This window comes from Sylvia atricapilla, chromosome 1 (genome assembly GCF_009819655.1).
Source record: "Sylvia atricapilla isolate bSylAtr1 chromosome 1, bSylAtr1.pri, whole genome shotgun sequence".
NCBI lineage: Eukaryota > Metazoa > Chordata > Aves > Passeriformes > Sylviidae > Sylvia > Sylvia atricapilla.
Window position 1 is genome coordinate 75592304 of NC_089140.1, and position 72089 is coordinate 75664392.

General features: G+C 35.3%; 1 protein-coding gene across 1 annotated transcript; it reads left to right on the forward strand.

Annotated features, from left to right (window-relative positions):
• Positions 1-24092: 24092 nt before the first annotated feature.
• LOC136365644 (cadherin-12-like) lies at positions 24093-58109 on the forward strand. The gene is made up of 2 exons (XM_066326277.1): positions 24093-24504; positions 57740-58109. Exons 1-2 carry the CDS (start codon positions 24274-24276, stop codon positions 58040-58042), a joined length of 534 nt encoding a protein of 177 aa, XP_066182374.1. The 5' UTR covers positions 24093-24273; the 3' UTR covers positions 58043-58109.
• The last annotated feature ends 13980 nt before the right edge of the window (positions 58110-72089 follow it).

Genomic DNA, 72089 nt, shown 5'->3' on the forward strand with positions numbered 1-72089 from the left:
AGGAAGAGAGGAGATGGCTGTTCTCTCTGACTGAGTAGATTAATGTTTATTGGTCAGTCAAGAACAGGATATAACAAACACACATATCTAAGGAAGCGGAAAAGTACTTATTTTACATGAAAAGGAGAGTCAGCTGATTTTCTCTGTATGTACTCGATGTAGTAATTTTCCAAGAGAAAGGCTGATGCTGCCTGGGTGCATTGGGAGATTTGATGGGAGAACACAGCTACAGGAATGTAACATTTTGCCAAAGTGCAATGGTTTTTGGTGGAGGCAGCAAAGCAGAGATTCTCTCTGACAGTGTTGTCTGGGGTATAAAGTAAGGGAAAGATTATAAATGTTTCTGCCATCTTACCTGCAAGAGCATACCATCTATGTCTGTTTTGAGAGGGGGAGAAAGAACATTCTTGTTCAACCCTAGCTAAACAGACCAAGTTTCTCTTGTGAGCACATTAAAAGTATTAGAGTTGGAACATCCAAAAATGTGAGTGTTCATTTCATCTCCATAGGTTAGGCACCATAAATAGCAGAAAAACAGGTGTGAAAACCAAGAAACCTACTTTGGTGCCTAAAATTTTTTTTCCTCTTTTCTTTCTTCTTTCAGCTGCATATATGTTCTAGTGATTATCGTGTCATTGGTAGTTAGAATATGCAGAGTATAATGTCAGCTTAAGCTCAAGTGTAGATATTTTGTGAATTGAATAAGAAAACTAAATATTTATCCATGTGTAGAAGAAAGAATTCAAATTTGATGCTTACTATCATGGATAAGACACTAAAAATATGATCATCTTGAAAATAACTGTACATTTCAGCAAGGTGCTGTAGAACAAAAGAACAGCATATATTAGGAAAAAGCAGAAAATTACATGCACTGCCATTAAGATGTAATTGTTACAAACAAAGGTTTTACAGAAAATACCACTCTGTAGGAGAGAGAAGAGATCAATAGTATTCATGACACAGTGCACTTGAGTAATCAAGTTTCTTATTCTTTTTTACACAGAATAACTTCCCTTTGAACACTACACAATTTAGATCAGCCACAAATTAGAACTCGGCAATTAAATTGGTGTACTTTTTCCAAAGATTGAAATCAACCTGAAAAAAATTGCAATGAGTTATAGTTCTTCTTTTTTTTCATTCCTCTTCTTTTTTTTTTCCCTAGATTTTTTTTTTTTTTTCATCAAAAACTCATTGGTTTGTGCTCTCATAGAGCACAATGAAACTGATTGTGTTTTGGATGCTCTCTTTTTGATTAACTGTGGTCATTTCAAGTTTACATATGTGATAGATTGTAAAACTAAATGCATTTTGCGTGCTCTGTGCATGTGACTTACTTCAACTTGAAGACACTGACAAGTCACTCTTAAAAGAATAATTTTGGAAGCCAAGGAAAGTGTTTGCTGTGCCAGGTCACATAGCTTTTACGTACCATAGAAACCTGTTAATCAAATTTTGTATTCTAAGAATGCAGTTTTCTAAAGTGGCATAGCCTTTTACATAAGAACCTTTTGGCATTTCAATCTATCAGTTATGGCCAAGGAGGACTAGGTCAGTGTTGAAGATACATGGCTGGATTTAGTTCAAATCCTAGCTGTTTGCCTCAGTGGGTTTTTTCAGATCCCTTTCCTCTATATTCAATTCCTTCTTTGTGAAATATAGATGCTGGTATCCATATTCTTTGAGGATCTATCAAGTTGTTTTATGCATTAGTGTCTAGAAAGTCACGTGCTACACTCTGAAGCGTTTATTTGTAAGATATATATGGATATATAAATGAACAGTCCTAGTATACCCATTACTCATTATTACTTGTATTACTATTTAGTTTTTATTTGTCTTTAGAAGATTATGAAAGCAACGTTTTATGTAGTAAATACACTTTTTCGTTAATATTTAAAAGGTTTTATGTACTTTTTGTTCAACACCATCAAATTGTGCTATAAACAACCATGCTGCTACATTATAAACTCTGTATTATTTCTTAGTTATATAAAAGTCAGGGTGGTTTTTTTGTAAGGCCATCTTTTTTTCTTCCAAAACAGGATGGAAAAAAAATTAAAACAAATTTTTGTTGCATGGTATTGTATATTTTTCTTGGTTTTCTTGCAATTAGGCTGCAGTCGTTTGGTTCGTTTGTTTGGATTTTTTTAAAACACTCAGGATTAAAGTTAAGGAAAATGGTAGGAAGATATATATTAACATTGTAGCTGTAAATATTAATGTAGAAGTTCACTTGTGTCAGTATTTTCTGAAGGTGAATGTTAAGTGTGTTAGATGTAGTGCTCCCTTTATGATGGAAAAAAGAAATTATATGACAAATGTTGATGTCTTTTTAAAGAACAACATTTTTAGCGGATACATGGAAGGACATTATACCACACAGAAAAGATTAGCAAACTCAACTTGTGCAACATTGAAAAGTGTTACATACATCTCTTTCCAATGTGAAACTGAATGGAATATTACGAAGTTGGTTTTTTTTTTTCCTCAATTGTAAACAGATAACAGAAAAAAATCTCATTTATTATAATTGGAGTGGATGCAGAAGGCCATACTATGAAGGCCAAACAATAAAGTTTTAGTTACCTTGTTACTGACAAGAGTTTTTAGAAGCAGCACATTTTTACCTTTTCTCACTTCCTTCTTCCCTTCTCTCATTTTTTCTTCTCCCTAGTTGACTCCAAACTCAGAAAATATGGTTTCCAGTGCTTCAGCTTCTGAGCTGAAAAATAATTCTGTGGCATGAGTGAACACATTTTTTTGAGCAGACAAATGAGCAGAACCAAGAGCATCACTAGGAAAAATGGTCCATAATGACCAAAGGAATGGCATGCTGTTTACCCAGGGCAATGTGTGCTCACATCCTACTGTGCTTTGCGGCTGCTCTGAATGGAAGAAACACTGACTGTCCTAAAATATGTTATCTACAGTCACCATACACAGAAAAAACGAGTCACAGGAAATTTAGGCTTTGTAAGAAGCATTCCCAGAACTGCAACTGCAATGTATCCTAGAAGTAAATTTTCCCCAAATTCTTGAAAGAATTACTGAAACTTGCACCATTGAGTGTGTATAATGTTTTATTTTTCAATCTTTGTAGTATAAGAATGAAGAAAGTCAAGTATCAGTTTTTCAGGACATTGGGACTTGAGTTCATTTCAGGTGGAACTGATGTATACTGATTTTATTTTTTTTTAATCTTCCCTGCAAGCTACATTTTCTTCTTCTGAAATGCCATTTTAAAATACCTGCAGGTCCTGTGACCAGAAAGGTTTGTTTTGCCATCCATATCATTACTCTCAAATGCATTCCACAAAAGTGGAAAGAAAAGTGGGAAATTATTTGTTGAACAAAATTCAGGCAACATTTTCACTTTTTTTTTTTTTTTTTTTTTTTTTTTTTTTTTTTTTTTTTACTGATAAGCTTTACCAAAAGGGAGCCAGAAGACTCAGAGAAATTAATTATAAATTGACATGCTGTTGATTTCATGCTTTATGTGAATGCAAAAAAAAAAAAAAGATTTTTTTACTAGCACTCAAGTTCTCTCTGTTCTTTTTCCTGATAATTGCTTTCCTTTTCTTGTTTTCCTTTTCTTGTTTTCCTTTCCTTTTTTTTTTTTAATTATTATTATTATTATTATTTATTTTATTATTTTTTTTATTTTGGTGGTTTTTTTACGGGGGAGGGGTTGGGGTGTTCTTGCAGGCTGTGTGAATGCTACAATGCTACACTTTTCAGCTGTGTGTTTCTAGGCTATTTAATAAGTCTAAGCAGATTTTTGTGTCAGTTACATTGATAAAAATCTGCAACAATGCCTTGTTTGTCTTTGGTGCTTGTCTAGATGTCTATCTGTGTATTTGAAATACAGAATCTTTTATCTTTTTTTTATTTTTAAGGTCTGATCATTGATTAGGAGAAAATGGCTTGTCAATTCCTGCAGGAAAGTTTGCTGCATCCCAAACTCAATTTGTTTTGTTCTTGTTTAACAATGAAGTGCCAAGTCTGTTGCTGTTTATAGAGTTAAATGGTGTTACCGAAAAGAAAAAACAAAACACAAAACAAAACAAAAACAAAAACAAAAAAACCACCCCCCCCAAAAAAAAAAATTAAAAACCACAGAAAAAAAAAGAAAAAACTGCAAAATAGACGTTTTCTATCTGTTTATCTCATTAATTTTATTTTCTTCCAAGCTTCAAATTGCTTGAAACAGAATTCTCTCAAGGAGACAGATGTGCTTTTTGCCTTTGCACAGACAATGTCATAACCCACTCAGGCTGTTAAAGTGGCATTCAAGACTTCCCTTCCCCTTTTTCGTCCTCTATGAAATATTTTAGGGTGGAAAGGAAACTGCTTAGATCCTCCGGGTAATTTCTGCTCAGCCAAGCTAATTCCATTATCCGTTAGTCATGTTTACATCAGCCTAACAGCTAATAACTCATGAGGAACTCTGTAACCACGTTTAATCTTGTTCTTCACCCAGAAGCCTGGCTTTCTCAGATTATTAATGGTGATGGGTAAGTGTCCTGTCAGGGTTCTGCTCATGGAATCGCAGAGTGACACCAGGTCAGCTCCTCCAGACCAGTTTTCTGGGGTAACATATGGTAATCACTTGTACCCCTCCTCCTAAGGAAAAGAGCTGACTCCCTCATACAGAGTCTCAAAATAGTAATTGTTCTCACGCAACCCATTAAAGAGTTGAATTTTCTCTTCTGACAAAGCTGGAGACAGATGTAAAGAGAATTGTAACTGACTAAAAGTCTGCTGTCAGCTTGGTGCCAGGCTGGTTGTATCCAAGTGAGTAAGATTTTGTAGTAAAATTATCTTACAGAAGATTTCAGAATCCCAGTAGGCATACAGATGCCAAAGGATGCCCTCAGGATTAAATAAAACACAGATGACATATTGAAGAAATTTTTAATTCTTTTCTGACAGACATAAATGATTCAGAGTTCCAACAGTATTATAGAGCAATAATAATTTTGTAGTAATTTTTTTTTAAATATTTAGGTATGAGTACTTGAAGGTGTGAATAGTTACTATAATTTTCATGCATGTTTTTGTAGACAGCAAAAACACCTTAGTGTCAATATAATAATGTCAAATCACAGCTTTAAACTTAGACTGTATTGGATAACTGAAACTGAAATAGGGTGAAGAACTTGTTTAAGCTGTTTCTCTTCAAGAGGGCAAATCTGCTCTATTGTTGCAATCAGAATGAGCAAGTGTAAGCAAGATCAGGCTAAGTGATCGTGCTTTTCATCCTAGACCGTGCTCAAAAAGCCTGCCTTTGTCTATTGAATAAAGATGATGTGCTAGTACCCTGCCAAGCTTCAGTCTGTGAAAACTAAATGAGGCCAAGAGCAGGCCTTTCTAAGGAATCTGTAATTTATGCAGTCCTGAAATGGTAAACGTTCTTACAAGGGTGTTACTACTTTACTACTTCTGTGATTAACAACAACAATAACAACAACCAAAAAAAAACCCAAAAAAACCACCAAACAAACAAAAAAAAAAAAACAAACCAACCAACCAACCAAAAACCAAACAAACACCCCAAACCCTCTACCAAAATTATTTGGTCATGTAAGTCTGTCAGGAATGAAAAATTGCTTAGGATGTACTCTGCTCTGCTTTATTCAACCCAATGTAAATCTTCCCACTTGAAATAGGCAACCAAATCCTTATCTTAACAGATATCACATTATCTGCAAGCAGATAATGTTTTATTGATTAAAATGTGGAATGGTGGGTTTTCGCTTGATGAAAATGGAAAGCAATCTGCTAACTCAGTTAGAATTTGATCGCATTGCCTTTTTATAAAGAACAATTAATATATATATGAATAGGTATAATGGACTTTAAAATATTTTCAGACATTTTATTTTATCATTTAAACATAAAATCTATTTTTTTTTAATAAATAAATATCAAATATAAAATACCTTTATTTCCTTTTTTCTTTCAAAACTATTCATAGACTTGTAACCTCATACAGTCACAAAATGTTTTGGGTTGGAAGGTGATGCCTAAAGTTTTAGCTTTCATGTTTTTTCAGATTCTGTGCTGCCTAGGGGTGTAGTTCTGGATCTCATATTAAGTGCTAGTAAGTTTCTTCACAGAGTAAGTAGACAAAGGAAAGATGTCTTCCTCGCTGAAGACCAAGGAAAACAAGTAAAATTTTCAGGCCCAAAAGCATAAACAAGGGTGGACAGAAGAGAGAAACAAGAAGGATGAGACCTCACGATCTGAGGCTGTGGCTAGACAGTTTGGCCTCAATATGCAAATAGACCAAAACTTAAAAAGTATGAGACCTTGTGACTGGTCATCCAATTTTTGTGACCACTTTTTAGTCCACCTTGGGTATAGCCCTGGTCAGTCCTCCCCAAGGTGTAAAGGTCTAAAGGCCTTTCAATAAATATCTACTTTATTCTCTAGCTCTATCCAGTCTCTGTTTCAAGTCAGCCTTTCTAAGGCATCAAAAGGAGAATAAAAATAATTTATTTCACACCCCTTGCCATCTACCACTAGACTGACCTGTCCAACCTGGCCTTGAAGAATTCCAGGAATGGGGTCCATTCCTCAGCTTCTCTAGGCAACCTCTGCTAGTGCCTCAGCACCCTTTGAGTAATTTTTTTTCCTGATATTCAATCTAATTTGCTAATTTTTGTCCCCTAGGGACAAAACAGTATAAAATATTTATTTTCAAAAAAATCCCAAAAAACAAACCCCAAACCTCAACGTTAAATGAAATAAAGATTGAAATTTGTTAAGTACATTTCAGTTATGGTTTGGTTTTTTGTTTGTTTTTTTGTTTGTTTGCTTGTTTTGGTTTGTTTTTTTTTCTTTTTTTTTTTCTTTTTTTTTCTTTTTTTCCCAGAACAAAATATAATCTGTTTAACCTAATTATCAGTATCATTTCCCTTTCCTAAATCAGAAGCACCAGAATATGGAGAGCAGTGGTTTTGTAAGAGAAAAATCCTTTTTGATTTTCTGGCCTTTGACTCAAAGCAAGGACTTTCTGTTACCGTATGTGATGGGGAAAGGTGGGAGGAGGACACAAGTGACAAAAAAGTGGCAGAAAGAAAGGAAAGACAAGATTACAGGCCCCATGGAGGTTGGCTTGCAAGACTCGAGAGCTTGAGCAGCTGCAAGAGTTCAGGCCTCCCAGGAAACTGTGTTGATGGAAGGATGGAAATTCATGCAAATAAGCCTTTCTTGTCACAACTTAGCATTTGATAGATGAAAATTATGCTGATTTTATAGAATTAAACTGTCATTTTATGGGGAAAATTATTTAGAACTGCTGGCTTATAATATTCAATCATGTAAACGTAAGTAAAGGCTGACTTCAAAATTTTTACCTTTGAGTCCTTGCTCTTCCTGCTGGCCTCCAGGAACACTGTGGCCTCCTTTGTATATCTCTTTGTGTGACTGAATTTCCTCTGCTTCTAACTGCTGGATTTCTGTAATCTCCAACTTATAAGGTCATTGCCCATCATGGGGACATAGATTTTACCTCTCTGCTAATATGAAATGTTAAGCCATCTGGGCAGATTTCTGTCTCGTGTTTTATACTGAAAATTACTTTTATAATTTCCTGTGTCTGCTTTACAGGATGGCACCTTTTAATCTTCTCTTTTCCCCTTCTGTTTGTACCTCCAACAATTGATATCTCCAATTGGAATGTGCGCCATCTAATTTAGGACATCAGTGATTTCAGGATGCAGGGCTACTGCTGTACCTGGGGTTATTTCCTTTTTGTTTGTTTGTTTATTTTTTGTTCATAAAGATTTGTAGAGTTTCTGTTATTAAAAGGAAATGGAAAACAATTGTGATGCAACACTAGAATATACTGTTTTTATGAGAAGCCTTACCTTAAAGTGCTTCATTGTATGGGAAACTATTTTTTTCCTTTCCTTTTTAAGAAACACTTTTTAAACAGATTTTTTTATAGCTGTTCTTGATTTTAAATTAGGATTGATCTAAAAAGCTGATAATTCCAAAAGGGAAGGAATCTGTGTTTCAATTTGATTTTTTAATATATTATGAATAAAGTACAATTTACAGAGAAACAACATTTCAAAATACTATATGAATTTTTTTTTAATTTTGATGTCAATAGACTTTGTTCATTATTTACTATTTTATTTTCAATGTTTTTATTCTAAGTGGTATTTTATATCTGATAATACTTTGAAAAAGTCTGAAATGAAAAGTAGTTTTCAAAAATATTTCCTCATTTCTAAAATATTTTTTCTTTAGTTGTACAAGATTTAACTTAGGTTAGCAAACAAAACCATTTCTGATAGAAGTTTTTCACATGTTATCAGCCATAGTTACCTTTCATTAAACAATAGAAAGACAACTCAGATCTAAAAGTTCAAAAAATAAAGAGTTTCTTATGTTACAAAGTTTCCTACTTCATATAGTCCTAATCTTAATCTAATTCTTTTTTTTTTTTTTTTTTTTGAGTCTGTGCATGCCTCTTTTATTTTGCCTCTGTTTCCTATAATCTAAAAAGGCAAACTAAAGCAGTAGCAGAAGAGAAAATGTCATGGAAGGTGTATGAAAAGATTAGACATTTAAAATGGTTACTTGTCTTTTCAGTTTCTGTCATGTTTTCTTTTGCGATTTCTCATCTTCTTAAAATCTCAGTAAGTGTCCAATTCTGTTTTTCACAGCTTGAAAGTTTTCTGGCCTTTTTGGTTGTGCTGTACTATTTGAGCGCTGCAGTAAGAATTTGGTAAACAAGGACTCTTTCTCTTATTAATTCCTTACTTTGAAAGAAAGCAAAATGTATTCTAGCATCTCTTGTGTTTGCAATTTATCCATTAAGTCTTAAATTTTCATCATGTTATTCCTCCCACACTGCCCTCTGTAACCTCAAGAAGCTTTTGGGACACAAATAGCATTAATTTTATTTCTTGTGTCAAAGTTAAATCTATAGTTCCAGTTTTGACAAGAGCAAATTTAAAAAATCAAGCATGGAATGTAAAAGTGCCGTGGTTAGTGCTTTCAGTTTGCAAAAAGAATGTCACTGGTACACAATCAAAATAATAGAAAATGCATTTGAGTTTTGTGGAGGGAGATTATGCTCTTTGGGATAATGCATTATATTTGGGCCTTTTTTTTTTTTTTTTTTCCCCAGTCGAAAAATAGATTTAATTTTCTTATTTTTACTTCTAAGCACTGGACCACTGCCCTTTGTAGAAAGTGGAAGATATATCAAATGTCTATTTTGTTTATTTTTTTTACTGGCAAACAACAACTTTCTTGGAACCCATACAGGATGGGGAGGGGAACTGCACTTTAAAAACTTTGAGGAAGACATTTTATTGGCAGTATCCTTCAGGAGTGCTTTTTCTTTAGGTAAACTAAGTTTGGAAAGGATTTGTGTGCTGTTTTGGGAAGATTAATTTATATTATTCAGCAGCTAATATATTTGGTGTTTTTCTGAGAATTTGCCATTCTCAGGTATTCCTGTAAGGAATACACTTTCGTTTTTCTTAGGTATATATAAACATGTCTCTGTGTGTCTTACTATTTATGCATATGTATACATACAGAAAAATAAAACCAAACAAAATAAAGGGATATTTGTTGTCCTGAATTTTTTTGGCCTGAATACCAAAGCAAATGTAGTTGTCATAAAAGCTTTGTTTTGGTATCGTAAGAATGACTAAAAATGATATTATTTTTGAAATAAGTTGAAGAAACTTAGAAACCTGAGAGTTTTACCTTGATTTCCTAAGAGAAAAAAAAGAAATCAATAAGAGCTTATTAGGAGATATTGTAATACTTGGCTTTGCTGTTAGAATTTTTTTTTTTTTAAGTGGCTAAATGCTTTTCAGAACAAAAGAGATGTGTGGGAGGTGAAACTTTGTTACCTCCCTTAGGCTCAAAGGCACATCAACTTTGAAAGACAGTTTTAAAAAGTCTTAGATTTGCTGCACATTCTTGAATAAACTAATGCTCTTCGAAATCTGATTGGTCACTGTTTGGTCTCTGTTTCAGAGATCCCATCAAAGGGGAAACATCCAAACTAATTCATCTAGGGTGCTGTAATTTCTTTCCATTACTCACACAAGCAAACAAATTCTGAGTTCTAACATGGCATACAGTCCAACTTCCTATACAAACTGATATGAAAATATATATTGTGCCCAATGCTAATATGTATCTAAAGGCTTTTCCTAATTTTCCGACTACTCTGTACACATGACCTCTGAAGGAGACCTCTTTAATTTGTGTGTCTAACTACAAACTTAATGTCTTGTTTTAAAATGCTGTTGCATTTTAATGACAGTCTCATCTCTGCTCCCTTCCCTTTGCCCTATTCTAAATACTGTTTCTAAAATTCATGAAGAGAAAAAACAACAGCGAAGAGAGTGAAATAGGGAAGGTGATTAATTAGTGAGCAGTAAAGGGTTGGCTTTATTGATGTGTTGACATGCTGGAATGCTGGTGCAGAATTTTGTTCTGAATTTTTATAACTTGAGCCAGTATGATAACTGGGGTGTTGCACAGTTGCTGACGCTCATTTGTGGATTTATGGGGCAATTAGCAATTCCCTGCACCTCACCTGCAGGTTTTCTTATATAACTGCAGTGTGGTTATCTCTCAGTTATAGTAAAATATCAAAGTCTCTGTAACCTGTCTGAAAACTCTCATTTGCAGAACAACTATTCAGCTTGTTTCTGAATAAGGGCTGAGTAAGTCAGTCTTTTTCATTGATTAGCTGAGAGCCATTTTAGCTACCTTATTAAGAAATAATCACAACAATTCTTTCTGCTCTGATTGTGTGCTGCTGCCCAGTCAGGCTGCCAACTATTACTGCAGATGCTAACTAGTTAAATATTTAATTATAATTAGTGATGCTTGAATACCATAATGATGACTAACATGTGTAAGAGAGAACTACAGCCTTTTTCATTGAGCTGGGAAGAGCCTTCAGAAGGCTCATGGTACATCATGGTTTTTGGAGGGGAAGGTATGTCTTCTAGAGAATTCGCTCATTTTGTGCTAATGGCAAACTTGAACCTTGGAACCTTGTTTCTACATTTTGTTTCCTGTGGGGGCAGAAGATTTGTTTCTGCACCTTCCATTATTAACAAATAAACTCTGCAGAAACCTTGTGATATTTACTCAAACAAAAGTAGAAGGATAGCCCTCTTCTTCAGCATTATCAAAACTTAGTTAGGGGTCTCAAGTGGGTAACCTTAGTGCTAGTCCAGGTTTTGAGCTGCCCAACAGAGATTCTATTTCACATACATCAAGTGAGAGCTGTGTCTGGTGGGCTCCTGTCTGGTCTCTCTTTTCCTTTGGTCCTCAGCTGAAATTCTGTCTCTAGGTCTGAACAAAGCTGGCGCATAAAGAGGTGTAAATACATCTGGTGGTTTAACAGATGCTGAGAAACAGAAGAGTTGCAAGTGGTGAATCAATGGAATATCCTCAGTCACAGGAGTTTGATGCATTTTGCTTTGTCTTAAAAAACAAAGGAGTAGTAAAGCCAATAGCGGTTGGATATAATCTTAAAAGTACAACTTTATTCTATTTCTAAGTTGCAAGGTTTGGGTTTAAATGCTCTTTAATGCCACAAACCATTTAAAAATGTGTGTGTGTATCAAAAGGGGTAAAACCAAAGAATTGCTTTTGTTCTTTTTGAAATGGAAAATAAGACTCTTTCTGGGGATAAAACCCTCCCAGGAATTTCAAAAGCTCTAACATCAGAGAAAGTTTTAGCTAAAGTGAGGTAAAGTCATAGAATCATTTCAGTTGGAATTTTCATAAGCAATAAGATTTTATTGTCTTTTATATCAGCAGTTGCTTTTAACATATTCTAACACTCAGCAAAGCAAATACTTGATTTTATAGTGAATTAACTGTCCTCTTTATATATCTGAATGATCTGTCATAAAATTATGAGAAATAAGGTTACAATTTTTGTTAGAAAAATATAGAAGGCTGAGTAAATTCATAAAGAATATTAGAGATATAAGGAAATTAATTTACAGATATCTGTAAATATTTTTAAAGCTCTATGTACAAACTGAGCTCTCTCTACTTACATATGAAAATTTTCCAGGTAACAATTCTGTCACTGGACAGGATTTGTTCATTAAAAAACCAAAAGTTTGTTTTTTATGTTTATGATAAAGTGTGACCCCAGCTATTAAAATTTAGATCTTTATGTGAAAAAAGTCTATATAAATATTTTAGATGTCATAAATGAGCTCCCCTTTTTGTCTATTACATTAAAATGTTGTCTTTTAAATATCTTTTATTTAGCATATTTAGTATATGTTGAGTATCTGCATGTGTATTTCTATTTGCTTGCAATCCTTTGGAGTCTAACTTGTTTCTTGAAAGCATTTTAAGTGTTTAATAATTTTTTGAATTTCAAGTCTATAGTGTTTCTGAAAAATCAAAATACTTTATTTAGGAACACAGAATATAGATCTATATTTTGGGCTTCCATGTTAACAAATGTAGTAACTAATAATAATAAAAAGAGACTAATTCATTTATAAGGAAGAAATTGGGAATTTAATTGAAAAATGAACAATAATAGTCTCTAAAAGTCTTTGGGGCTTTCAAAGACTCATTTCCTTTGAAATTGAAGAGGGTTTGAAAAATAAGACGGTTTATTTGGCTCACTTACTGTCTTAGCGTGAACAACAAAAGCTATCTTCCTGAAGAGACTTGGTCATAGTGCTTGTGGATGAGGCTTTGAAATTCCAGGAAAACAGGAAGTATCTGCTGCTAATGCATAGACCAAAGAGGATTTGCTCTCAGTGATGGAGGACCAGGATGGGAGTACTTCAGCTACCAGTACATACACAAATCCATGGGGCCTGACGCATCAACCCCACTTAAGTCCTCAGAAGAATAATAAAGCTCTGGAAGCCTGGAAACCGTTTCCAGATACATGAAGGACAAGAAGAGAAGCCTTGTCCTGGGCAGAGGGAAGTCAATATGGATTTAGAAAGGAGAAACCATGCTTAATCAACCTGATAGCTTTCTATAATGAGGAACTGGCTTGGTAGATGAGGGGAGGAGTGTAGTGAAGGTAGTTTACCTTGACTTTAAAACAGCTTTTCACATCAGCTGAAAAACCATCTCACAGAGGAACTGGTGAAGTTAAGTGGACAGTGAAGTGGATCAAAACCTTGCAGAATGGCCAGGCCATTGAAACAGGTCACCCAGAGGGTTGTGAGGTCTCCATCTCCAGAAAAAAAATCTTGTTTGTCTATGTAGTTACAGCTGCTTCTTGTAGCTGACCCTGACTGAGCTGGGGATTTGGAACAGATGAACTCCAGAAGTCCCCTCCAACCTCAATTCTATGTTTCTGTGATTCTGTGATTAGAGGAACTACACAGTGTGTCACACTTTACCACAGATCAGAGGTTGCATGGAGGGAAACATACATTTATTTCCACTAAATTATTAGCCTTCTTTCCAGCTTAGTCTTTGGCCTAGTAGTCCATTTATTCCAGGACAAAATGTGTGTCTCTGGGCTGTGTCCTCTAGAAAGGTTAATTCATTAGTCTTAGGGAAATATTTGATTTAGGTTGCTTCAGACGAAATGTGTCGATTTTCTACCTTGAGACCTGAAGGTATTTTTTTAGTACAGCAGGACAGTGCCCTTAGCAATTACAATATGTCTGATTGATTGGCTGCAATCTATAATACTGCAGGTATGACATGATCCTCTTGCCATAATGCTATTCCTCCTGAGTTCAGCTGAGGTGCAATTTCATCAGGACTATTTCAGTGCTTCCTTTCACTGAGCTTAACCTTAAAAAGACATTATTGATTTCCCATCTAAACCACAGTTTTGCAGACTGAAATAACTAGACAAACTTATGTTAATTATTAAAAAAATATAATATGCAATATATGCAATATATGCAATAAACAAGCTGCTCATTACATGTCTTGAGGTAATTTACATAAATCATAAAACACCTAACCACCGTACAGTTGGATTTTTACTGTAGCATGGCAAGATCTCAGACAAAAATAAAGGAAAAACCTTGCTTAAGTTGCAAACAAAAAATAAAAAGTATACACTGACTTTTCTAAAGAACGAGGATGTTGACTGTAATAAATAATTTTCATAGTTTATGAAAATATGCCCTTTGTTTTAATTAATACTCAATTATTGAAATCATTCAATGCAGATTGTTAAGGGTGGAACATAGTAAGATGAAATGGTTTCTTTTCTAAGTTAAATCAGTGCTAACTGAAAGTGGCTTATGACCCTTTATCAAGAATTTTATTTAAAAAACAATAGTTTTGAAATAGTAAGCTTAGAAGGATTGATGAGATTTTGTTTTTCATATTTAAATTTGTCCATTTTATGTATTTTCTGTCATTCTATGAGATTGGGTATGTATGTTTGTATGAACAGTGAAACAGATACAAAATAATATTTGCCTTTTAATTTATTAAATTATACCAGATACTTTCGTGAATGACGTTATGAAAATATATTCATAGCAGTTAATAAAGATCCACATGTGTACCAAATGGGGGAAAAAAAAAAAAGAAAGGATCAGTGAGAAGAAGCCTCAAATAATTTATGTTGTTGAGTGTGTCACATAGATGAGACCTGTTTCTTTTCATATACATTATTTTCTTTCAATTTGAAATTTAGAAACGTAGAAATGAATTTAAAAAGGAAATTATTTTCACCAGTAAGATTTGCAATTATTTCTCTAGACAAGACAGATAGAGCTGCAGTAGTGAGTGTCACAGAAATGAGCCCTTTATTTCCTCCTGCACCACCTCATCTATTGTCTGTGCTTGACTGTAATTGCTGAAATTCACAGCAGGCATCTGTTATAAAATTACTCAATTCATTACTCTTGAATTTGGGAAATGAACAATCATACACAAGGGACGTGAGAATTTATAAAGATGAAAGTGAGGCACAAATATTATTTAATCTTTTTTTAGTAACTGTACACAAAATGCCTCCTGTCTGCTTTTAGCATCTCTGAGTTTAATCACTGACTTAGTTTGGGAGCACTTCCACATTGACTGACAAGTAGTGGGTTTTACTTGAGTGAAAGGTTTCTTGATAAGACATACAGCTATTCACACACAGCTTTGTTATTTGGTGAGTCTTCATGAAACACATCCAGTTCTGAAAAGCAAAATACAAATGAGGATTAATTTGGCTGAAGTTATTTGTAGATGGCTGTGCTCCATACTAGAATAGCTGTTGCCAGTCTAACTAGAGCCTGCCTCAGTTGCTCTAATGACCTTATATTCCTATGCAGTAATACTGGTCAGAACAAAGAAAACTTTTAAAGAACCAAAATAGAGGTCCTAGCATTACTATTTCTGATACTTTAAAATCCATGAAGGCTTTGCTTTGGTTTTTCTCTGTAGTTCATTGATGATCAGAAAAGAGTCATAGTCCTACGAGGAAATGTAAGTAAGGTGAAAGCAAGTCGAAATGAGTTGTGAAAGGAGATAAATTACCAAGCAAAAGAGTTATTTTTCATTGTGCATCAGAGAAAGCCCAGGATACTGACTCCAGAATACTGAGAGGTCTGAGCTGATATTATCACAGTTGAGATAACTGATGGGTTATCTCTCACTCTCGTTGTCTCTGGGACCACCTGTTAGAATTCATAAGATTAATGGCTAGAAACCGGTTCGTCACAACTGCTGTCTGTCATGTTTTTCTGAGGATGGTATCATCCTCTGAAGTTACATAATTCAGGTGCTGTTAGAACAAATCTATTAACCTTTCAGGAGACTGAAAGTCTAAAAGTTGGACTACGGATTTCCATAGTCTACTGTAGAAAGGACTATTGGGGATTAAATATCTTTTAATACAAATGTCGATGGAGACAGGGACATTTAAATCTACTTTTTAAAAGTTGCAATAATTGGCAAGAGGGGAACCATATTTTCTAAGTGTCTAAGGTTATACACCAAGTTGATATTAAACAATAATTGCACCATTATATACACAATACACAAACAAATCCCTGCAAGAACTCACTTCAAAACTGCTATCTTTGAGTAAGTTTTGTAATTTAGTATACTTTTCAAGTTCTTCTAACACCAGAAACTATAATAAATTCTTTCAAATTTCAAATATTTTAATAATGAGATCTTAGCTAAAGTAAGATAGTGCAATCTGAAATAATTTATAGAATTTTTGACAGGTCCAGACAAACAGAAATATCCTAATAATTAAAAAAATAATGGTAAAGAGCACATTAAAATATGCTCACATGCATTTCAATACCTTGTGTTACATGTAAAATTATCAATATGTTTGGGCCGCACCCTCAGATTTGTCAGTTCTTGCTTTACATGTATTGCTAAAGTTTTGATTTATTTGCCTTTCCTTCCTTTCACCCATCTCATATATTTATTCAAAAAGTGTAGAAGGACAGTAGAATGAAGGATGGCTTCTTGATTGTCCATGCTTTAACATTGACATTGACAGATTCCTAGCAAAAATGAAAATGTTTGTAATTTATCAAAAATAAGGATTCTAGATCATTGACAAAGTAGGTATAGATTCAACATAGGACTTTTCTGAGTCAAACATGGCACACATGATAGAATAAAAAAATGAAATTGATGATACCCCATCATCTGACCATATTTTCAAAGGAAACTTTGTTCTGTTTGGAAACAGTTTTCTTCTTTCCTTTAACTGATGATTAAACTGTAGAGCTGCATTATGTTTTTACTGAGTAGTACTGGCCTGGATTTGAATCTCAGCAAAATAAACTTTAATTATTAACGTGGAGTGAAATTTCATTCTACCTCAGTTAACTTGCAAGGGTTCAATGAACCACAGAGAGTTGTGTATTTACTGATATATTTACATTGTATAATGAAAGTGTTTTTTTGTTTGTTTTTTTTGTTTGTTTGTTTGTTTTGTTTGTTTTTTTTTGTTTGTTTGGGGTTTTTTTTAATTATTTCCCTCATAGTCTTAGGCATTTTTGCACGTTAGAAGTGACTATATCCCAGGTAGAAGGTGATGGCTCAGTCATAAATGATGTCCTATATATATTGATAAATATGACAAAGCTGACACAATATGTATAAATAGTTGCATACAGAACCAGTTAATTATTTTGCACTCAGAATGTTTTTTACATTGCTCTTCATTAGTTTTTCTGTAAGCCTCAGCATTGTAGAGCTACACTGCTTTTGGAAGATTGTAGCATTTGATTTTGTTATTTTACCAAACTCCCAGAAGTCATCACTATTTTATATGCTAGAATGCCAATTATTAAAGCATAACTGTGAAGCTATAATAATTTTATTATTGTAAGGCTTAGAAATGCCAGACATAATTAAACTCCTCTCCAATGTTAGGCATTTCATAAACATGTTTACTGGGTAATGATAGAGCATATCACACATTTTTTGTGCTGTAATGTATCTTTGTGGCAACCTTCCTATGAATGTGCTTACAAAGACAATCACTCTCAAAGATGGAGAACATCATTCTCATCTCACTTAGGTTTTATGCCAATTAAAACTCAATACAGTAGTCCAGATTCATAGATGGTATTACCCTGTAGGCACAGCTAACATCAGAATTGATCTCTTAACTAGTGTACAAAATACATCTCTGCCAAGAACAGTCGAATGAGAAGTGACTTTGGCAGTCAAATCCAAAAATCACAGCCTTAATCAAACTGATATCATTCTTGCAAAGTCGAATTATCAGGAACTTTAGAACAAGCAAAATATTTGACATGAAATAGTAGGATTGGGGGGCTTTTGTAATAGAATTTATCAAAAGAGAGCTAAAGTCACTTTATTGCAGGGGGAATAATTCCATCTGTTGTTCAGTAGTCTACAGAGTTCTTGCCCATATGATGACATATATCTTCTAGAAATACCAAGTTTCAGCTTCCATATGTGTATTTTCTACATATATTTCTCATATTCAATTACAATGCTCTCATCACTAATCTACAGAATATTTGGGTATAGCTTAGGTGATTTGGTTTCTATTCCCCCCCTGTTGGAAATGAGGCTGCGGGAGACGAGTCTCATACTATCATGATCAACAAGTCTCAGTTTATTGCTTCCAAAGTTATCATTTTTATACAGACAATAATTAGCTCATGCATATTGCAAAACTACAGCTCATCATTGGTTGCTTTCTATGACGCATATAGCTTTTGTGTTTGGCCTTGCTGTTGCAAACTTCTTCGCTTTATGTATCTTTCTGCATACTATCTATTTTCAACATCCCTGTTGCATCCCTTCTCACAAGTAATATATACTTGCTATCATTCACGTAGCTACTAGCTGCACTTTATCGTGGCCTTTGCTATGCAGCCATTCCTCTGAGAAACTCTCCACACCCCCCCAATCATATAAACAACTTCTGAAGCAATGGGACTGAGATTCAAATTTTCAACTTTGTGAGGATTCAATCCAAACAGCCAGAGAGCTAACCTAGGCTTCTGTACTAGTTTTGTCTGGGACAGATTTAATTCTTTTCACAGTTACTGGTATAGAGAAATGTTTTATGATTTATGCTGGAAACAGCACTGATAACACAGAAATATTTTGTTGATTGCTGGTCCATGCTTACACAGAGTCAAGGCCTTTTCTGCTTCTCACACCAACCCACCAGCACACATGTGGGGATGCACAAGATTCTGGATGGGGACACAGCCAGGAGAACTGATCCCACATGACAAAAAAATGTTGCATAACATATGGAGTCGTGCACAGCAATAAATTAGGAAGAAAGTTGGGAGCTGCTGCTTGGGAACTGGCTGGGCATTGATTCACTGGTGGTGCCCAATTATTTTAATTTGTATTTCTTGGGGTTTATTTCTCTTGGTTATTATACTTTTCATAGCAATATTATTATTAAAAATATTATGAATATTATAATAATATTTCAGCTATTAAACTGTTCTTATCTGAACCCACAAGTTTCCCAACTTTTATTCTTCCAGTTCTCTTGCCTCCATCCTCCTAGTTGTGGTAGTGAATGAGAGGCTGTGTGGTGCTTGGTTGCTGACAGATGTTAAACTAGGCAGTTTATGCAGTTTATTGAATCTCACACAAAGGGAGAGAGTGAAATAACTGTTTTGGATCATGTTAAGATTTCAGCAGGTAAAAACACTGATTTTTTGTTGTTGTTGTTGTTGTTGTTTTGTTTTGTTGTTTTGTTTTGGTTTGGTTTGGTTTTTTTCCCCATAACAGTTACCAGATATTGTTCTTGCCAAGTTGTTGTAATAGCTGCAGAGGTGGAACATGCTTAATCTATTCAAAGTCTTCTGACTTGTGGGATGGACAGATGGAGAATTAAACTCTTTGCTAGTTTGAGTCTAGTAATCTTTTTACTGGTCATCTCCCTCGTAACCTCTATTTTGATATTGCCAAGTTCCTACACTAACTCAAAAGACCAAGGGGAAACAGGAAGAATTACTTTTACATGCAAAGTGTCTAAATAGGTTGTGAAGCTCAAGAAAGTCAAACTCACAGAGAAATGTGGTCATTTTGAGTCTAATGCAATGGTATTTGTTTACTTAAATGTAACTTTGAGGATAACTAGTTTGTTTTAAACTAAGAGATTTGCCTAACTAATTTGTCTTAAACTCAGAGAAAGATTTATGGTATCCTATTACCTGTTCTTCAACCAGGTGATATATAATCTCAAATACTTTAGCAGTTAATTTTAATTGATATCAAAAACATGAACTTGCTTTTCCTGTTGTTTTATTTTCTTATTGCAAGATAACAAGATTACATGGTCAGCTATTACAGCATATCCATAGTTATAGACATTATCTGGCTTTCCTGCTGGCATGATCAACCATCTTGCAGTACTGCCAAACTTTTTCAAACCTCTTTATGAGTAGAAGATGGTTGCTAGGCATTAGCTCTTATTTCACATGAGCTAAAGCATTCTCTGTGCTGATAGATTTATGGTTAAGGTGGCTGCAGAAATGTTCCCACCATCAGTGCATAATGGATACTTTGTCAGTAAGCAATTTGCCTCCATTCATGGAGGTTCAATTACCAGCCTTGCTGGACTGATGACATTTTTGAGTGCAACATGGAGCTTTAGTGTTTCCTGTTTGTCTGTGTGTGACAGTAGTGCATCTGTGGTCCGCTCCAAGTAGATACATCATACAGGTCTGCACCGGTTTTTGCCTGGAACAGAATTAATTTTCTTCATAATAGTCAGCGTGAGGCTGTGTTCTGAATTTTCCTGAAAACAGGGAACACAGATAACACAGGGACGTTTTAGCCATTTCTGTGCAGTGCTTAAGTAAGGTCTTTTCTTCACCTTGCCCCACCTCACCAGTGAGGACGCTGAAGGTGCACAAGAGGCTGGGTGGGGAGACAGCCAGGACAGCTGATCCAAGCTGACTAAAGGAATATTCTGGACCATAGAGTGTCATGGTCAGCACATGAAGCTGACAGGCAGGGGAGAAATAGAAGAAAAGATGGAATGTTTGGAGTGATGGCATTTGTCTTCCCAAGTCACCATTGTGTAATGTGGACCTCTGCTTTCCTGAGGATGACTGAAAATCTGCCTGCCAATGGGAAAGGAATAAATTAACTTCTTGTTTTCCTTTCCTTGCATTTACAGCTTTTGCTTAATCTATCAAAGTGTCTTTAGATCAACCCATGAGTTTCCTCAATTTTATCTTTCTGATTCTCTCCCTCATCCCACTGGCTGTGAGTGAACAGTTGAATGGGGCTGAGTTAATGGCTGGGATTAAACCATGACAAGATCAAAGATAATTTAGAGTTTCTTTTCAAATACTTCTCTACATGAGGTCTTGTGTGTATACTAGTGATTGCAGAGGATCAGTGGCTGTTCTGTCTACAAGGGATAACCTTTGCCAAGCTTGGTGAGGTGATTTGTGTCTGCAGTACCATGACTCCCACTGATTAAGGATTCTTGCAGCAGCAATGGTATGCATCAGTTTGGTATTCCAAAAGCATTTCTTTGCTCAGGCTCTTCAGATTAATGACAGTATAGTCCAGGTCAGAATCAAAATTCCTGCAGGAGCATCATTTATATTGTATTTTGCTATTCCAAATAAATAATTTTAGTACTGATGTTTTATTCATCATTTGTATTTCATGAGTTTCTAAGCCAGCAGTTTGCAGGACACAGTAAATATGATCAAGATTTCTTAATAATCATGTATTAACAGACTATCTATGATTGCTGCTGGGTCATTTACTTCCCTTCTCAAACTGGGAAAATTAATAAATGTAATTTCATATTCTAAAAGCATGTGTGGGGCTAGATTCATAAAGAGTAACCATTTGTAGCTCTCTTTATGGGCTAATTAGATTATGCATAATGGTACTTTAATCCATACAAGATAATTTGAAGAAATGAGTAGCAACAGCTAATATTAAAAAAAAAACAAAAAAAACCAACCAAGATTAAAAACAATCTGACCATCTGTACTTTTGTAATATATAAGAAAGAGATACAATGAGGGTGCATGTCTGTTCACAACTGTCTCACTGGATAAGTATTTCTGTATGAGCATCACTGGAAATAATATAATAAAAAAGTAGGAAATACAGTACCTTCCTTATGGTTTATTTTTCAGATTAGATTTCTAAATCATTGTCTTCTATCTGTCTTAGTAGTTTTCCAATCAGAGATACATAAGGCACCAATGAGTGTTTGACAATATAAAAAGGACTAAGACAGGTTTTGACATCCAAAGCTTAAAAAGAAAATGCAAAACAATAAGCACAGACTAAATATATATATATATATATATATATATATATGGCTTGGAATTCCTGTACAAGTTCCAATGGTGCTATAAAATATATTCTATTAGATTAAGCCTCCTCCAAACCAGTGATCAAATTACAGGGAAAAAGCAGCTACTGAAGGGAAAAAGACGCTATTGAGGGACACCTTCTGCCTCAGTTTCCTATTCCATGAATGTTACGGAGCAGCCAGTTGGAGTGATTCTTTTAAGTGCCAGAGTATAAGAATCTCAATTATTTTCCTTGCTGAGCTTTAAATTTAAATTTAAAAAAAAAAAAAAAAAAAAAAAAAAAAAAAAATGGAAGAATGGAAGAATTTATTTATGTTGAACTCTTTCACAGCTGATGAGGGCATCTGTGTTACAATCCAGTACTGCAACATCCATTAGCCTCCCATTTTTCTCTGACCCTCCAATTCATCATCTTTTTGAAGCTGTAGGAAATGAAGCCAGCACTGGCATTGCTCTTTCCTGACTCCACAGTAGACATTCTGGGAGGCTGTCTGGGAGACCAACGGAGAAGGGGTTAAAGTGCTCTGTGTCTTGCACTTGGTTACTAACCTTCCAGCCGAGGGGGAATTGCTCTCCTTTCATGGAAGTCTTTCAATCTCTTTGCATTACTTTTGGTGCTGTATAACATTTTAAAAGCTCCCTGACTGACAGACATGGCCGGAGGCAGAGCTCTGCTGGGAGAACTGCAATGTACAGAGTCTTCTCAGCAAAGAGAAGTGGTACGGCAGTTAAATTGATTACAGCATGATTCTGGCATTTCTGAAGCAGTGCAGACTATCCCACCCCTTCTTTTATATTTGTTTCTACCTCCCATCTATGTATTCAAAAGGGTATGTTGAATTGACTGGTTTTATTTTTTGCTGTGTTTCATGATTGCTGTGGTTTTGCCATAAAAACAAGGCATGCATTCTGCAACCATGGATCAGGAGAGGCAAAAAAGTTTGGAAATCTTGCAATTGAATTATGGATGAACACAGTCTGAATGTGAAGTTATATACTACTGAATGCATTAAAAAGAGAAGGAGAAAACCACATGTGAATTGTTCAATAAAAATTTTATTCATACCAAATATATTGAATGCAGATCTCTGTTGCACTTGGGTCTGTCTTAATGTTTATTTTCTGGAACCAAATCCATAGACTGCAAATGATTGTACAAGTAAAAGTTTTTGCCCATTGCACAAAAGAATATTTTGCTGTAGATGAAAAACATTGAAATGTTTATAACATAACCTAGAAAATATTTTATTTAAAGGATTCTGAGCAGATAGGAGTTATTTCCTTATCTTTTATCCTTTCTGAAGGTAGAATTAAAACACTCAGTAGATACTTTTCATCAGGTTTTTTTTTTTCTTTTTTTAAGACCTAAAACATAGACTTTCAAATCAGAACAGAAAGTCTCACTTCAAATTTAGTATAGGAAGTGCAGTTATTCTTTCAGGGTGGTTTTTGTTTTGTTTGTTTGTTTTCTTTTTAAGACTTTTAAAGTTTTCCAGGTTTCTGATTAAAAAAACATTTCTATTTAAATACTTCAGCATGTACCTAAGAAATAAGAATTTCTATGTCATTTATTGTTATGGATAGTAATGATATCATTCATAAGGAAAATATAACCTTTGGCAGTATTTGAAAAAGAAAGATACATGTGGTTAAGTACTTTATTATTCTTCTTTTTTGAGGTCCATATCATGCCATTGATTTTTAAGCAGAACTGTATTGATTTCCTAGAAACCTATGCTTAAAAATCAATGACACAATAAGGCCCTAATAAAGTGGTGAATTCCATAGTGCTATAAATTGTATTTTTGTTTTTAAAATATAAAATGCATCTATCTTAAGCCCTACAGGCAGTTATTTTTTATACCTGGCAACCAGCACACTTTACAGAAGACTTCAAAAGGCTTTTTCTGGCAGAGAAAGCCAGTAAAGGATCCTGCTCTAGACAGTAGGGTGAAAGAGTGGATCCCCTGATCTCCAGCATTTTTTTTTGTAAATCTGGAGTAAACATTTTTGATATCACTGGTGGAAAAGGGTTTTGTTTGATAACTGATCCTAAAGCAAAGGCTACAGCCCTCTCTCAGACAGACACAAAGGTAACACTAAGCAAAGCAAGGATGAAGCATTCCTGTGATAACTGTACAATGTTCTAGAGCAGCTCAGTGCTACAATGAAAATAGCAATCTCTTTTAAACCGTGATTCTTAATCTTTGTCTCTAGAAACTAACTAGGTGTGAGAATTTTGATGAACGCTTCAGTGTAATCCTATGTAATTTGATGTTGCATGTAAATCTCTTTTATAGGTCCCTATAGATGGAATTTATTGCGGCAAATACCTTGTCATCAGAAGGATTAATGCCTGCATTAGCATTTCTGCAATAAAATCAGAAGCTAAGTAGTGAAGGCCACAGACACCTCAAACCTGGATTCCTCTGCTCTACATTAAGTGCTGGAGTTTTTATTACTTGCGGTAGGGAAGCCATTGCCAATGCTCACAAGGAACTGCTTATCCCTGCTTCTCTGGGTCCTGTTTGATGGAGGTCTCCTAACACCACTGCATCCACAGCCACAAGAGATTTTAGAAGCACAGCCAAGAGAAAATGTTGTCCCAGCGCCAGGGAGGAGATCATCTGCCCAGCGAGTCAAACGAGGCTGGGTGTGGAATCAATTTTTTGTGCTGGAGGAGTACATGGGCTCTGAACCTCAGTATGTGGGAAAGGTAATTTTTTTTTTTACTATTTCTATTAAGGTTCAAGTGATATAGACAAGTACTATAATATATTATAAATGTGTACCTGTTTCTGGTGGGACAAATCTTCTTCAACTGGCAGTACTTCTCTCTGCTAATTTTTACAATCTAGCCTTTCCTGTCATCACTATATACTTTCTGTCTTTGCATGTTTGTCTTATTTCTCCATTCTTGCTTTTGGAATTAAACAAAAACAACAGCAACAACAACAATAAAGAGAAACAAATAAAATAACAGGGTTCTGATATAAGTCTGTGTTTCACAACTAATTTTAATTGAGACTACTGTAACAGGGTATTTTATTTTTAGCAACAAATATCGTTCTGATATCATAAGATAAGGTAAAAACCTTAATAAACCCTAAATCTCAAGCCCAGAATGCACAGTCATTCCTGTGATTGATACAGTTATTCCAAGTCAGTTTTCAGCTAATGAAGCCACATCTTGTTTTGGTCTGTTGTCTTATGTCTCAGAACCATTTACTTTTATTTCTGATTGTTCAGATTGTTTTCAAGTACTTCTAATATGTTTTATTGCTTCATAATTCAAAGTTCTGCACTATAGCTTTTATACCGTGTATAGACATGCACAATCATACCTGCAGAGAATTTTTGCAATTCCCTCTCTCATTATATGTCCGCTGTTTCTGTAAGGGGACATGAGTAATTGAAACAAAACTCTTCAAGGGGTGTGGGGGTGGTGAATTTAAATAATAGAGTATTCAGATAGGAAAGCTGAAAAGGACACCCGAAGAAAATCTTAGCAGAGTATATAATTGGATGCTGTGTATAATGTTCAGTTTAAGTAAAGGACCTTACTCAGTGAAAATAACAAGTTGGGAATTTGTTTCCTGGGTCCCCAAATGCCACTTCCTTACACAGCAAGGTTTTAAATTCACCTACTGTAAAAATGAGTCATCCTGCTTCAGTTTTTGCTTTTATATAATTCTGAACTTCTTTCTTTTTTGTTTTCCTAAAGTGTAACTTCAGGAAATCTCTTTTTTTTTTTTTTTTCCCGAAATATAAATAAATGAACAGAAAATTATTTTTTCCTCCTAACCTCCCAGAAAACTATTCTGAGGATGTATAAATAAAACACTAGATTATTTAGCAAATCAGCTAAAAATGTACTTGGATATTGCACGTGAAGGCATTTGTGTTAAGCCCTAAAATATATTGGTCAAAGCAATTTGCAAAGCAGTGGGGTTTTTTTTGTTTTGTTCTGTTGTGTTTTTTTTTTTTTTTTCCCCACAAAGTTAAGACAATGAACTGGTTGTAAGTCTGAAGAAAGGGGGACCGTATAATGAAAAAAATAATATTTTTGATATCCAGTTGATACAAGTTACAGTTTCTCCAACACATGCCTTTGTTCTGGCACCTCGCTGAAGATTCCAACAAAAACTCTCATCATATTCAATGCTGTAGCACAGGCAATGTGATTGCTGTGCCTTTAATGTCAAAAGACAGAGAAATTACTGTTAATTTTTATTCCTTTGTGTAAGTTTTTCTTGGTAGTCATTAAGGGTCAGTTCTAGAATGCCCAAATAATATTAATTTTTCACAAAAATGGAGTATTTTCAACATGCTGATGAATCAGCTTCTTCCTTTGCCCTGTTTTTGCTCCACTGACATTAAGCTTATATGCAACTTTAGAGCTGGGGTATTTTCATTAAGAATAACACTTATCACAGATTTTCCTGGAATATTTTTACTTCTTAAGACTTTCTCGAAATGTTACAAATTGTGGGACACTTTTCAAGTATGAGGAAAGTTAAAAAGTCAGACCCCTTTTTTTATGTCAAAATATCTACTTCTAGAATAGAGCAATTAATTATTAATTAAAATAATAATTAGTTTAAATTAATAATTAATTAAAATAACTTTTTTCAACATTTTTAATTTGGTTTAATTATATTAACTATTTGCTTTAATATATTTTTAAAAAATTAAACCCTTCTAGTCTTTGTATGTTATCTTTGCTGAATCTTACAAAAACAGAACACAAGCAAATAAACAAAACCAAGATGGAGATGTTTATGTTTCCCCTTAGTTTCTACAAAGATTTCAATGAACATATAACACTGAAAGAGAGAAGTTCTTTAGAGAAATTGTGCTTTTAAATTCAGATATCAAAAGCTAAGTTTCATATAAATTCAAATCATTGTCGACATACTAAAATATACCCACCAGTCACTAGTCAATGTCTTTAGATCCTATGCATTTTTTTAAAAAACACATAAAATTTTTAAGATGTTAACTACAGTTGAATTCTGGATTGGTTGCAGAACTAAATTTGCAGAAATAAATGATTCACCAAAATAAAACATTTATTCCAAAAGCATGTGTTTTCAATTTAATTCTTTTTATAATGCTACTGTTCTATATTTTAAAGTGGTAATTGGTAATAAGTATATTATAAAGTGTAGGATATTTCATGTGATCTGAAATCACAAGCGTTTTATCGTCTTCTAACCATGATATGAGGACCCCTATGCATAGGCATTTATCTTACTTATTATAGAACTATTGCACTAATAATGGCGCAGTAATTTATAAATAGGAGTTTAATGTATCTATTAAATCAGCTGACAGTTTCACTAAACAGTTGAGGGTGACTAGCTAATATTGCAAACCTTCTGTAAGAGAATACAGATTTACAGCAATAACATCTTCTGTTATCAGCCAGTGCACGCAATTCCTTTCATATCTGTTTTTAGACAAATGTATCAAGAAATGTCAGGTTTCTAATCAAAATACAGTTTACAAACTGATAGGAATTAGTCTAGCTTACAGGTTGTGATTTTGAAATAACGCTTGAAGTTTACACATTAAAAGCATTTAACCTGATCATTAAAGTTTGAGAATCTGCTCATGTAATCTGGAAGAGGAATAAAAATCCATCAAATTGATATACAGAAGATAACCCTCTTTGTGCTACATTCATTAAGCAGATCCTGTCTAAAAAGTAAAATTATAGCATGGTATTACCATGTGACCCATGAAAATGGACAGGGTGCAAGAGTAAAATAAAGCTTGCTCATTTACTTTGCAATGCTTTACTTGTCTTTACTTGTTTTCCTGGTACTGTGAAGCTCCAGAAGGCCAAGCAAAAACAGCAAAAATAGCACGTGTGTGGATGAAGGCAAAAAAGTATGGGGTTTTTTTGTTTGGTTTGTTTTGTTTTGTTTGTTTGTTTTTGGTTTGGTTTGGTTTGGTTTTTGTTTGTTTGTTTGCTTGGGTTTTTGTGTGTGTGTGTGTGTGCAAAAGCTCAGGTCTCAGTGAATGGTGACAGAAATCATCAAAGGATCAGGTCTTCAAGCATCAACAAGTCCCAGCACAATTTATACCTACAAACAAGGCAGAAGTTTTAATTGGTCTCATGCAAGGATAGTGAAAGAGGATGCAGCCCCAACCAGAACACTACAAAAATGTCTGTAACCTTTCTTTATTGTTGTTTCAACAGTGACACGCAGAGGCAGCAAAATGTGCAAAATTAATGAAAGTTCAAAAGAACGACATGGTCAAGATAATACTAGCAAAGGTTTTAGTTGTGCTGCATGTGGCATCTTCCCTTTATATATGTCTTTGCATTCCTAGTGTGCAAATGCTTCACATCTCTCTTTGTTGTACACCTGCACAATTGCTTCCAGTGAGAATGTTTTTTTCTGTCTGTTCTCAAGTTTGCAGAGACAGGCATATTGTAGCTTGTACTGGAATCAGAATGGGTGCATAGGAAAAGATTGCACAGTCCTCTTCAATGTAATGTCCATTTCTCTTTTTTCCAGTGTAGGGGAAAAAATATCCCAAAACCTCAGCTTACAAGATATTTTTGCCCATGAATAACCTATGTTTTACAACAGCTTGTTCTTTAAACTTCTGTCACATTAATGCATGCTCACATAAAAACTACTACAGATATATTTTGTTAAGAAAAGGATGCTGAAAAATTTAATACTCACAACTGCTCTATTGCACTACAGGGTAATGTAACAATATGGTATTTTTCATCTGACTCAGTCCTGAGAAATCCTCATCTTCTTCAAAGGTTTGCCCATATATCAAGGCAGAAAGAGTGCTGATTTGGAGGAAGCAGAGCTCTATATCTGTGAGCAGAACAGCATGCTTTTTTTAAACCTTATAATTTATCCTCTGCATCTGAAATATGAACATAGAATTAATTTATACATTTTAGGTGGAAAATTTTTAATATAATGGAACTAATGTTGACCAGCTTCCATCAGGCTTAAATCAACATTTACTTCTGAATACACACTCTCTTTTTTACAGTTATTTTACCCCTTGGATGAGTGTCTGGATGGCAGGGCAGTGTGTAAAGGAAATTTTGCATTGCTTGTTTTGAATCTGTTCAGACAAACAATTTTACAGTGCAGTGGCTATAATTTTGGCATTATTCATAAGGACTCAGTTAACTTGAAAGAAAAATAAAATTTAAGGAAAAAAAAATGTGCAGTGAATTTGAAAGCTACTGCCCTTTGAAGGAAAAAGAAAAGTTTAAATCTATTCATAAATGTACCCTGATTAAACTTATCTTTTTAAAGTTGTATTTCTACTAGATCTCTAGTAAGATGATCACAATAATATTTCATTTAACATTGTCAAAAAGGCTTTGTAATTTATCAGATTCCACTCTCACAATTGAAGTAACAATATTAAAGGTAGCCATGTATTATTTCCTTTAGACATTTGCACAGTGCCATCATCAAGGAGATGAAAATTGTTTCAGGCACTGCTGCTAGTAATGTATTAATTGACTCCCATGATGCAGGACATCACAGTTACTCATTTTGCATGATTTTAGTATGAAAGATATGCTATGTATAAGAATGAGCTTTTTCAGTACATCGAACATATACTCACCTCTGTGTGCTGACATCAAAGTGAAATCTTGTTGGGCCTTAGTGGTCTTTAGATGGTAATTTAAAGAGCAATCAGGCATGATCACATTAACCTGGCTTACTAAATTGGCTTACAGAGTTTATGTCATGCACATATTCAAGCAAAAGCACTGTCACAATTTATTACAGACAAAGAAATTGATGAGGAGAAATAAAATGGTAAAAAAGGTGTAAGAGGAATCAGAACTGGTATCAGAATTCTGTATCTCTTTTCTTGCTCTGTTGAGCTGAGACCTTTGTCTCTCCCAGTTATGTCTATCTGGTGAAAAAACGTGATGACTTTAAAAGCTTTGCATCCTGTGAATTGCATAGAGTATGTGAGACACAAAGTAATTTTGACAGTTGCACGTGAAAGTGTGAGAAGGAAATGGGACCATGGAAACACGAAACCCCCATGAGCAAGTCAGATTTGCATTTGATGTTTACTCCTGAAAGCTTACCTTTTTACAAGGTGTACAAAGACATACAGCAGAGATTAACAACTTGCAACAGAATGTTTATTATTGATCTAGTGGCTTTACTTTGTTTAGGTAGCTCATAAAAGAAAAATTAAGACCATAGTAGTAGTTAAGACCTCTGGCCTGGGGTCCTTACATTGATGAAAATTATATGAGGTATTTGGAGCTGGAAAAAAAAAAAAAAAAAGGAGGGCTGTGTTTTCACTGATTGCGTGAGAGAGGAGAAAGAGTGAGCTCAGGACAAGGAGTGATCAAAATAAAAAGAAAGTATCAACTTCTTAAGCTGTCACCCACATTTTAGGGGATGTAGAAGGTTGAGGTTATTGTTCTGAAAAGCTAAGGAGGTCACAGACTGGAAGATTTCAAACTCTAAAATTTAGCAGGCTGTATTATGCAAGAATTCCGTGATCACTGTAGAAGATTCAGAGCCTGCAGAAATGGTCCCGTTAGAATGAATAACTGGGTCTCACAAGACCTCTGAACACAGCTGAGTGTATGGTGCTAATGGTGCTTGCGTGTGTCTGAAATTTATGTTGCCAACAGATGGAGAAATACAAATAAGCTTGTAGAAATTAAGCTGCTAAAGAAATATCTTATACCTATTGTTTTATTTGGAATGTTTCTGTATAAGTGGCTTCATTTGGGCAGAAAATTCATTTAAACAGGGAAATACGGGAAAAGAGAGTTTAAAAAAATTTATTTAGAAATTCTTCACAAGACTGAAAGAGAATAGACAAACCAAAAATGGTCTCCTCTTTTACTCCAAAAAAAATAGAAGATTTTAAATTTATTTAATCTAAATATGGAGTTTGGCTGAAAAATTCTGATTCAGCTGGTAGACATAGTGTTATTGATAGTGAGATCAGACATGGGCATGTATTCTGTATGTTAGCATTGCAAGCTGAATCTGCAACAAGTGAAACATTGTAAAAAATTCAGCTGGGACCATCAGAATGCCAAGTAATAAATTAAATAGCATTTGCCAGACAACAAAATGTGGGAGAATGTTAAATACCTGTAGCCATTCCTGTCTCCGAGTAACAATGTGTAAACCAAAATAGCAAGAAGGTTCAGAAATGGAATAAAATGTATGGTTACTGCAACAGGCAAGGTGTTAAAAAAAAAAAAAAAAAAAAAGGACAGTATAATGCCACACCTAAAAATGCTACAGAAGTATAAATTTTCAGCAGGAAAACAAACAAAAATTTACAGAAATATTAAAGGACTGCTAAGTGACAGGAGACTAGATTAAAGTTCAGGATTCCATATCTATGTGTGGATTACTTTTTTCTCAATGTGGACTTTGTTTTCTTTGCTCACTGTAGAGGGACATGGATTAGGTATTAGAACAGCAATTGGAAAAAAAATTAAACTGCAAATTTCAGAAATATAAATAATTTTTAATTCTATTTAAATATGCATATTTATATAATTTGGATATTTATACAGTTTTCACTGAAAAGCAGCACTGTGGGGAGGGACCTGGAGGTCCTGGTTGATGTCAAGCTGAATCTGAGCCAGCAGTGCCCTGGCAGCCAGGAGGGCCAACCCTGTCCTGGGGGGCATCAGGCCCAGCATGGCCAGCTGGGCAAGGCAGGGGATTGTCCTGTTCTGCTCTGGAGCAGCCTCACATCGAGTGCTGGGGACAGGTTTGGGTGCCACAATGTCAAGAAAGACATTAAACTATTAGGGAGTGTCCAAAGAAAGGCCATGAGGGTGGTGGAGGTCTTGAGGTGAAGCTGCATGAGTAGCAGCTGAGGTCACTTGGTCTATTCAGCCTGGAGAAGAAAAGACTGAGGGGAGACCTCACTGTGGTTACAACTTCTTTGTGAGGGGAAGCAGAGGGGCAGACACTGACCTCTTCTGTGGTGACCAGGGAAGGGCCAGAAGTTGTGTCAGGGGAGGTTTAGGCAGGAGATGACAAACGAGTTTTTCACCCAGAAAGTGTTTGGGCACTGGAACAGGCTGCCCAGGGAAATGGTTGCAGCATCAGCCTGTTAGAGTTCAAAAAGAATTTGGACACTGCTCTCAGGGAAATGGTGTGACTCTTTGAAGCTGTTCTGTGCAGGCAAGATCTCAGAGTTCCTCTCAGGGTCCCTTCCAGCTCAGAATATGCTGTGATTCTGTGATTAAAATTGTTTCAATAAAATGCAAAGTTTTGAAAACATAGCATGAAAAATCACCACTGAAATTCAAATCCAAGGTATGAGCATGAAGAAATAGAATGTAACAATATTGAAACTGAAATTCATTTTTTCAAACAAAATGATAAATATCCTGAAACAAACAAATAAACAAAACCCCACAAACAAGCAACCAAACCCCACACTAAAAAACAAAAGCCCCCAAAATGCACAAACAAAAACAAACTCAAAACCTCACAGCTAGAATCAATCAATCATTAATAAAGCATGCTTCATAAGAAAAAGAAAAAAATAATTTCCTATCAGCTCTCCAGAACCAGCATATGGGAGAAGGTAACAAGTTAGAAGGTTATCTATCTCATATTCAGTCACTGCAGTTAATATACTTGTATGCAAGTTGTCAACAGAAATTATTTGGATTGGCAATCTTGACAAATGCTGCCATTAAATAATATGGTTTTGTGATTTCTGTTATATAACATAGAAAGCCATGGACTTGGAAGAAGTATTGGGGTTTATGGCAATGACCATTTTCCTCTCTCTCTGCAATGCTTCTTCTCCCACAGGCTCTGCATGACCTGTCCCTCCTCTCCCTGGAGAAACAACCATTCCTTTATCCTTTTTTCTGTCTCCCTGTATCTGATATCAGCTCTGATGCAAAAGTTACAATCACCTTACTTCTTGCATAGGATCTGTTATCTATCCTGTTAAATTCTGAGGAAGTAACCTAATTAACAGCAGCTTTGAACTCCACAGCGTCTCTTCCAGTTTCAAATAGACCTTGTGTACCCAAGAACTACTGAGGACATAATTATAATAATAATAAAAAAAATAAATTAAAATAACCGATTATTATTTAGATGCCCCAGTAGTGTCAAATAATTTTGTAATGAGAACACTATGGCATAGTTTTCTCTCCTCTGTCACTTGCTTATCATTTAATAAATCTAAATGGAGATTATAAAATCCCAAATAATCCAATGATCTTGTAGAAGCATTTGCAAACTCTTAGAAACAGATGATGTTGTTTCTAAGAGTGGAAGATTATCTAAAGCATAAAAACAATCTGGTGTAAAACTGACTTTTTCCTTCCGGTATTTATTTTTTTTTTTTAAATTCTGATCAGTTCCTTGGTGTAGTTCACTGTGTGGTACCAGATTCATGTGTTCTGAGACTGTTGCATGGCAGTAATACATGCGCTCAACAGGCAGGAGAGAGTGACTAAGGAGAAAGGTGATTATATCCACACTGCTGGGCGACATGTTCCCTCCCCCACCCAGCCCAGGGGGCTGATCTCATAGAAGGTGAAAAAGGGAGGACAAAAGCTGAAAGACCTACTAATAACACAATGTCCACTAAACTGACTTATACTAAAATTAAAACTAATGTAGCTTTAATTTTTGGTAAACTAGCTTAAATTTATTTTTTCTCTGGAGGTTTTGTTACTTAAATACATAAATACAATGGGTTTTGCCCAAATAGCTGTGCACAGTAGTTATTCTTGGATTTGCAACAAGAGGAAGAAGTGTGTATAAAGAACAAAACAAACTTTGAAAAAAATCCTGTCTTCTATCATCAGCTATAATTATAAAAATTATTACCCTGTATGCATTGTATTTATTTTAGCTGTTAGTCTCTGAATATGAAAGTTAGAGTTGTTATTGATTCTGTTATCAATGATTGATACAGAAATGTCATTAAAACCTTGCTGCTGCTTGCTAAAAGATAGATTTTCAGTAACATATGGATTATTCACTCCTACTGTTGTGAAAATACTTAACTGACCACTGAAAGAACATTACTGTGTTTCATCCTGGACACTGTGATGCTGCATTCAGTATCAGTAAGGATTTAGGCTGGTGTCTGTGCTTTTTAATGTCACCATAAATTATCTTGGAAAGTGTGAGAATATCCAGGGGAGTGTTTGCTCTTCAAATTAAGATGCAAGAGTTACTCAAGACAAAGGGTAAATGGAAAAAAAATGTGAAAATCACTTTATGAAACAGGAATAAAAGAAGACATGAAAGCTGATGTAAAACGGTACATACTGTGGGAGAAGGGGGATAATTCCAATTTCAATAATAAATTATTGTGCTCCGTGGAAATGATAATCTCTCTCAAATGAGATCTTGTTTCATAATAGCTGTATGCACATTTGCTTAGTGTGTGGTGTGTGCCAAAACAAGCAAATGGGATGTTAGAAATTCTTAGCAGCAGCCGAAGGAAATAGATGTCATTAATACAGCTTTGTATCTAAATTTCTGGTGAGTCTGTATCTTCCATATGGGAATGATTTCTCTCTAGTCTCAGAGAATATGCCCCAAATAACTGGGAAAAGTACAGACAAGGACAAAAGGTTAATCAGGACCTTTGGACTGACTCCTCAGTGAGGAATAACTGAGTAAGATAGGTTTACTTAGTTTGGAAAAGAAATAAAGAGGAGGAATTATGATACATCTCAAAAATATCTAGAACATAGGGGTGAGAATAAAGGGGGAAGATTCCGGCCTTCAGCAATGCAAGATGTGTAGGACAGAAATGAAGCCAACAGGTGGCACATTCAGAGCGAAGAAAAGGAAGTGATCCTTCACAAAATGAATCAATCCAAACTAGCTAGCTCCACCCCATAAGTTGATGCAGAGATAGCAGATTTTTTCATGTTAATGACAAGAAAATGAAGAAATTAATAAAGAAATCCATTTGCCAAAGGCTAATAACTGTAGTCACCACCAATATCTGCATGAACTATTGGGCACTTGGAAACTATGTGGTGAGCTGTGTTTCCTCTGACCTTCACCTTTGGCAGAGAGAGTTCTGAGTTGGAGGCCCCGTGCACCCAGTGCAGCATACCTTGCTTTGGGGACCAATGACAGTAATGGTTCTATGACAGACACACTCCTCCACCTAGAATAAGATATTGATAAGTGTTTATATTAGTCATGTTCCCAAAAAGTGACTAATTTAACTTTGTTGAAGGTGGTTCAGTTTAATGGGCAAAAAATTTAATTAAGTAAGAAATTAGTTTTAAGTAGAGAAAATACATTTTATTCAATACCATTTCTCCTAATGAAAAATACAAATATTTGTCTTTATATGTAAAATTAAAACATCTGCTGTACTTCATGTAGCAATTTACTAATAGTTTTGTCAATTTGGCTCTGTTAGTAATAATATTAGATTCAGAAAACATAAGACAGTAGTGCAGGTCACTATACAAAAGTAATGCCAAGAAAAATGTCTGATTAGCAAGAGCCTTGGGATGTTGTTGCAAATCTTCATTAACTTTCAATATTGCCAGCCATTTCACACTAACTGCTTATTTAGTTTTCTAGTGCATGTCACTGATAGGGAATAGTCCTTAAAACATCCTTAAAAAGATCTGAGCCTCTTCAGGCCCTTAACAATTCCCCAGAGGATCCCTTGTATCTGACACCGACCTAAGCACAAAACACATTTGCTATGCTGAGGATGCAGCCCACACACTCAGTTTGTGATTTGGTTTCATCTCTGACTCTCAGTGAGAGGGAACTAGCTCAGCCTCTGCTCATACCTACTTGGGAATGTGAGGGGACTTGATCAGGTGCCGTGAAACCTCCCAGGCAAGCTCATCATTCACATGCAGCATGAATGTGACAACCACAGTAGTACCTACACTCAAACTGAAACACACTTGAAAAGACAGACATATACAAAGCACAAATATTCCTGTATGTCTTCTTGCTGGGATATTTTTACCCTGTTATACAAATCTTGTGGCATTCTTACAAAAAGCAGTAGGTGGTTTAAATTATACTTTGCAATCCTCTTCATGAAAATAAAATGACCTCTTAAAGGGGATAGAAGTTGTGATCATGTCTTGTTAGTCTGACTGCCTGATAAGCTGGATATGAAGAAGTAAATTAAAGACATTTTTATTACACCTTCTGCTTTACTTCTGTGAAAGAATTCTGTGTTTGTCTTGCAAACTTAAAAACCATCAGAGTTTTGCATATGTTTGCATACAGTCTTTATATACAAAATCCCACATACAATAAAGGAGAGTAGGTGTTTTATATGCTGGTTGAATAAGAATTGAGGCCTTTCAGGTATGTGTACACCAGCCTTTTGGTTTTTTTATATAAGTGTTGCATCTTCAAAACCCCTTTTCCGCTGTTCACTTCTAAGTGTCCTTTAAATAAGCTTAAGATGAGACAAGAAGAGAGAGTTTTCTGTTCCAATATCCTAGAGGATAATGTCAATAAATGAGTTTTAATTAGTAAGTCCTTTTCTGCGTCACTGTAGCACTGGGTAAACCCTAGCCCCTGACAATAATTCTCTGCCATTCAGCAGAGGTTGTTCTATTTCATTTTTTTCTCATAGCTCTGATTTTCAAGAGTGATGTCTGAGTAAAATGTTGATCACAGCTGATTCTGAATCTTTTATGTCTTCTTGTACCTTGGTGTCAGCATAAAATTACTGCATTGAAGAAAGTAGAGTTTTTTAGTGTTTCATAATGCAGTATCCAAAGATATTTTCTTTAGTGTGTCAAGTTGCAGATTTGGATAGTCAACAAGAGTTATTGTGTCAAATACCATCAGCCTATAAATATGTATGTATTACTGCTGATGTGAATTAAGGATTATAATAAAAGAGTGAGATAGGACAGTGCAATTGCTGTAACAATGTTGTTTTTTTCCTGCTATGAGAATTGAAGCATAAACTGTGGAAGAGAAAGCCAAGGAAAAAAGTCTCATTGACATTATTAGTGCAGTATATATTTTCTAGAAACCAAAAGTACTTTTCAACACTGTCATATAAGCCGCTTAATAGCTCCTGCTTGTCAAATCCAGCTGCATCAGCCCAACAGGAGGTAACTGCTTCAAGTTTAATTGATGCCAGTATTAGAGTCCAAGAAAACAATCAATGAGTGTTTGCAGAATCAGGAGATTCCTACACAAGCCTAATGAATTTTGGCAGACAGGATTTGTGCAGATTAAGAACCATTACAAAGATGCTGAAAAATTGAAAAAACTGACCAGCACAACTGAAAAATTTATTTTCAGTAAAGATATGTGTTGCTGTGGTATTTTTCAGAAGTGAAATATGTACTTATTTTGAGTAATTTTTATGCTAATGGAGTAATTTGATATTATCAAGAAGTTAAAAGGCAGTAACAAGTTTATGATTTATATTAGAAACAATAACTTGACCTGCTCTTTTTGTATAGCAAAATACAGAACCAAAAATAAATCATTCTTTCATTTGGATGCAAACAATATTTGCTTTGGTTCTTTTTTATGTACTATTTTATTTACTCTATTCACCATTTTGACATGTTTATTGCACTGTCATGTCTGAAAGCTACTGTAAGGCCTGGTTCTGAAGTGCACTTGATTATTTCTTCTTCAGCAAGCTCTGAGTCTTCTGCCAGGTGAGTCTGGTAGCAAATATAACATAATTTTATTACTCAGTCCAGGGTAGTAAAATGAGATATATTGACAATTAAAAAAAATTAATGTCTAACCTATTATTTTGTTTTGAAGCAACACTTTCTTAAAAGAAATTGTAATTAATCCTACAAAAAATTTAATTGTTCTGTCCTTTTTGCTTATTAGCCTGACTATAAAGTAGAGTGATTCAAAGACAGGTTTTATGGGCCTCACCACTAAGGCATCTGAGCATTTCAATGACCATCCTTGCAGTGGCTCTGTGAGGTAAGAAAGTGCCAGCTCTCTTTCCTAAGTAGGGAGCTGAACTGCAGGTAGACTGAAATATTTGCCTGAATAATTTACAAATTAATTTGAAAGCTTAAAACCTAGAAAGTCCATCCTTCTGATTTTTCTAATTCTTTTTAAATGTGGGACTTTTTTATATAAATAATGGTCTACAGTTTGATACTGTCTGAATTGATAAGTAAGGAGTTGTGTCTCTGTTGAAGGACACAGTCGCAGGGAGCTGGGCAGATCTGCCTACCTGGAAATTAAATAAAGGATTACTGATTAAATTTTCCTACATCCAGCACTGCAGTGCTCTTTAGATTAAATAGTTAGCTACCAAGTCCATTCCTAGTCTTGACATTAGTAATGTCAAATTTGTGACTGCAAGGTAAAAAGTAAGGTAAAGTAAGCTCAAGGGGAAGAGGGAAGGGGATTAAAGGTCAGGGCTGCCAAGTTTTTATGACCCTACTGTATTGATGTATCATCAAGATAAATGACAAAATTATAAAAATAACTGGGAAAAGAGGCAACCAAGAGTCTTGTGTTCATGGCAGTCTGTGCTTTATGGGTATTCACTGCCTTGTGCTTTATGGGTATTCACTTGTGTTCCTTGTAATAGATTGTTAACGTGTTTCTTTGGGGAGCCCAGCCCCAGAGACTGATTCCAAAGTAATGGCTTCCTCAGTGTATTAAATAATTCTGACAGGCTTCTCATTTTCTTTAATTATCTCCAAGTATTAGTGGTTAAAAACTTGTAAAAAGTAATGGTATAAGAAATTAGCCTGTTGACATTACTTTTCCTGTAGGCTATACAAGGTAATAAGAAATATGTCCTGAATTTGATCACATTTTATGCATTGTAGAGATTTTCTTTTTTTTATTGTTGGGAAAATATAAAATGGTATTTTTGGGGGAGAAAAAAGACACATGAAATCTCTCCTGTCCTAATATCTAGGACAGGAACCAAAGGTTCTTTTTTTCTGGGTGTTTGTGGGGAGTCTACTGTCATGTTTGTTAGTGATGGACAGTCCATATGCTGATTTAAATAGGTAGGCACAAATTATTTGCTTCAGTGATTTATCTCCAGTGTTACTTTCCAATAATGCAACTCAAACTGTGAGAAAAAAAGTAAATTACAAAGATAAATATGAGTAAGTTTATTCAAGGACTTTTCAAAGCCATTGATATTCTTTCATGATGATGTCTTAAAACACCCTGAAAGTCAATCACCGTCTTAATGTTCATTAATGTTATATGCTAAAGGACAAGATGAGCCGATGAGCCTAAAAACAATGTCTACTAAGTAACTAAAGACATTTTTCTAGATGTTGTCAATACCCCACACATTTTGACAGAATTTATTAAGAAAAAGCATTTTCAGAAACTGTTTTTCAGATTCAGAGATTTTAAAGTAAATTTTCACTTTTTCCTGTTAAATTCCAGTTCACTTTATGTCACCACAAATTTTATAACCAGGTAATGAGAGTTCTATGTCTTTACTTAAAGATACAATGTAGACATAAACTAAAGTTCACTTCCATTTTGGTCTGTGTCCAAAACATAAATGGGATATTTCTTGAAAAATTATTTTTTATTCTTTCAAAATTAAGTAATATTATACTTCTTAAATTCTGAAGTCATAGCTGTGTTTTAGAATTGTACCAGATAGCTAGCAAATCTTCATGAGTGTTTTGACTCCAAATTAAAGAGCACTTTTGAGGCAAATCTCTTGATCATTCAGACTTACTGCAGTTTGTTCATATCAGGAGAGGTCTTGGAGAGTACAAACTAGATCACTTCTCCATAAAAAAGGTTGAGAGGATGCACTACATGAATTGGCACTTAGTCCACCGAACCAGATGAGATTTTGTTTGCAGCAGAAAACCCTGAGGTGCGTTTATTGCCTGCATCATTCCTCTCCATCAGCTGCTTCATTCTACAGAACGCTCTCACTGGTTCACATTACCTGCTAACATAGGTACAGCTTGTGTCAAATAAAAAATAGATACAGAGACACTACCCGAGGCTAGGTGAGTCCTGGCATATTTAGTCAGCCATCTTTCCCTAAATTTTGTTGAAATTTTCCAGTATGTTTAAGATGACTTACTGAGCAGAAGGGATTTGTATCGTCTAATGCACAAAGGGGGGAAGAAATTATGCAAAATAGTAATATAAAGCATGAGTGTATAATCTCAATTTTGGAGTAATTCTTAGTGATATTTATATTTTTCTACATGCCTGAATATGTAAAAAAATCAATTTTGTAGTGTATCTCTTTCATGACTTAGAATCCTTGAAAAATCTAGGTACTAAAAATAAGTCTTTACATTGTTTGTGTAAAACAATATTGATTTAGAAGAAATTAACTTTCAAGTTTTTGGTGCATGTTTGTGTGTCTATGTGTCTGTGTGTGATCAGAAAGTAAAAGCTACATTTGTTCAAGTCTTCTTTTTATGATTACTTCTTATCTGTGCTAGAACATGTCCACCCATTAATTTTCATGTTGTGAAAAAAACATGTCAAGAACAATAAAAATCATGAGATAGATCAAATTTATGTTGAATTCACTAATATATTTCAATTTGAATAAATTTTGACTAAATCTTAAATGACTGTTAAGACAAAGCATGAAACAGGAAATGCAAAGTTATAAGAATGATATCAGAAAAATGAAAATTATTTATTGCTATGTCTAGTTTATAATAGATGGTCTATTCAAATAGATTTTTTTCTGCTACAATGAAAGATAAAATGAAGTGTAACTCAATTTTTTTTAATTAAATGGGAAGAGAAATAAAATAATTCAATGGAAAACTGAATATTTCAAAATAAAAATTGTGGTATAAAAATGATACAAGATGTTATGAAGAACAGAATTTTCTGAATACATTTTTTAATGCTTTTACCTTTTTTTTTTTTTTTTTTTTCCCTCAAAGGCTAATACTTCTGAATATGTGCTCCCGAAAATATTCATGGTAATATTTCATAAACTGCAAAAATTAATATTTCAAAACATTTTTATATATAAAAGATATGGGAAGGATATACATAATTCACAATCTGTGATAGAGAAATCTTGTATGTAAAGCACAGTCTAAAATGCTGTCTGTTTTTTCCTTTAAAGTTCTCATAAAATGTGCATTTTTAAAATACTTGGCTATGTAAAATTCATTTGCCCTTTCTTTTGGAAACATTTGTTAACTGTTTTGCAACATCCATTAGTAATGCATATGACTTACACCTTTAATCACAGTCTTCTTTTTTTTTTTTCTCCTTATTTTCTCTCTTTTTTTTTTTTTTTTTTTTTTCCTCTTCCATGTTAACCAGGAAAAGAGCTACTCTAAAACAAGCACAATCTGTGGGTGTCTGTGTGTGCAAACCCTGCACATGGGGAAACTTCATTTAATTATTTTCTTTTGAGCTGGTAAACCATCCAGATTTTCTTCTCATAGGTCCTCTGGTTTCATAGTCTTGACCTTTTGTGGATTTGACTTTAAACCTTCATCAAACTGACCCAGTTTCATTTGGAAGGAGAAGAGGTTGCTTTAGTTGACGTTCTCTGTAGAATTGATGTTTCTCTATCCTCTCTCTCTAACTCAGATGGAGTTACTAAGATCAACAATTTCTTGGGTGTTCTTAGCTGAAGTTTTATAAAATTAGACTATTCTTCTTCATTTCTCTGACCTTTGGGGTTCTATGGCTTGAATGAAAAGCAAACTTCACACTCATCTACAACTATTGTGCTGGAAGGCAGCTGAACAATTGAGTACTGCCATTAAAGTTAGTACACTTTCACTGAATTCTGTTTACAAAATGTGCCATTGGGCTTCTTTGTACCATTCTATTTCTTTGTCTGTTTCCCTTTCTCTAAGTAGGGTTGATAATGCTCTCTGAAAATTGATGTAAAGTTATCATTTGTAGCTGTTACATGAACATGGCTTTGTAGAACCTGAACATCATTAACTTTCCTTTGTCAAAGTCTGTAATACCTCTGAGACTCAGCGTGTTGCTACACAAATCCTATATGCACCCTGCAGTGCTGATATGTGCTGCTAATTTGCCGTTGCCATGACTAGTTTATTATTTCTCCTGTCCACGGGGAAAAGTGCTTTTCCATTCTTTTCACAGCTGGCAGTACTGCTCAGCCAGGAAATGTAGGAGTTCATATGGGCTGAGTAGAGAAGGAGCTGGTATCTGCTGCCCTGGCACGGCACTGGCACACATACCTCTCCTGTGGGACAGAGGTAGGTGTAACAGCAGGATCAGCCTGTAAAATGTAGTCAGTAATGCTGGGAAAATAGTGGTTTACTTGCCCTTTTGGGGAGTCATCTGGAAGCACCTTACAACCTTCCCTTAATGATTCTGGTGCATTTGTGTTGCTCTGCTGAGAAGGGATGTATGTTAGATAGTTGCACTGCACTCAGGGGAAGAAATATCCTCCAGCTGAGATCTATAACATCTCTTTTACAACCTCTTTATAGACAAGCATGTATCTGTTCTTACTGTGCTTTTACTGCCCAACCTAGCTGAATCACCTATTCATCTGCCTATCAAAGTCATGACATTCACAGATCACAGGCAAGTTGGAGAACTACTCAGTATTTTTTTTCCCCTGTCTTCCAAAAATATTTCTTGTTGCTCCTTCTTAAAATTGAAAACAGTGCCTGTTGAGGGCAAACTTGCTTAAGTACAGAAGAATTTTTTGAGAGCAAATTAATCAGTATCAAATCAATTTTTAATTTATGTACTGAAGAGACATCATCAGATTGTCCCGTTCTTTTTTCTTCTAAAATACAAGTTCCATTTCACATTCATCTCATACTTAAGAATTAAATTTGTATATATTTATCTTACAAGAATAAAGATTTGAGTTCTTACAGGAAAAAAAAATCTAAGGAATCTCATATTCCATATTCATATTGATGTACTCATAAAAAAGTCAACATGTTCCACAGGTAATCATATGGTGCTGATAACAAAGGAATCATGCAAGCCCCAAAATAGTTTTTAGGGATCCACAGTACTAACCCAGTTCACAAAACAGATGCTTCAGGAAGTCAGAAATGCTACACTGCTACTAGTGGTATAGTGCAGCTGGTATATCAAAATATGAAGAAGGTAAATAACTATTGATCCAGGTACCAGTTGTTCCACTAATGGAAACACCACTACTTAATAGTATTATTTAAATCAAACTAATTTTAAGATTATTTTTATTTTATATGAGATTGGTATTATAATCGCTTTTTAATCAAGTTAAGCCAAATCTAACTAGGTTATTAAGTTAATGAACAAATTAGCAAAGAAATCTTGATGTATTTATGAATTTCAAAATATTCATTGGTGTTTCTTACCAAGTTTATGAATTTTAAGAAAGCATTTGTAGAAAATTTGGCATTCAGTTGAATTCTTACAGAAGAACATTATCTTGGTATGACTGTAAATGTGCTGGGACATAGTTTATTCATGATTTTATAGCATGAAATTTCTTCGTGACAGGTGTTTGGCATCCCACAACACCAATTCATGTTTCCAGTAAATGTATCATTAAGATGAAAAATATGTACATTTAAGATACATATATAGTAAATCAAAAGCTTGGTCCTGCTTTTTTTTTTTTTTTTTTTTTTTTTTCCTTCTGTCTGTGCTCTATGATTTTTTCAAAGACATTTTGCAGCACTCAAAACAAGGCCAGCTGGATGCCAATGAGAGATGAATCTATTCTGAAAGCTTAAAAAGGCTCACTACAAGTGAATGCCATGTTCTTCTCATTCTGCTAAGCCAGCATCTCAAAAGGATTAGTTTAAAGGGTATGGCACTAAATTGGCTCTCATAGCAGCTCAAGAAGGCTGGCTATTTCTCTGGGCAGGTATGGAAGGTCAGGATAAGAAGGTGGAAAGTTGTGTTTATAAAGCCTTTTTCTCTTCTCATTGAGTCAAATAGGACTCAATTACTTAAAGACCTTGTTCCTTTAATAGAAACAGCTCTATGGGGCACGTGGCTGTTATAAATAGACCTGTGCCCTGCTGTGGATATGGGCTTTGGCAGTTACATGTTATTCCCACTAGATATAAATAAAGTGCAGTTCTACAGAGTAAATCCTTGAATGGCTTTCCATGGATGGTTTGCAGACTCTTTTTGGAGGCTGTACCTGCTGTGTTCCTGTAGTCAGTCACACACTGTGATCATAGTTTGGTAGTTAGAGCTTGCCTCTTGAATGAGATAGGGAAATGCAACTTGCCTCAATACTAGAGTGCACTACTCTTCAATTACTGTAAAGCACTACTTACAAGAGAATACACTCATGAGGCAGTGTTCATATTGAATTTATTCTGATGCATTAAATCAATCAATGCAGAAGACCAATCATCATCAGATATCCTTGTAAGAAATGGGATCTTCTGACAAATTATTTTGTACTGAAAATAAATGTTTAATATCCAATTTGTTATTGAAATTAAAAATGCTAGCTTTCAACAGCTTTTTAAATTTTATATCTAGCGTATTTTCCCCTAAAAAAGTGGGAGCAACAGAAATATTGTTTTCTGATTTACTCATTTTCGGAAAATTCATAAGCAAATTACTGCAATTACCTGTTCATGCTTCATTTAGTTTAAGCGAGCACTCTTTATTTTTTACCTATCTAGATAAATTGGATGAAGTAATGGATTTCTTTTCTATGTAAATTAGACTTCAGTCTCCCTTATTTTAAAATTTAGTTCAATTTATGGTGCAAATATGGCTAGAGTGAAACTTTTGTTACAAACAAATGCCATTTCATTTGATTTGATCTAATTATAAATAGGTGCCATTGTTCTGCATTCTCATTAACAAATATGCATACATCTTTCAGGCATAATCAACATTAACGTCACTAGATTGTGTATTTTCTTAAAGTGCCTTATTCACTCTAGATATTTTCTATTATTCAATGAGTAAAATATTTACACAGTCTTTTTGAAGAGGCACACTTTCCATAGTCCCTGTTTCTACATTTGAAGCAAAAGTCATAAGAAGATGAAATCTGTAAAAACTTAAAGGCAGACAGCAAAGGAAAGATGATGTTTGATGCTCAGAAAGTCTACAGCAAGTAAATATATTATTGTTTAATAGATAAGTCTGTTCTTATGTTCAAAAAAGATATATGTAATTTATCACACCAAAGGAATAATTTCAGAAAAAATTGCAAAAATTGATTCTCTTTGTGAATCTCACTTCCTTGATCATAAACAGCTGCTGCAAATACAGCTGAATTTAACTACCAATAGCTACAACATTTTTCAGTTTAAGAACTGGCTTTTGCAAACATTTATGAATGTGTAAAAGCCCTGCTACATCACAACTAAATCCTGCACCACTGAAAGGATTTCACAATAATTTCTGTCTAACAAAGGTTAGTGTTAAATTGCAAGAGCATTTTTTTGATAAAGTTTGTCCTACCACTGAATCTTGAAACAATCAAATATTATTATTTGAGGTATTTGAGATTCTGGAAAATGAAAAAGGAGAGGGTGGGAGAGACTGGGGCGAGAGATGGTGAATGATCTCCACATAAAAAAAGACTTCTATTGTTTCCATTTTGAGATCTTTAGTATGGTAAAACTTATAGGTGAGAAGAAAATTTCCCTAAGTACATGAACTTAAACAAAGGAAAATGTTTCCTCTCAGTCTGCAGGAAAGAACCTTGCCAATACTCTGCAGGAGAGTACTCTGCTAGTGCTTGCAAGGCTTAATTGCTGCTGAATGAAATTGGGGACAGTGGGAGTTTTACCACTGACTTTCCCAAGTCAAAGATTTAGGCTTTATGGACACAGTTGAACTTCCCTGGACCCTGGAGAGATTCTATCCATGTAAACTGATTCCCCAGGACTTCTAGAAGAGTCATATGCAATATAGGAACAAATTAACATCTCTGTTGTTTCAATGAGCAGTTCTGTCAGAAGAATGGGATATAAACTCATCCAGACACAGTTTTTCTATCTCACTTTCTGCTTCTTCCAAGTTCTCTGTAGGAAGAACCTTCCCACCCTCTTGTCACTGGGCTAAAATGACTGTATGCTCTTCTCTTCCTTCTCCACTCCCAATTGCAGCAGCAGCAAAGATGGCTGTATGGCCATCTCATACAGTATGAAACCTAAGTACAGCCACAGCTATAGAAAACAGAGATCTTACAGCAGCCATACAATAACTTCTGCTCCAAATTATAAAGCTTTTTTTTTTTTTTTTTTTTTTTTTTTAATCTATTGCATTGTACTCTCCCTGATTCTTAGGAACATTTGTCTTTATTTATTAAAAACATGAGTAAATCTTGAAAGTGAATGCTATAGCTAGCATATAACTGCATGTAAACCCAACATGTGTTTTTTTTAAACTGAATTGGGAAAATCCAGGAAAGACAATCATATTTGATTTATAATTCCTAAATCTGAATTACTAAATGTATAATTTGCTCCATTTGAGCAGAAATGCTGTGACTTTGAGCTGTGGAAGACATTTTTCTTTTGCTTGTTAGTACATAGATGTTACATTTTTATTAAAAGGAAAGCATACCAATATTCTTACACAGTGTAGCTCAATGTTATGTGAAATACTAATGTATCCATAACTTAGAACACATATGGGTTTTCTGTTATTTGATTCAGTTCTGTATAGTGCCATGTAAATGCTGCTTTTTTTAGTAATCCAAGACAGAAGAACAAACTCTATCTGAAGCTTCACTTGTGTCTTAACCTACTTTTTCCCATGCAAATGTTGATTGCTGAAAAGACCCCACTGAAATAGAATGTTTACCTATTTTTGCAAAACCTCAAACCTCAAAAACAAAACAAAACAAAAGAACACCTAAAAAAAATCCCCCATCACAAAGCTAGCAAAAAATGCAAACTGCGTACCATGTCACTTATCTGTACTACTTCAGCAAAATGAAAGAAATACATAAAACACAACCCTTTCCTGTGCTGCTGCTGGGACCTGAGGAAAATCAACACTGCTATGTGATAATACAGCCTTTAAAAATATTGTTCTAAGGAAATCTTGCAACCAGAACATTATTCATGGGGTTGCGCTCTCTTGAAATTTATGCATAGGGTAGAGAAGAGCTCTTTCAGTTTCTTCCTGTGCCTTCTATTCTTTGCATATTAAACATTATTTGTTCATGCTTGCTGTATTGTTTTTGCAATATATATTTTTATTGTTTTGTAGTGTGAATGTATGCCTGAGTTTTTTTGGGCTAACTAAAGACAAAGAGATTAAAAATTCAGAAGAGATTATATTTCACCCATAAAATTCTGTGTCTGTAAATGCCTTAAAATCATCCCTCTAATATATGTGTTAAAATTTATATATTTCACCTCTGTGATGGAACTAAGATTTTTTTTTTCTGTTTAGATAAGAGAACTGGTCAAACAGTTTATGATAGTATGCCTTGTCACAGTGATAGACAGGCTGAGCTAAAATCCTTCTACTCTGTCATTCCCTACCTGTTCTAGTATATCATTATCAAACCAAAAGAGACACCTTAACTGACAGAGCTTTACAGCAAGTGTAATTTACAGAACAAGATTTTCTTTTCATTTAGCTTAACATTAAATTTAAATACATGAGGAAAGGAGTTTTTAGCAATCATTTGCTAGGCAGTCAATAAAGAATTTTTTTGGAAAAAAAACCCAAAGAAAATTAATTAAGGGAAGGATAAAAATGAAGAAAGCTTCATCAGCACCAGCAGAATTTAGCAAGGCCTTCACTCGAAGCCCTTCCAAGTTCAAGCTGGAGTTGAAGAGCACACTGAAATAAATCAGAAAGCACCAGATATATTTGATACATAAAGTTCCAATCAGTATATAATCAAGCGTGAACTTTTATAATCAATTTATAATCTTTTACCTTTCCAAATGCAGTGGATTTAAACTGTTACTCATCCAACACACATTTCTAGGGATGCCTTTACTACAGTTGTAGTCTTTTTTTTTACATTCTAACTACAATAACCTGACAGTTTTTGCTTATGACTGAGTACCTTTTTGAAGTATTTAAAAGTTGTGTATTTATCAGTATTGTTGATATTATTATTTCTATTCTTTTTGACACATCAAAAAATCAGCTTATTTAAAGAAATGGGTAAGGCAATGAAAGTCTGTATAATAATGTGCCCTTCCATGCCCCTGCGTTTCATATAATTGTGACTTCCTGGAAAAAAAGTAGTTTAGGGAACGTCACCAGGGTACACTTCCAGGAATAATACTGAGCCCTTGGCTTTCAAGAGAAGCTATATATGGATATTTTGCACAGCTGATTCAGGAACCTGAATCAGGCTTGGGACTCACTTTGTGTGAATGTAACTCACTTTCACATGCACCATTTTTGTGATTGTGGAATTCAGCTAACCCCCTTACTAGGGTTTTCTATGTTAGGGATTGATGAACAGTGGGAGATAACTACTTTGTGACTACTTTGCCTTTAGATATTTATGGCTGCATAGCTGGAGATGTGTTCTCCTAGTTGCAGCTGTGATGTGGAAATGTATGCTGCCTCACAGCTAACTGTCCCTCATATAGGTGGTTCCCTCCTCAGAAGTGCAACTCCAGCAGGAAATTTGGGTTTTCCTTAATTAATTTGAAAATATTCAGGCTTACAAAACCCAGCTATTAAATTCCTCTAACTAGATGGGACAGTCTGATATAAATATTTCAGGTGAATTCAATTAGCTCTAGGTGTTTAGGGTGGAAAAGTGAATACCACCAAGAAAAGGAGTGGGAAGCTTCTCAGAGTCAAGATCTCTTCCAGTAGCATGGCAGTTGTCAACAGGCAGCTGTCTTTTTGTTTGTCACTTCAGAAACTCAATGGCACACTCCACACTTTCTTTCTTCCCTATCATGCAAAGTATTCCCAGTAGCATTGGTAGGGCAACTCCTGTGAGAGAAAAAATGTCATGCAACTGACTGGCTGTAGCCATAGCTTCTATGATAAATTGTATTTTGAATACAAACCAAGTCCATAATGTCATAACTATTAGGTGAGATGAGGAATGAAGCATGTGTCCTCTGATGATATAGTGGTATTTTCTGTGTAGAAAAGTCCAAGTAACTAACCAGGGGTTTGTACCTTATGTTATAAATTGGCCAGGAGACCTGCTCCTTTGAAAAGCCTTTATTAGTCAGCTCTTTCAAAGGGGAACTCGAGCGGTCACTTGTGCCGTCGCCGCTCCTGTCGTTGTTTTCGCTCCTGTCGCCGTTCTCGTTCCTGCCACCACTGAGGAGGTGTCAGGCGAATCTGCTGCTCTCGCTGCAGAGTCGGGAGTTCCTGCCTCGCGGTAATCCCCAGGAACTCAACTGAGCTCGTGTGGTCTAGGGGCGTCACTTCTTCCCAGTCTCTTTGTGGTTATGGCGAGGCGGCAGAAACAGAATTCAGTCCTTAGGTAGCTGAGAGTCTTCTCGGTGTTGTAGTGTCTCCCTTTTATCTGGATTTTGTGCTGGGTCACGGCTTTTGGGTCCATTTGCCGGAAACTGCACTTCGGTTTTGGAGCGGTGCATCATGGAAGTCCTTGGATTTTCCTATTAGGCGGGGCTGGCAGTTCGAGGAGCCGGCGCAAATGGCAACAGCCTAGCCTAATGGAAGGGGGGGAACCCGAGGTTTTAGAGGGGATATACAACTTGGAATAAGATTTTTGAGGGTACAAACTTTGGTACAAACAGCATAATTTTCTTAACAGACAGGTTACAACTGGCATAACATTTGAAACAGTATAACCTTTTTAACAAATGACAGACTGTGTAAGAAAATGGGAATCTCTTACATTTTATTCATTTCACCTTATAATTTAGGAGATCTATAGAATCTAATTCTACAGAAAATAGATCACATTCACTTGCCCTAGAAAGAAAACAGATTTTGTCATTTCACAAGCATAAACATCTCATTCTAAAGTGAAAATTTCTAACCTTGCCAACAGCTTTAATTCAGTGACACTTTGCAGTATAAAGTCCCTTCTTGTTCTCAACTTTCTGAACAGAAATCTGGTGATCTTCGGAGAGACTATGTGCATCAATATAAGTAGATAGTCATTAGAAATTGTAAACTCTCCTTTGACAGGTTAGCAATTTTGGTTTAGATGTAAAAAAATCACATAAAGACTTCCTAAGTCTCTAGTGTCTATTTTTATAATATTTATTCATACAGCATGATTCATATTTTCATGCACTGTTCTATATATGTTGTAGAAGAGATACAGCAGAGAAAACAGTGCAAAATAATGTATTACTGTCAGTATGTGTTATCTAGAGAGATGCAGCTCTGTTTGATATTCTTACAGTGATTCCTCTGTCAAAAAGGAAATACTGCAATCACATACTCACCTCTTCATACTTACCATTTTAATTCATTACAGCAAAGTCATTGAACATTTTGCTGATCTTGCACAATTAAATGACAAGAGTTAGAATTTGATTGTAATGCTGTCTTTTCTTCATTTAGTTTTCAGAATCAGTGAATAAGTGTTTTCTTGAAGAAGAATACAAATATCTCCTGCTGGTGGTTTTTTTTTTTTGTTTGTTTGTTTGTTTGTTGTTTTGGTTTTTGTTTTTTTTTTTTGTGTGTGTGTGTGTGTGTTTTTAATTTTTATTTTTATTTTTTTTTTTTTTACCCCCAGAGCCCTGTTTGAGGCAAATTCCCTTTCCTCATTTCTGAGCTTTGGACATCAACATTATCATCTGACTTAACCAGCCAGGCACAGGGACAGGGGAAGTACCAGTGCTTTCATAGGTGTAGATCAAACCAAGCCTACTGGTGCCAACTCAAGTGCATTTTGTAGTAACAGGTGATGTCTTCCACAAGCTCCTTCAACCCAGAAGATTGTTTACCACAGATTTCAGGTGCATAGTAGTGAAAAGAAAAGGCTACATCTGTGTATGAGGATACATGGCACACCCTCACTTTTCCAATCTGATGCATTGAGAGTATGGAATTGTGAGTGTTTCACATTCAATCTCCTGCTCAGCTCCTGTTAAATACTGAAAAATTCTAAAATTATAGAAGTTTGATAATATGGTAGAATCTTTTTGCAATGAAGTGTCATCAGCAGTGGCACAATCAATTTTAGCTCATAATCCCTCAGAAGGATGTATAAAACTGCACAGGATAGAGAAAAAATTGGAAGTTGATAAATTTCCTCAAGTTTTGTCTCCTGATGCTGTCTAATGGCCGTTATTGTAATTTATTGTTGGAACCTCTGATTATGTTGTTACTTGACAGTTGTTATACCAAGAGACCTCAACAGATTGAAGTTTGCATCAGCTGTCACCATTCTGCAGAACATTTCTCCCAAATGACATTCAACATAACTGTGAACTGAAACCTATCAACACATGTACACAGAGAACATTGTAACAAGGATCAGTGATATGAGATCAGTAAGAACAATTTAATTTCAAAAATTACTTCTAATGTTGATTCTTGCATTAAAGGTGAAGAGAACACAGTGTTTCCATATACATCAGCTGCAGCTGAATTGGTGATGCAGAAATGATGACCAGAAATTTATGCAGCTTGTAACTTACATGTATAATTACTTATATAATTAACTAATTTTAAGACACTGTTGAGAAATGTTTATTCTTTCAATGCTTTACTAGTGTATAGCATATTTCATCACCTTTTTGTTGTTTTTTTTTTTTAATGTATATGGCATTCCATTTAAGGAATATTGGGAGTTTTTCCACTGTGATTTTAGAAGTGTAACTATTAAATTCCACATAATGCAACATAAATATTAATATAGAGAAGAATTAGAAAACAAAACAATCCCTAACCCCTCAAGTGCAAGATGTTGGTAGAATGAAGATTCATCTGAACTGATGAGGTCAGGTACTGTTTTTATTCCTTTCTACTGATTCATTTGCCATCATTTTACTACCTGACAAGCACAATCATTATTGGAAAAATCTGTTCTGACTTAGTGTGCTTAGACTAAAGCCCCATCACAGAAGGAGACAGTGTTTTATTTAATTGGATAATAAGTGTTTTAATTTAAATAAAGCTCAGCTTTATTTGTGTAACAAGAATCACTAAAAAAAAGAGTATAAATTCTTTTTTTTTTACTTAATTACTTTTGAATAAAGTTGTATTCTAATCTAAGTTGAACAGAAAGATACTTCAAGATGCGGAACCATGTTGTCTATTACTATTTTTACGAAAGTAATCAGAAGAATGTCAATTCTTAGAAGCAGATATTTTACTAAACATAGAAAGAGAAGACATAGAAATACATTAAGACAATCATGATGATAAGATACACACTGCTTACTAATTCAAATAATATTTTAAAATTTATATATAAATATATATATATATGAATACACACACGTACACATTCTTTAACTGACATTTTTAATTATTGTTTGAAATTCTCATAGTACTAAGAAAGGCTGCTCACAGATGAGAGTCTCTTATAAAAGCCTGTACAAAGCCAGCAAAAAGACACCTCTTACTATTGCAGATAATTTTCAGCTTTGAAAATTCTTCTTTTCCAAATGACCTTTAAAAAAAACATTATTTTCTCCTTTTGTTCACCTTTTTTACCTCATGATTTTGCAATGAGACTCAGCTATATTAAAGGTATTTTTAAACCTAAAGGATTCTCTGATTCTGTGATTTTAGTTGCTCTTTGTTTCCATACACCTACTGTCATTCATCTGACCCATTTGTAGTTATGTCCTAACTTCTCTCAACACAAGCTTTATTCTGAAGTCTTGCCTGACTAATGCATGTTATCTTATTATTTAGAAGATGCCCTAGGTAATCCAAACTTTTAGGATCAGGAAAAATTTGCACTGACTGAATGACTGTTGTGAGCAGATTTCACCTTGTCCCTAAATATTGGGGTGTGTCTGAGAGGGAAAGAAAGAAAAAAAATATTTTATTTGATTTGGTTAGCAACAATTACTATTTTTTTTTATTATTTTTTATTTATCCACGTTCTGAATTAAAGTCTCTGGCACCCCCATACCCCTTTGAATCTTTGGAAAATTTTTAAGTTTTATGTATTTAGAGGGAAAGGATAAATACGTTTGTTTGAAAGCAGTACATTAGATTCTAATTATCAGTTTTTAAAAGAAAGCATGCAATCTGTGTAGACCATAGGGTTCTTGCCAAGAGAAAATATGTGTAGAATAATTATATTTTAAAAGGGCAGTCTTCCAAATAGAAAGTCTCCAGGCTTATTTACACGCTGCTTTCTTCTAGAGGGTATCCTTGTCCCAAAACACACTTTTGCAGTAGAGATCTGCCAAAATAGGTCTGCTTGGGTCTATGTCAACTGTACATTTTTTTTTAATTATTCCTCAGTTCAGGACATCATTCTGTACTTTCAGCCTTAGGTAATAATGGAGTTGAATGAACGTTCTGATTTCTCAAATAGTTTTCATTGCACATCTTACTCAAGATAGTACAGGGGCTGGTGACTACAGAATTAATGGTGATACCTGGGAATAGATGCACAAAGAGAAAATAATGGAGTGAATTCCTAAAATATATTGCTTAACAAAAAATGACATAAATATAGAGATGTGGGATGTATAACTAATACTGTTGGGCAGCCAAGGAGAGGTTACAGCCTGAAATATTTACTTTTTTTTTTTTTTTTTTTTTTTTCAGTCCAGATATGCACTGTAATACAGCATTTAAATTGATTTACTAATAACAAATACATTGAAAAATGATTTTTCCCCCCTTATTTCAGCCTGTGAAATTTGCAGTGGAATAAGACCTAGAATCTCAGAGTGTATCATCTCGGAGTGTATCATAGTATAAATATATAAATTTGGGGAAATTCCTTGACATTTAAAACTTTTTAGATTCATTCTGTACTCTTTTTATTTTTTTTAGTCAACTCATACAAGAACTTTTCAAGGTCTGTTTTGTTGTGGAATTAAGATCACAGCAATCTTGGCAGATGCCATAGCTCTTGTTCTTGTATGATTTGTGGGGGTATAGTGATTGCTTCATTTTAAAGAAGACTATTTTGCAATTTTTTAAGCTTCTTTTGCTTCCACTTTCTTTACCTATGTATGTGATTTTACAGTGATTTTACATATTTGACTTTTAAAACGATTGTATAAATAGAAGTCATTGAAATATTTAAGGAAAGAGAAGGTGAACAGCTGACGATCAGATGAATAGGACACTGAGGAGAAAATCAGCACCATAGGATACTGAGGAACCAATACATCTGATCCATACTCCTGCAATGCTCAATTTACCTAGGAATGTAGACCCATTTTTGAAGTGCATTACCTAATTAATTTCCTGATTTTCACGTGGTTTGAAATTATTTGTGCAGGTGTATGAATTTGTGAAGTGACACAGAGCTGATAACACTGAGTTATTGAAGCAGTAAGACCTTAATTTATTGCTAAAATACAAACAAACATGTTTCTTTTTAGAAACTCTCAGAAGAACTGAAGAAAAATTTCTCCCAGATGTGCTAGTAGTGAGTTGCTACCAACTTTTCATCCTCTCTGAAGCAAACTAGCATTCAGCTTATTACAGGCTGAAGCAGATTGCTAGATCACATGGATTTGTAGGCTGACTCAGTCTGGCATCTGGTATTGGATATGATTCAAAAACACTGCCTTAATTTCTGCATAGATTTGTGCAATTTATCTTACAATAGTCTTCATCTGATTATTCATACTTCATTTTTTTTAATCAGTCATTTCCTTTGCCATATGTGTTATTGTTTTTACACATTAACAAGAATTATGGAATGATAGGTCTTTTTCTGCCAATACTTTCTGCCAGAAGTATTCATGATTTTCTGCACTAACAGAGTTTTGCTGCAAGAAATTATTAGTTTTACACTTGAGGCAGATTTGCCCAAAGATCTGACACTAAGCTGTGCTACTTACATAGTGAGAATAAAAGTGTAGATTTCAGCAAAGGTAGATGTGAATCACTCACATTTCCAAGCCTCTGCTGCATCTTTAATATTCAGGATTTATAAGAAAAAAAATTAAATTAGGACAACCTGTGTGAACACAATCATTTGTACAAACTTATTGCAGCAAATTCAGGTGATTCTGGAATATAAACACATTGTGGGGAAGGAAGTAGGTAATATCTGAGCAGTTGTCTTCTTGCCCTTTAATTTTGCTGAAATAGTGGCGGACCAAGAACTAGAAAATAAGTGCAAGCAATAAGGAGAAATGGGATACGAATCCAAAGCTGCTGTGGACACAGTGTCAGAAAATCTATTCTCTCACAAACCTTCTGTATGTTTTTCAGCATAAAAAAAATAAATGTCTTTTCTTCCAGTACAATGCAGCTTGTATCACATAAATCAAGACACAGTAGCAAGCACTTATTCTTTAGCTTAAACTGTTTTCTGGAAAATTTCAGGTATTGAAAGTCAGGACTATTTCCTAGTCTTGTGTAAGTACAGCTAACACTAGCTTCTTACTCTTCATCCTTGCATCTGAATCTAAGTTTTGTATTCCTTTTGTTGTTGGAGAATTTAGTTAATTTTAAAGCACTCAATCAGCTGCTCCCCTGCAGTAATTTGACACCACGTAATGCTGAACTGCCCCACAAATTGCATAGCTCAGTGTGGGTTATGCATAAGCATGCAAATTTTCCAGCAATGTCATGTAGGAAGCCTATGCCAAAATCAGTCGATTTGGTGAATAAATGCAGTGGGACACATCCCAGCTAATGCAGATCATTGCAGCTCTGCTTAAATAGGTGGAATGGTTCCTGGGTTGTACTAGATGAGTGATACTTGTGAAGCCCAGTGAATACATCTGTAACTGTAGAATTGCTAATCCTGCCAGATGTAAACCTTTTTTTCTCCAATAAATTTGGGAAAAAAACCCGAATTTTTACTCTAGTCTTTGTATTTCAGTCTTCCTATGTCTTGGGAGATGTGTTTCTCCTGCTTTTTTCTCTAGCTAGGAAAAGCAGCTGTAATTGATTTTCTCTAGTATAATCCAAGGGCTCAGATAAGACATGCAATGCACCCTGATTTGTTTCTAGTTGAACATAAAACCTAAAGCTGGCAATCAAAAACACACTCAACCATCTCATCAGTGCCAAATCCAATGACAAGAGATGGGAGTAATCTTGTCATGCTTCCCTGTTTACAAATTCCTGCTTCAAAACTGCATTATTTTGCTCTGTGATATTCTTGCTTCCAGGAGTATGCATCAAGGTAGTCTTAACAATGAAGCCCAAATAAGTTTTATTTAATATAGGGACACAACTAAAACAATTGTCTGGTTCCCTCTAATAAGTTCTAACTTTTTTTTCTTCAAGCTTTCTAATCATCATTTTGATTCTTTTTTGTCTCTTGATGTGTGCCCGTAAGCCTCCAAATGAAAATAGAAGGAAAATACCAAGTTTTTACTGAGCAGAGTATAATGAAACAGCAGGAAGTTTTGAGCCACTTAAACTAAAATTATGAGGAAGAAATAGACATTAATTATCTCAGACTGCATTATCTTTTCACTTTGCAAATAAGGAAACTTTTAACACCTCGGAAGGAAAATGCTTTAGTTTGGACTGGAGAAATAATTTAAAATCATATGTGGGAGACAGCTAGATGAAGGATCAGAATTTAATGTATTCACAAGCAAGAATGATGCGATAAAAAAGTAAACAAAGGAGAGACTATGTTCGTGTTCACTCTGTGCCACAAACTATGACCTCTTCCACAGTCACAAGGACCTATTTTCAATTTCAAGCCAATAGCTATAAATGTTAGTAATTGCCATTAATTCCTTTTCTGTACCTTAGCTTCTTGCTCCATTACCAAAACCATTTAGTTCCTCAGTAATTCATTTTCTACATAATCTACTTTCATGTCCCATGTTTCCTCTATTGTGTTTCACCTTGGGCAGTACATCATGTAAATATAGTCTGTATCCAAAATCACTTTACAATTCAGCTTAAGGGAATTCATTCTTCAAAACTCCATTCTGACCACTGTCCATTATAGAAGATGTTCTTGAGGTCTCATTAGATAGGAAAAGTGGAAGAATATTTTAAAAATTATTTCAGCATCAGTAATGGAACCTTGCGTATCTTTCCATCTTTTAAATGTATTTAAAGGATGAATATGGAGCAGGTAAAGGCATCTGAGAAAGAAGTTAATCAAATTGTATTTGAATTTAAAAAAACACATGCATTTAAAATAATGTTTAAAGCCATTTTATTGTAGGATAGACACTGATTAAGGAGACAAAAATATCCAAGAAGTTGAATTCAAGTTGTTGTTACTATTATTATTATTATTATTATTATTATTATTTTTTAAATATAACTAGAGATTCTTCAGAGTAATAGCCTAAAAATGTCTATATTGATATTTAAGGCAGAAAATACTGTGTTCTGTACTCTTTCAAAATGAGCAAGAAGCTCCTAGATTCACAGTCTATAGTGTGATTTTCTCAGAAAAGATGAAAGCATGTGATCAAATATTTGTGTAAAAGGCAGTATTTTTAGTTCTGTTTAGCAGTTACTGTAATCATGAGGTGTGTATTTTCTTTTATATAAAACCAAGTTTGACTTTGGGTTTCAGATGCCATCAAGCTCTTGCTCTTGAAATAATTAGATATTTCCCTTTTTCTTCTCTGAAAGTCAAATGCCTGTGAAAGCTTTTGACACTCTCTTATGTCATTTCACATTTGTTTGATGTGGCTACAGGTGATTTTACATCCTTGGTCTTAAATTTCAGTTTATAACAAATGTGAAGCCCTGCATCCTTGCAGTTTCAGTTACTGAACTGCAGCAAGTCTATGCTGTACTAGATAGTGGTAAAAGTCTTGTGAAACATATTACCACTTTTTTTCCATGCACTTATAGGCAGTTAAGGACTGAAGAAATTGGTTCCACCAAAGTATTTTAAACAAACAAACTAACTAACTAAATTTGTTCTCTAGTCTAGGAAAAGCCATTAATGATTTTTGTCCTCCTTTTTTTTTTTTTTTTTTTCCTTTTCTTCTCAAGCTTCATTCTGACTTGGATAAGGGAGTCGGCACTGTTAAATACACCCTGTCAGGAGATGGTGCTGGCACGGTTTTCACCATTGATGAGACCACAGGAGATATTCATGCCATAAGGAGCCTTGACCGAGAAGAAAAACCTTTCTACACACTCCGGGCTCAGGCTGTGGATGTTGACACCAAGAAACCACTAGAGCCTGAATCAGAATTCATCATCAAAGTGCAGGACATTAATGATAATGAACCAAAATTTCTGGATGGGCCTTATGTTGCCAGTGTCCCAGAAATGTCTCCAGTGGGTGAGTAAGAAGCTGTAAACGCTTGATAACTAATTGCCTATTACTTAATTGTCTCAATGTACTTTTCTTGCTGAGAAAGAAAGAGAAGGACGAAATGAAAAAAACCCAAACTTATTATCAGAAATGTTGCTCATACTCTATGCCTAGATATGCACAGATGACAGTTTTGTTTTAGCTTTGTTTGCTTATTTAGAAGTTTATTCTCCTGCAGTATGAGTGCCTGTGATGTTAAGTTTCTGAGCATAGGATGAGTTAAAAGAAAAGGATATCCAAGGAAAACATGCTAAGATCCAGGGGCTCTCTGTAACCCCAAATCTGTTATGTCACATGATATGGTACATTCCCCTATCTTTCTAGCTTACATTTACTGTTTGTTGTGCAAAATCAGATTGCCTGTTTGCTGTAAAGCATCTTGCCATTTAACTGGTTTTGTCTTTGTGGCCCTTGAACTTTTACCGCACTTGCATGATCTCCTAATTATGCATTAGGGGGCAATTCTTTACTCATGTCTTGTTATATTGTGCATGCTCAACTTAACTACTGCCCTTGCCTTGGTCACAATGCAAGAATGGGAGTCTTTAACAGTGGCTCAAGTTACCAAAAAGCTAATGTCCAAGCCTAGTGTACAGAGGACAGAGTAATTTTCTTTTCAGAGAAAGGTGCACTGCAGTAATGATACTGAAGTACTGAAATAAGTTTTTACTTGAAGAATTTTCCTAACACAATAGACACTTGCCAGAAATGACATAAAGAGCATCAATCCTGCTTTGGAGCAGGAGAATAGACTAAATGGGCCCTTTTGGTCTCTTCCTGATGGCTGATTCTGCAGTGGTCCTGAGCAATGTGTTTGCAATATGAGCACAGTGCTTGTGTCCTGCTGCCAGATGGTGTTTTGGGTTTCCCTGCAGGCACTAGAAATTAATTTGTTCTGGGCTGGGAGTCCTTTAACTTCCTCGTGCTAGTTCCAGCTTATTGCCTTTCTCTCTCTTAAACTGTCTTTTCCCAGTACTTCACAAGCCAGTAGCAGCCATTTAATACTCCTGGTAGTTGTTAACAGTTTTGGAAGTTTTCTGAGTTTGAAGTAGCAGAGGGAATCTGCTGCTCTTCAGCTATGTACCTCAAATGTTGATATTTTTTAAAGTCAATCGGGGAACTGACTAGCTATCTACACAAGTTGCTACATTGAATTAATGAGATATTTTTGAAAGTTTTGTGATAAGGAGTAGTAGAATGTGATGGAATGTGGCAAAATGTGATGCGAGTAGAAATGTAGAGATGATCATGTTAATCTTATAGAAGTGTAGAGAAGCATTCACTGTAGACACCCACAGGATTTTATTTGTAGATTCACAATATAGATGGACTGTTGCTCATCCAAATGAGATGCATAATAATATTACTTACAGTAAATCGTTTGTTACACTTTGTCACCTGTGTCTATGGGAAATTGAGAATAACATTCCTCACCATTGATCTTACGGTTGGTTGTGAAATTGTTCCTAAATCCTGATCAGAAAGAAAAAATGAAAATCAGTGATGGTGTTTGTACAGCACACACAGTGCCTGCATTCATTCCCTTTCTCTATTTTCTCCCCTATCTTTCTTTGTTATTTTCTTAAATATGTGTGCGCAACAGAAGATTAAATGCCAACAGAGCTTTTACTTAATATGAAATACACTTCAAGGTGTGCCATACATTTTGGCTTTTACATGGATGAGGAGTTGCATGACTAAATGAAATACAATTGAGCATGCTGTGTCATGCACACAGCATTTTAAAAGAAATGCTTTTCAATTTATTCTCCTTTAGCAAAACAGAAGTAGATGCCATGGCAAAAATGGTTCTTATTCGTTCTCTCTTTATTCAGTCATATTCACTATATCTAGAAGATTTATTCATAGCAGTTGTGGTTTTTTTTCCTCTATTTAAAAAAAATTAAAAAGGGATGAAAATTCATCAGAAAAGGCAAGGCAAGGAAATAGTCCCATAAATGGAAGCCTAAACCTCAATTAGTGGCTACTAAAGCAGATAAGATTTTTTTGCTGTTAGGTTGTCTTGCAGCAAAAATATCCAGAAATACCTTGTCTTCTGTATTGTGCCAGGAGATTGTGCCTTCTCTGATGTAGGTCTTGCTATTCTCTTGCTCTCTCTTATCTGTTTTTCCTTCCTTATGCAAGCACAGATTTCTCAGAGGATCTAAAACTACTTCTTTCTATCATCAGTGCCATTTAGTTGCACCTATAGAGATGCTTAGACCTACCAGTGCCTGAGGCTGACATTGAAAATCACTTTGATTTTTCAGCTGGTCTAACATATGGTTGTCTTGGCTTAGGAAAAAACTCAGATAAACTCTTTCCCTCATCTATATATTTTTTTAACATTTTAATTTTCTAGTTGCAACTTTTTAATTACCAAATGTTCCAAATTTCACTTACTATAGTTTTACAACAGTGTTGATGATAAAGTGCACTCATGCACATATTTTTTGGGAAATTGTGGGAAATTCACTAAAACATTACTTTTTTTCACACTTACTAGTTTCTTACATGAGCCTGACAAGCTTTTGTGACTAGTGACTTGAAGTCTTTTACTGTTTCATGACATTTGCATGCAAAGGCTTACCCAGATTGGTACTTTATCCCAAAGTCATTGGTAATATTATTAGTAATGGTACTTTTGAAATTGTACTTCGATACTTTAGAAGTTGTCATGGCTACACAGTTCTCAGTTTTGTAATGTCTCTGGGCATCCTAATAGTTTCTGTTGCTGAATCTGAGATGTCTGAAATAATTCCATAGCATTCATCTCTGGGGTAAGATGAATAAATGGGGTTCAGGGTTGCAGTTGCAGTGTCACAATAAAATTGTACATCAGCTGGACCTTGGCAATTTTTTACTGGAAAAAGTGCAAAAAACCCAAAAATTCATGGCATTCTTAAGATCTGGTTCTCTGCAGAAATATTACTCAGATATACCTGTCATAGTGTCTTGCCAGGGAAAGCCAGAGCCTCCCTTGGAATGGAGAATGTAAACCCCGTCCATCCAAATTATTATAATTTTGAAATTAAGGGGCTCTCAGGCAAAGATGTGAGAATAGGAATAACAGTTCTTCACTAGGAGTATTAAAAATAAAAATATAGTAGTACAAAAAAGCAAACAAACTAAAAAAGAAGATACTGACAGAATCAGAATGCAACCTGACACCCTGTTGGTCAGAGTGTTGAAAGCAGTCCAATTAAGTCCTCCTGGCATGATGTGGTTCTGTTGGAGCAGACATGATCCTGTAGAAGGATGTAATTTTTCCTCTGAAGGTCCAGTGGTGGTGAGATGGGGCTGGTCTTTTTGTGGCAATCCAATGGTAGCAGGTTGCCCTGATGTTCTGAATCTCAGATTTTATCCAGGTAGGAATGTTTGACTCCTCCCACTGGGTGGATCATATCACAATGGGATGATGTAATGTTATCAGTTATGTGATGAACCTTAATGGCCCATTAACAGAAGATATTCCCTGGAAGGAGGATGAGTTGTGGAAAAGATAAGAACATTGCCCCGCCCAGTTTTTACAGCTGGCCCAATAACAGAAGACACCTGCCCCCTCTCCCCTGGAGTTATGAGGAATGAGTCATACAAGAGAGAAAGAAAACACTTCCCCAACTGGTTTCAACAGACAGGAATAGAATAGATACTTTTGGTTACGTCTTGCATTGTAACCCAAGACACATACCCATGTTTTTCACAGCAGATTTTCTTAGATTGTGTTACTTTCCGTGTATGTTGCAGGTGGATGTTTAGTTTTTCCCCTTCAAATTTACATTGAGGGCAGACTGAACTTTTTTCTACAGTTTCTTTACTCCAGAAAAGTTTGTTTTTCCTTTTAATCAATACCATCTATTAAAAATAGTACTGATTTTTATATTGAAATATATATACATATACTGAATATATATGTATATATATTTTTTTTTTTTCTGAAGAGAGAGTTTTAGGACTGCTATTTTTACTAAGCAGTGCCTTCCTTACCAGGAGCCAAATTCCTTCATACAGTCTTAAGAAAAATGGTTAGAAGGATATTTGTCCACTATAAGCTGGGATGCAAACCTGTTTCATGCGAAAGTTTGAATGGACAGCCAACCTTGCTCTTTGCATACATGCACTGTAATCTGTTCTTCTATGATAGAAAGGAAAGTCAATCACAGCCATAAACAAGAAAGATCTTCTCTTGAAAGCCCCTTGGGCTACCAACTGTTGTAACATACAGGCTGCTCTACCCATCTGTGACATCCAGTGCTTCTGATAGTTTCAAAGTGGGCACAGCTTCCTCGCTGCAGTGGAAGGATATTAGAGACTCCAAAGTTGGCATTGTATTGCTCATATGATAAATGGGGTGCAGAATACATTATGGACAGATTTTACTTTTTAAAGGACAATGATTTGAAATTCCCTGCACAAAAACTCAGCAGATGGAGTCAGATTACAATGCAGAACTAATATGTTAAGAACAGAGATTGCTATGCTGTTATCTTTTGCCTAGTAAGAGATTTATAAAAGCTTAAGAGCTGGACTCCTAATATTTTGGGTGAGATTTTTGTTTGTTTGTTTGTTTTGTTTTTCCTGCTATTGAATTGGTTTTATCAATATCTTTACTTGAAAATAATTCCTTGATTCAATATCAGTTCCAAAATGTGGAATGAACCAGAAATGGGTATTTATTTATGAGAACTGAAAAGGGTGCCCTAATATCTCCATTTGTAAGTTTGTATTAGCAAAATATGTTCTCCTTAAGTATAGTTTAATCAACTGTGTTGTTGCTTCTGGCAGCTGTGCCAGCTTCTGTTGCAATATAGTTGACGTAAGCATGCAAATATAGCTGAGTTTAAACCAAGGTTATCCCCTTATTAAAGCTATCAGTCCAGATGACTGAGAATGGGGGCATAGCAGCATTAAGCACACATTCAAGGAAAGATCTTATTATACATTTTTATATATTTATACATAAAAATGTGCGCAGAAATGCATTAGCTTTCATACACATTTCTTTCACTGAATATGCTGATTTTAACAGCAAATTTATAACTTATATTATCACAATCTCCTAATTGTTTTCTAAGATCTTTATCCCTTTATTTATTATTCCTCTATGCTTATACATGGACCAGCTAAGGCTGTACTAAATGCATCAATTCTGTAGTATACAGATGCCATATGTTCTTCCCTATGCAATTTCATTCCATAGTTTTCCACTACATTAACTCTTTATTGATAAGAGGAGATTCTACAAACTCCAGATCACTGTGGCAGACTAAAATGGTCAATGATAATAGAAGGTTAATATCAGGTTATTTTTGCTATGTTCCTCAGTTGTACAAATCAGCTACCTGAAGAGTGTTATGAATTTGCTTTGCATGGTACTGTCAATGTGAAAATAGTCTCTATACATTTTCTGGCAGTTTTCCTTCTGGAGTGAATACTTAATTAGCTTTTATTTAAACATTGGCTTATATTTGAACATTGACAATGGAGCATATATATATACATCTAAAAATGGAACATATATTTAATATATCCATCTATGTAGCCTATGTAGTTTCATATGTAAGAATTACATATGAACTTACCTGGTGAAGCAGTGGGTAATAGCTTGAACTCTGGTTTGGCTTAGCTTAGTGCTGTGTGCCTGAGTTTAGCCTGAAGCTTACAGCGAGCAGAGGCTGGGGAAAGGAAGACTACAAGGCATTGGAACAAATACTGAATGATCCCGCCTTTGATATAGATTCCTAGCTGTTGGCGATATATTTTTAAGGGCTTCCGAGAGCTTACCCAGGCTGTTGCAGAAGATACCACTTTGGGAATCCATAGAGACCACAGATACTTTTTGAATGGCATTATGCATGCTCATGGACAGATAACTGACAGCATAATCTGTCTGCAGCCCCTCAAGCTCCAGCCTCATCTCCATGGTTTTCTTTTTTCTGGTTTTATCAAGTCCTTAGAGAAAAAGATGGAAGTTAGATGTCATATTCAAGATACAAAAATCTTGAATATGCTTTATTTTTATCCAGTTTTCCTTGTTGAATTATTCCCACAGATTATTTTCCTTTTTTTTTTTTTTTTTTTTTTTTTTTTTGTCTGTTGTTGATCATTGAGAGGAAAAAACTTTGTAGGATTTTCCACAGTGATCCCAAGATCAAGAATGAATAGGTAACAGAACTACAACCTATCTCTGTGGAAGTCCCAATAAGATACTTTTTCCCATGCCTCTGTGTTTCACCATGTGAAGTTCCATATTCTCAGTTTCATGCTATGTTAAGATCCTCCTGTAGCACTTGGCAGGGAAACTTTCATTTTGTCAAGCTGTCACACATTCATATATTCTCTTTTATTGGCAACCTATGAGTTCAGATCCAAGAGAGATGCCAGTGGCAACCCCTCTCTCATATAAAGACTGGCAATTCATTCCTACTGTTTTAGATCTCTTTTTATTTGGAATATTTTAGGAAAAGCTGCTGTGTCTTAAAGTTCCTTTGGTTTGTTTTTTTTTTTTTTTAAGAGTCTTTTCTTAGTAACCTTGCTGAAAGCTTTTGTGAAATTTAGATACTCTTAATCTGTGCCAGTGACCTTGAACTATATAATCACTGATGCACCAAATAGTTTTAATAGGTTTTGTGAAGAGTAACTTCCCTTCACAAACGTGTACTGAATTCAACCTTGCAGGATTGTATCCATACGTCATCTGATTTGGTGCTTTGTTACAATGTACAAATTTTGTCCATCACAAGGGTCAGACCTGGTCCCCTGGATGATTCAGACCATGTTTCAGAAAAATTCATGTTCCATCATTGTTTTGCTGTACTCTTGAGGCTTTGTCAGGTGGCAATTACCCCATCACATTTCGTGGTTCAGTGGTTTCCCACTATTTTTTTTTTTTTTTTTTTTTTTTTTTTTTACTTACAGCTCTTGTCTTTCTGATTCTGTTTTTGTTTTACTTTTGAAAATATACCTCTACCGCACTGATCATCAGAATAATTTTTATTGCCTCTGTGTAGGACAGTGAGTTTTAAGGAAGGAGCAGAAGGGAAGGCAGGTTAGGGCTGCTTAGCCTTTTCTCAAAGAGTGTTTTTCTCTTTGTACAGGACATCATACAAAACCTAAAACAAAATAAAAAGAAACATAAAACAACCCAACACTGAGATGTTGACAGAAGTAGGCAGTTAAAGCTTTTGAAACAAAAGTGTTTCTTTATGATAGATCACTGGGCAAGCTAGGCAGCTTCAATTATGGGGCCAGGGGGAACCAGGAAAAAAAAAAATCAAAACGGAGGGAGAAAATAGTGCAGAAAATCATGACTTGATTAGTTAAAGGAAAATGTTTGTTTCCATACTGTGAGTTTCCTTTCATACAACCTGGCTGTTGGATATTGTCAGGGCAATGAAGACATTTGGCAAATGCTGTCAGGTGGGAGAATCTATGTAAAATGAAAGCTGTGACAGGATTATACAAACATGTGAACAGCAAAATTCTCAGCAAAGCTGAGAAGCTTTGGCTGTTAAAAAAAGATACTTGATAGCTGTTTTCTGCTAGCTGTTTTTATAGTCCCAAAATGACAGTATTAGTGCTGAAACCATTAAAAGCATTTGATTCTTACTTCGTATACCTAAGCCTACACTGGATATTTTTTACCACAACTTCAGCAAGGCTTTCAACACTGTCTGCCATGATATCCTCATAGGCAGACTCAGGGGAAGGGAATTAAATGAGTGGACAGTGAAGTGTGTTGAGAACTGGCTGAATGGCAGATCCCAGAGGGTCGTAATCAGTGGCACAGGTCCAAACTGGAGGCCTGTCATTAGTGCTGTCTGCCAAAGTTCAATACTGGGTCCATGTGGTTTAACTTCCTCGTCAGTGACTTGGATGAAGGGACAGAGGAAGTTCACTGATGGCACAAAGCTGAAAGGAGTGGCGATACCCCAGAGAGCTGTACAGTCTCTCAGAGGGATCCCAATAGGTTGGACAGAAGGGCAGAGGAGAACTGCCTGAGATGTAACAAAGGCAAGTGCAGGGTCTTGCAAATGGTGAGGAATAACCCCATAGACTAGGATGAGCTGAAGGACGAACTGCAGGTAAGCAGCTCTGCAGAGAAGGACCTGGGAGCCTTGGTGAACAACAAACTCTCTATGAACCAGCAGTGTGTCCTTTTGGCCAAGAAAGTCAAAGGTGTCCTGGGATGCATTAGGAAGAGCATTGCCTCAGATTGAGGGATATGCTTCTGTTCCTGGGAGTGCTGGAGTGATGTGTTAGAGACACAAAAGAATGAGATGGGCAGCAGAAGGTCAAGTAGGAAAGCCCTCTTTTAATTTTTCTGACTCCATATACATGCACTTTATCAAAAGGCAAAAGACTGGCTACACAGATTGCCACCTCTTCGACCTTGTAGGTGAACATCACTATCAATTACAAGATTCCTCCCAGAGGAGAAATATGTAAACAATACATAGTTTACATTAAGATACATGGGAATCTTCACTACAAAAAATGCAAACGCTCAAAAGGCAAGAAAACTTAGAGCAACAGTGCTGTCTCCGTTTCTGGGGCTCCTCAGTTCAACAGAGACAAGGAGCAGGTCCATTGGAGGGTAACATAGAGGATGATGGGACAGGAGCATCTCTCTTATGAGGAAAGGCTGAGGGAGCTTGGCCTGTTCAGCCTTCAGGAGAGATGACAGAGAAGGAACCCGATCAGTGTCGGTAAGCAGCGTGTCTAGAGGATGGGGCCAGGCTCTTCTTGTTGGGGCCAGGGAGTAGGGCAAGAGGCAACAGGCAGAAATGGATGCGCAGAAAGTTCCAGCTGAACATGAGGTGACCAAGCACTAGAATGGATTGCCCAGAGAGGGAGTGGAGTCTCCCTCACTCAAGAACCATTTGGACACAATCCTGTGCCGTGTGCTCTGGGATGAGCCTGTTTGAGCGGGGAGGTTGGACCAAATGGCCCATTGTGGTCCCTTCCAGACTTACCCATTCTGTAATTCTCTGTGTGATTGTGTTTAACTGTATGTGGGCAAAGCTAAGAACCTTCGTCAGAGGGGTTAAAACCACCATGTTTCTATCCACACACTGACTGTATTGCAACTCAGTAGCATAAATCAAACAGTACATTTTATCATACGTGTATTTTGATGCAACTTAACCTCTTATAGGTTGCCAAACAATGCCTTCATTATAAAAAATAAGCTATTTGGTTTGTTCTAAAAGTATATTCAAAACATTGTTGATAGTTTCAGTGGTATTGAATATTAGTTCTTTTTGTCTATAAGGAGAAACTTTATAATTACTGGTACAGTCTTGCTGTTTGCATAAACACCTTTAGGTTCATTATAGTTGCATTAGAGTTGTTGGGACTATGTGTTTGTTTGTTTGTTTGTTTTGTAAATTACAGAATTGCTGAGGGAAAGACATTTACATATTTAGGATTAGTACTGAAAAATGTAGAAATTATTTTTATATGGGCACATAATATCTGTAAACATAAAACATGTTGTATTCATAGTTGTTTTAGTAGCCACAGATCAGCTGTAAATGATAAAAAATAACAAGAAGTTGGTTTTTTATCACAAAATTGCTCTGAACATTAAATATCTTTACAGTAAGGACTGTTCTTTTCGCCACCAAGTGGTTTTAAACATTACACATATTTTAAAAGTATTACTGTTCTCAGCCACTGAGCGACTGTAAACATTAAATATATTTTATAAAAGCTTATTTACAAGTTACTGCCTCTATGGCTGTGAATATAATTTTTGTTTTGCTTTTCAGCCACTAAGCTATTTTTTTTCTTAAATGCTCAGTTCTATTTATAATTTTTCAGAGAAGAAACAAGTGCAAGGCAGCTCTTCATTTGTGACAAGTAATCATGTCCTACCCATCTTCTTGTAAAAACACTGCAGGTAATAATAACAAGCCAATTTTTAAAAGGATTTTAATGGATATTTTGCATGGAAAGTGAGTGCATATCTAATGTTCTAGTCACCCATTTTTGTGTTTTACTCTGTAGTAAACAAAAAAGTAAAACCAGACATGACTGATATTCTGTACTGAGAAATCAAAGAAGTCTAATAAATCATTCACTGATGGACTGTGTGAATCAATCAAGTCATCATTAGCCCTAGAGGAGGGCAAAAAAAATGCAAAACAGTCTCAAGATTGCTGAGCAAATGGGAATCACTGCACCAAATATGATTAAAGGCTTTAATTCTGTGTGCAGAAATAACTCTATGTAGCAAATTAGATGTAATCCTAGCAAGGCCTGGAGTGATAAGAAAAGTGTTCATGAGAATCTGGCTTAACAAGAATTGAGAGAAAAATCACTGATCACAAACATACTGTTAAGGACAAATTATTCTCTGTTTGGAGAATCCCATAAGGCTTAAAGTCTACAACAAAGACACTGTAGATACAAATAATACCTTAGGAAAAGAAAAATCTGCATAAACCAGAGGTCTAAAAATATCTGCAGACTGAGGAACAGCATATACAAGAGTATCTTTAAATGGAATGTCAGCCAATTAGTAGGTGTATCTGTCTGCCAGCTTTGGATTTAATGAGTCCTAGGTACTTAACAGCTCTCCTTGTTTGTAGTAAGGAACTGCATGGATGGGCAATCCAGTCCAATATCTGTCTCTTAAAATGTAGGTTTTTTCCTAACCAAGGAACCTTTACAGATCTTGTGGGAACAGGAATCTGACATCCCTCCAGTTTTTTCTCAACAAGGATCCTGATAGTGCTGATTGAAACCTTTTCACAAGAAATATTTTGCTATATAAGTTTCTGTACAACTGAAAGGTGCAAACATGTAATTCTCTTAAAACTTTTTATGAAAACCAGATGGCTGCCTAGTGAGACATCCCACAGGTTACCTGATGACTGGAAAATTAAACAGGTGGTTCCTGTATTAGTAAAGGAGTATTCTTTATATCACCCTGAGAAGCCAAGGACTGGATAAGTTGGAACCCATTAGCAAGGAAATATTCTCTGAAGCTTAGAACATGGTGTGTTTGCCTGTTTGCTGATTTCCCTTCCATATAGTTGATGACAAGACAAGTTGTCACACTTTCCAGACAAGCTAGTCAGCCTGCAAGCTAAACAGGTCATTACTAAGTAGGAAGAAGACCAATGGAAATGAAAAAAACTGTTATCTTTGCTAAAAACTTGAGAGTCCCAGTATTGTTTTCTGTAGTGCAATTTTTTTTTTTTTTCTCTTCTCTCCTCTGGAATGATGCAGGATGAAGTGAAAATCTAAAACTATCTGAAATATCACAGTAAAGTAAACTTTTACTGTCTAGACAACCTTACTTGCCAGTTAAGTCTGAGCCCCTTTTGTACAGAAGCCAGCAGTAAATGTGGGATCGTTGAGGATTAGAGAGGCAAAGACTGGAAATAGAAGGGGAGTTGACTTCAAGCAGGTGAGAAAGTAAAAGATGACAGCAGAGGAAAAGAAAAATCTTTATAGACTGTTCAGCTTTCACTTCAAGAGCTACTGGAGAGAAATCTACACCTTTAATACTGCGTTGGACTTGATTTAGGTTGATACTGCTAAAGAGACAGCTGTTATTTATGTTAACAAACCTCAGGACTGTTCTTTAATTTTCATAAAAAGCTTAAAGGGTGTTGATGCATGTCTCAAGATATGCTGTTGATGCAGAACTCAAGATATCAGTATTCCAATGGAGGAGTCTTGAGGGACCAGGAGACAGCAACAGATAGGCAAGAGGACCTCCAGCCAAGAGATTACTACACACCATTCTGCACCTCTCAGAGGTGTAATTTCAGCTAACCATTCACATCTTGGTGCACATTGTTAACAACAGATGATTTTCACGGGAAATAGTTTCTTGAGTGCTAGTCATCCCACTGAGGTTGGAATGATGCTTTGGGAAAAGATATTCTAAATGGTAGAGTATAATATGAATCCTAACAGAAAATCCAATAAAAATCTGGTTAAGAAGCCTACAGCTGGAGATTATCTCCTCAATGATATCTCTTATCTTCTATCTGTGTTTATTGCTGTTAGTACAGCAAGCATCCATTTTATCATTTGTTCTGATCTAAAGGAGTATCCTGACTTATCTAAAACATAAGCTTATTATGTAGCTAACATTCTTATTTTGTTGAAAGATCACCTATCTATCCTCTTGTCTCTGTAAATTTCCAGAACTAGAGACTGGGAGAAGGTTAAACACATATTTAGGAAGATCATAATGTCACAGCCCATTTGGGGCTAAGTTTTATCCAAGCCCAATTTACTGCTACTCTATCTTTTAGAAAGAGTTTGGGTTCAGATACATGTCAAATATTTTTCTAATCCCCATTTTGTTAGGTGTAGTAGCTGTACATTGCCTGAATTGCTCATGTCATTCTACAAAACATTTTCTTTTCCTATATTTAACTTTTTTGACTTTCAGTCTTGAAGATAAACGTGTATAGACGAAGATGATTTAGCTTTGGTATAGTCCTGCCTACTGAATACATCTCTATCATGCCACATCTTTTTGTCTCCTTTCTAAATTAAACAGATTAAATCTTTAAAGTTCTATGTGGAAAACTTTTCATGTCTCAATCACTTTTACTGCTTGCCTCTGAGCCCCTGTTACTTTTGCTGTCCTTTTAGCGATAAGGTAGCAGTAATCAATATTTTCAACAGCCTTGAGAGAATTCAGATGAGAAAGATGCTTGAAGGGCAGGTTCAGGTGCTCAAGCCTACAATTTATGGTCTTGCAAGAGATGATACAGACACAGATGCTCAAATTATCAGCCCTACTTGCTACTTCTCTGGTTCAGTAACTCCAAATTCATCCATTTTTTCTTGCTGCTTTCACTCCACATCACCTTATGCCTGAAGAAAAACCAAACCCTTTCAGACAGTTTTCAACAGATGCTTGATAGTCCTGGGGCTCTTTCATGATTCTTCCATGTGATTCTGAATGAATCCTTTGTTCACAGGTTTTAAGTCCTAAATCAATATTAATCACTGAGCATAATTCAGTGAAGCATAGTGCCTTGTTGTTCAAACAGTGGATGATCCTGTGTGTCTTCCAAAGATCATCCAGTTGATAATATAGTGGAGAGGGGAGACAAATCTTACCCTGGCTGAGTAATAAAAATAGATTTACCATAATATATTAAATCACTGTTTTTGATGGTTTTGTTTGCAATACTGGTAAGGGAATAAGGGAGGACTCTTAACATTTGTGGAGGGAGAGGCAGTGAGCGAACAAATGTAAATAGCTGGTTTTATTTCACACAACTCAGATTCAGATATTGCTGTACTAGAAATTGCTGCAACATAAAATGTTGGATAATCAGTTCCTACATCAGCTTTTCTTTGTAACAAATAAGCAAAAGCAACTTCTAGCTTTTCCTTCTGAAGAAAATCTTACATAAATGACCTGAGAGGTGCCAAGATGTCAGGCTGTCTGCCTGAGTCAAAAGATTGTAGCAAGGTATCAGCTCCTTAAATTCCAAAATCCATATGAAGCTAGTAATTGAACTGGCAAGCTGTAAAGAAGGAATTCTCTCTTTGGGCCACTGCACAGCAATAAGAGATCTTTGAACGGCTGATTTAAAGGAAAGATAAGGGATAAGAACTGCACCAGCACATCCTACTGATTTACTGTAGAGATGAAGTTGTGGCAGTTCAGTAATACCTATACTGCAATCTGGATGCTTTATATTTTAGCCACCTTGATCGATTTACTCTGATTAGCACGAGGAGACTGTAACAGTGAGGACAGGACAGGTTTTATGGCAGCATAGTACAAGAGACCTTGGGTCACTAACTCACCAGCTACCTTGCAGGAATGTCCTGATGGTTCATTTCCAGTGCTGATGTTGCCCAGACTGCCTAAATTAAAGGCTACATGAGGCTTTACCTTTTACACTGCAAATGTGTTCTGTGATTTGAGTATTGACTTACTTGTGGACACAGCGTGCATCATGTACTGCTCTTATCATAGTAGAGATTTTAGACTCTTTATTAGGGTTTTGTTCATGGAAGCTTTTCATCAGC

Coding starts and splice junctions, on each gene's coding strand:
- LOC136365644 (XM_066326277.1), top strand. CDS start 24,274: ATGCTCACAAGGAACTGCTTATCCCTGCTTCTCTGGGTCCTGTTTGAT. Junction 24,505..57,739: donor AACCTCAGTATGTGGGAAAG/GTAATTTTTTTT, acceptor TTTCTTCTCAAG/CTTCATTCTGACTTGGATAA.